The sequence below is a fragment of the Mustela putorius genome, unplaced genomic scaffold (genome assembly GCF_011764305.1).
Source record: "Mustela putorius furo isolate JIRA1106 unplaced genomic scaffold, ASM1176430v1.1 tig00537227_pilon_pilon_pilon, whole genome shotgun sequence".
NCBI lineage: Eukaryota > Metazoa > Chordata > Mammalia > Carnivora > Mustelidae > Mustela > Mustela putorius.
In genome coordinates this window covers 26,512,627-26,584,715 of record NW_025422368.1, presented here as the reverse complement: position 1 = coordinate 26,584,715, position 72,089 = coordinate 26,512,627, and the positions used below count along the sequence as shown (strand labels likewise).

The following is a 72,089-nucleotide window of genomic DNA, read 5'->3' as shown; positions in this document are numbered from 1 at the left end:
CCCTGTTTCAAACCAGTGCTCCCTCAAGGATAGAAATCATGCCACTGGTGAGGGAGGTGATGGCTGCCAGTGTGCTAAGGGCTCATTCCATGTGCTAGGACATGTAGTCCTCACACCTACTCTATAGGGAAGGTATTGTGGATATTGTTATCATCATCCTCACTTTTGAAAACAGAAAACAAGAGACAAGGAAAAGCTAAATGACTTGCCCAATATCAAATATATTGTGGAGCAAGATTCAAAGCCCAGTCCGTCTGACTGCAGACTCAGAGGTCTTAAGTCCTAGTCTATATGACATATTAGACATTTTATTAACCTTTTCTAACCCATGTCCTACTCCAAAGTACAAACACAGTTTCCCTAATTAATTTCAGTACTGGGTACATATCTGCATTTAAAAAAAATGGTAGCTTCCTTTTTTAAAAGACGGAAATCTGCCCTCCTCACTCAAACATGTCATCTTGATAAACATCTAGCCACCTGCAGCAGCGCTGTTGCATGCTGGCTGGTCAGGCACTCTCTCTAAATTGGCCCAGTGCTTAGAGATTGAAAATGAGAAAACAAGGAAAGACTGACCTATTAATGTCATTCATCTCAAAGTATTAGCAAACGTATTCCACCTAGAAGTCCATCAAGAATGATTTAGTGGTGCTTTTAGCGGACACAAAAATGATCCCAAGAAGCTCCCCACTCTTGAGAGTTTAACAAGAGGCCAGTCATACATACAAGTGGGAAAAGGACTGCTTATTGAGCTAAGACCTACAGTGGGTGAGACCACAACCCCTATGGGGCCACCATGGGAAAAGCATAATTTCATTAGTCAGTGTTCCAATTCTGACCACCACTTTGAATAACTTTGTGAATGTGGGCAATATTATTCAAGCTATCAGGCCCTCAGTTTCCTTCAGAAAAATGACAATGATATTATACACCCCAAAGTAGGGCTGCCCCATTTAATACATAAAAGTATCAGAGACCCAGTCAAATTTGAATTTTGGATCAACACTGAATATTTAAATATAAGTATGTGCTGAATGAGTCATACTGATTTTTTGCTATCTCAAATTAAAATTTAATTAGATGTCCTGTATTTTATTTGGCAACTCTACCCTAAACGACCATTGAGATGGTTGAGCGAGATAACAGATGTGAGGTGCTGGCCCACTTCCTGGTACATAATGGATGAATCACAGATGTTACCTTCCTTCCCCTATGAAGACCCTTATGCCATTAATTATCCTTTCATGGACCAACTTCCTCATCTCTCTTCTCTAGAATTATTTTTCCTGTGACTAAAAACATTCAAGCCTCCCTTCTCCATTAAATTTAATATAAAAAACTAAAATTTTCTATCTCTGCTAGTTAGCATGTTTCTTCATTGCCGAATTTACTGAAAGTCTTCAACACTCAGTTCCAATATTTCCTTACCTCCCACTCGGTCATTTATTCATATCAAAAGTAAATGGAGAGCATCCACCATTTGCAGGCTGTGTGCCTGGCACACAGGGGATTCAACTATGAGCAAACACTGACATGGTCCCTGTTCCCACAGTGTTCATCATCTTCTTGACATCTGACATCTGTCCTGCCATTCTCCTGAAATTACAACACTGACAGTCATGAATGCTCTTCTCATTCCTCATTCATCTCCTCCATCACCCTTTGAAACAATCAACCCCTTTTTTCTCTGCCTCAGGGATCTCATGCCTTCTCTGACTCTTTCCCCCCTAAACTCTAACCCCTAGCAAATCCCTCCTCTAGTCTTTCTATCTCTGTGAAGAGCTTCCCCATACATCCTATTGTTCAAGTCAATAACTTAGAAATCCTGGCTTCTTCCTCTCCTTCTTACCTCATCATGAGCAGATTCTGTTGACTCTCTATATAAAATATATCCCTATGCTCACCATACTTGCTGAATCACTAGATTGTACATCTGAAACTAATGTAACATTATGTCAACTATAACTTAAGTATATTTATGTATGACATATATATTTAATATATTATATACATATAATAAAAACAATATGTATTTTTAAAACACAAAAATACATATTGTTTTTAAAACAATGTATATTTTTAATATATTATATACATATAATAAAAACAAAATACACCCCTATGTGTAGCCCTTCATTGCCATCATTGCCACTGCAGCTCAAGATTCTTTTGTCTCTCACTGGACAGTGTAACAGCCTGAAGTGGTTCCCCACTTCTCATAACAGCCACCCTGGACATTTTGGAAGAGCAAACCTGCTTAGCTCCCTAGTATGAAAAACAAAACAAAACTTCCACAGTATGAAAAACAAAACAAAACTAAATAACTAAAACCCTCCAAACTCTCCCTATTTCACTCAGAGTAAAATTCAAACTTGCTTTCACAGCCAACACGGTCCTCCATTTGTTGGGTCCTGTTCACCACATGACCTCATGCCTTCTACTGCCCACTTGCTTGTTGCTCTCAAGCCTGAGACCCTCTGACAGGTCCTTGCAGAAGGCCGCTCCCCTCCACACTCAGGTCTCAGCTCAAACCTCACCTGCTCAGGGAGGCCTGCCCTGACCAGTCATGCTGACCCATCACCCTCCATCCCAAATTGTTTCCCTCTCTCCATTGCACTGCCATTGTTCCTTCATTGTTGGTTATTTAGTGTTTATCTTCCTGTGCTGCAAGGAAAGCAACACAGGGGTAAGAACCTTGTCTTGCTTATTCACCAGGACATTCTTGGTGCCTGGACCATGACAGCCACATGGTGGATGCAGGATCAATATTTAATGATGGACGAATGAAAGAAAAAAGGCAAGAACCAAAAATAGGCAAAGATGAGAATAACTGGAAACAAAACCATGGAAAAAGAGAGTTTCCGCACAGAAGTAACTTGAAGTGTTAAAGTACTAATATTATAAGTAGAATTTCCATACTTAGTAAAGGTTTTATTTGTCCAGTGATTTGAGCTGGTTTAGAGGCTGCCCCATTTAGAAAGTGCCTATGTTGATAAATCCATGTTAATTCTCTGGTGGGTCAGGTCAAGGGGGAAAAATGGCCATAAAAGCTTCAGGAAATTCTGATATAAGCATTTCCTTGAGAGGCAAGAGGCAAGCATTTCCTTGCCTCTTCCACACAACTTTGAGAGGCAGAGTCTCTGGGCCTCCCTCCCATACTGGGGCTGTAATAAATTCCTGTCACAAAGATCAGGGAGAGACAACAGGCAGAAGGAAGACCACTTTCCTTCTCCAGAAAGTCAAGAGGCTATGGTCTGATGCACCAAGGAAGGAGCAAAATACTTGCTTTTCTTATTTTTTTTTATTTTTTTATTTTTTTTTATTTTTTATAAACATATATTTTTATCCCCAGGGGTACAGGTCTGTGAATCACCAGGTTTACACACTTCACAGCACTCACCAAATCACATACCCTCCCCAATGTCCATAATCCCACCCCCTTCTCCCAAACCCCCTCCCCCCGGCAACCCTCAGTTTGTTTTGTGAGATTAAGAGTCACTTATGGTTTGTCTCCCTCCCAATCCCATCTTGTTTCATTTATTCTTCTTCTACCCACTTAAGCCTCCATGTTGCATCACCACTTCCTCATATCAGGGAGATCATATGATAGTTGTCTTTCTCTGCTTGACTTATTTCGCTAAGCATGATACGCTCTAGTTCCATCCATGTTGTTGCAAATGGCAAGATTTCATTTCTTTTGATGGCTGCATAGTATTCCATTGTGTATATATACCACATCTTCTTGATCCATTCATCTGTTGATGGACATCTAGGTTCTTTCCATAGTTTGGCTATTGTGGACATTGCTGCTATAAACATTCGGGTGCATGTGTCCCTTTGGATCACTACATTTGTATCCTTAGGGTAAATACCCAATAGTGCAATTGCTGGGTCATAGGGCAGTTCTATTTTCAACATTTTGAGGAACCTCCATGCTGTTTTCCAGAGTGGCTGCACCAGCTTGCATTCCCACCAACAGTGTAGGAGGGTTCCCCTTTCTCCGCATCCTCGCCAGCATCTGTCATTTCCTGACCTGTTGATTTTAGCCATTCTGACTGGTGTGAGGTGATATCTCATTGTGGTTTTGATTTGTATCTCCCTGATGCCGAGTGATATGGAGCACTTTTTCATGTGTCTGTTTGCCATCTGGATGTCTTCTTTGCAGAAATGTCTGTTCATGTCTTCTGCCCATTTCTTGATTGGATTATTTGTTCTTTGGGTGTTGAGTTTGCTAAGTTCTTTATAGATTCTGGACACTAGTCCTTTATCTGATATGTCGTTTGCAAATAAGGTTGGTTCAACATCCGCAAATCAGTCAATGTGATACAACACATCAATAAAAGAAAGAACAAGAACCATATGATACTCTCAATAGATGCTGAAAAAGCATTTGACAAAGTACAACATCCCTTCCTGATCAAAACTCTTCAAAGTGTAGGGATAGAGGGCACATACCTCAATATCATCAAAGCCATCTATGAAAAACCCACCGCAAATATCATTCTCAATGGAGAAAAACTGAAAGCTTTTCCGCTAAGGTCAGGAACACGGCAGGGATGTCCATTATCACCACTGCTATTCAACATCGTACTAGAGGTCCTAGCCTCAGCAATCAGACAACAAAAGGAAATTAAAGGCATCCAAATCGGCAAAGAAGAAGTCAAATTATCACTCTTCGCAGATGATATGATACTATATGTGGAAAACCCAAAAGACTCCACTCCAAAACTGCTAGAACTTATACAGGAATTCAGTAAAGTGTCAGGATATAAAATCAATGCACAGAAATCAGTTGCATTTCTCTACACCAACAGCAAGACAGAAGAAAGAGATATTAAGGAGTCAATCCCATTTACAATTGCATTCAAAACCATAAGATACCTAGGAATAAACCTAACCAAAGAGACACAGAATCTATACTCAGAAAACTATAAAGTACTCATGAAAGAAATTGAGGAAGACACAAAGAAATGGAAAAATGTTCCATGCTCCTGGATTGGAAGAATAAATATTGTGAAAATGTCTATGCTACCTAAAGCAATCTACACATTTAATGCAATTCCTATCAAAGTACCATCCATCTATTTCAAAGAAATGGAACAAATAATTCTAAAATTTATATGGAACCAGAAAAGACCTCGAATAGCCAAAGGGATATTGAAAAAGAAAGCCAACGTTGGTGGCATCACAATTCCGGACTTCAAGCTCTATTACAAAGCTGTCATCATCAAGACAGCATGGTACTGGCACAAAAACAGACACATAGATCAATGGAACAGAATAGAGAGCCCAGAAATAGACCCTCAAATCTATGGTCAACTAATCTTCGACAAAGCAGGAAAGAATGTCCAATGGAAAAAAGACAGCCTTTTCAATAAATGGTGCTGGGAAAATTGGACAGCCACATGCAGAAAAATGAAATTGGACCATTTCCTTACACCACACACAAAAATAGACTCAAAATGGATGAAGGACCTCAATGTACGAAAGGAATCCATCAAAATCCTTGAGGAGAACACGGGCAGCAACCTCTTCGACCTCTGCCGCAGCAACATCTTCCTAGGAACAACGCAAAAGGCAAGGGAAGTAAGGGAAAAAATGAACTACTGGGATTTCATCAAGATCAAAGCTTTTGCACAGCAAAGGAAACAGTTAACAAAATCAAAAGACAACTGACAGAATGGGAGAAGATATTTGCAAACTTGCTTTTCTTAAATGAGAATCCACATTGAGTTCAATTTCCACTGCAACAAAAAGAGGGCTAGTAGCAAAGCTCTCGCCGGCTGAGGGACTGGTGAGACAGCTGCCCAAGGCCTGATGCAAAGAAGAGGTCAGCCACCACAGGAAAGGGTCAGGAACTTGTGCCCAGTCAAGAGTTCTCTTCAAAAGCTTCTCCTCAAAAACAAAGCAGGATGGGGAAGAGGAATGGTATGTTATGGGGGGGGAGTGGTCTGGAACACTAAGAAAACCCCACTTCTAAAATTCAGGTGACCAAGTCCTTCTAACCTTACCTTCACTCAGTAGAAGCCTCCACCGAATAATAAGCAATTGCAATCTGCTCCTCAGAGAGGAAGCCAACCATTCTCCCTGTAGGCACGCAAGCAGACAGGGCGTGTTAATAGCTTAGAGCAGAATGGGAAAACACAATACAAAAACTGAAATGCCTCGGGCAATCCAGGCTTTACTCTAAGCACAGAGTAGGAGCAGCCTGCTATTGGCCAAATTTGAAGACTGGTGAGCTGAAGGTAACTGTAGTAACAATGACATAACAGTAACAACAACAACAACATCCAGCTCAAATACGAGCAACTACTAAAGCCTGACAGAAAAAGTAATGTGCCCACTGTCAGGTGTGTGTAACTCTGTCTGTACCGGTCTTTTATATACAGTATCTATTACTTCAGTGAAAGTATGACATACCAAAAAGAAAAAAAAAGGTCTATTATCAAGTGAGAAGGCGGTTAACAGAATCAGATTCAGACCCCAAAATGACCCAGGTGTTGGAATTATCAAACAGAGACTTTAGGATAACTGTGATTAATATGTAATAGGCTTTAGTGAAAAAAGTAAACACCATACATTCACAAATGGAAAATTTCAGCAGAATGATGGAAATAATAAAAATAATCAAGTAGAAATTCCTGATATTAAAAATGTATATACTAGAGATGAAGAATTCCTTCCCTAGGCTTATCAGCAAACTAGACACAACACAGGAAAGAATCAGTGAACTTGAATATAGGTTGATAGAAATGATTCAGGGTCAATTACAAAGGGAAGTAAGGAGTGGAGTAAAGAGAATACATCTGAGAGCCATAGAATAATAATGAATCATCTAACATGAGTGTGACTGGAGTCCAGAAGAATAAGAAATATAAAACAGGACAGAAGAATTATTTGAAGAAATGATTTTCAAAATCAACAAAAGATAACAAATCACACAGATCTAACAAGTTCAGAGAGTAGAAGTAGTAAAATATGAAGAAAAACTCACTGAGACACATCATAGTCAAATGGCTGAAACCCAAAGATAAAGGGAATAAAGAAACATATTCTACAGAGGCACAAAGATAGCAAGTAGAACAGATGTCTTGTCAGAAATTAGGCAAGCAGAAGACAGTGAAGTCATATCTTTAAAGAACTGAAAGAAAAAAAAAAAGTCAGAATTCTATATCTGGTAAAAATACCTTTCAAAAATGTTAATGAAATGAAATTTTTTCCAGACAATCAAAAGCTGAAAGTATTAATTGCCAGCAGATCTACACAAGAAAAATGTGAAGGAAGTTCTTCAGGCTGAAGGAATCTGATATAAGACAGAAATTTTATTTACACAAAGAAATAAAGAGCATGGGAACAGGAAAAAACATGGGTTGATAAGAAAAATACTTTTTTGATTTTAACTTTTTTTTTTTTAAAGAAAGGGAGAGAGCAGAGGGGGAGGGGCAGATAGAGGGGGAGTGAGAGTTGTTTTTTTTTCTACAGTAGATACTGAATTTATCGACAAAAATTCTCATGTAAATGAATCTGCACAACAAATTGTGTTATTCAAGTGTCCACTGTATTTCTAAACTCTTCTTTTATCCATTCATTCAGTTGTTTATTTTTTATCAATATGGACTTACATGCATTTATTCTTTTTTATTTATTTATTTTTTAAAATTTCTTTTCAGTGTTTCAAAATTCATTGTTTATGTACCACATCCAGTGCTCCATGCAATACATGCCCTCCTCAATACCCACCACCAGGCTCACCCAACCTCCTAACCAAAACCCTCAGTTTGTTTCTGAGTCTACAGTCTCTCATGGTTTGTCTTCCCTTCCAATTTCCCCCAACTCTCTTCTTCTCTCCATGGGAGTGAGAGAACTTTAAGCAGGCTCCACACCTAGTGCAGGAGTCAGACGAAGGGCTTGATCTCATGACCCTGAGATCATGACCTGAGCCAAAATCAAGAGGTGGACATTTAACCAACTGAGCCACCCAGGCGTCCCTAATTTTGACCTTTTCAAATGATGACTGTCTGAAGTAGAAATCCTTAAAAGGCATTATACATTTTCTAAAATATACTGAAGTAAAATGAATGAGACTAGTAGCAGAAAGAATAAGAGAGGAGGATAGAAGAATTCTATGGTAAAGGTCTTATGCTACACAGGAAGTAGTGCAGTGATATTTGAACATGAACTGAGGTAAGCTAAAAATGTGTAATGTAAACCCTACGGAACCAAAAAAAAAAAAAAAAAAAAAAAGAAAGTATAACTAATAAGTCAATTGGGGAGATTAAAAAAAAAAAATCTTAAAAAGTAATTCAATAAATCCAAAGGAGGCCAGTAAGAGTGGGAGGGACAAAGGCAAAATAACATATGGGACAAGCAGAAAACAATTAGCAAGATGGCAGATTTAAATGCAGGAATATTTATAAATACATTAATGGTCTGAACACTTCAATGAAAAGACTAAGTTTGTTAGATTAGGTGAAAAAAAGTAAGATCAAATTACATGGGTCTTGCATATTAAAAGAAATCTATTTTCAATATAAAGATGTAGATTAAAAGTATAGAAATAATGCATGCAAATATTAATCCAAAATAGCTGTAGTGGCTATATTAATATCAGACTAATTAGGCTTCTGAACAAGGAATATTACTGTTGAGAAAGTGGGGCATGCCATCATGATATATGGTTAATTCATCAAGAAGACATAGTAATCATAAATATGTATGTGCTGGCTTACAAGAGTTCAAATTCACAAATAATAAATGATAGTATTATAGTTCTATTAGTTGGTTTGTGCCAGTAACAAATGGTGGGACAAAGTTACTGCTCCCATAGTGCCCACCACCACCATCTTCCTGCTTCGCCAAGTTAAGTGATTGTTAATGGTCTTAAGGTAGCTGTTAGAAGGTCTACAAATAAAGACTGGAATATTTCTTTTTTTTTTTTTTAAGGTTTTTTATTTATTTGACAGAGAACACAAGTAGGCAGAGAGGCAGGCAGAGAGAGAGAGAGAAGAAGGGAAGCAGGCTCCCTGCTGAGCAGAAAGCCCAATGCAGGGCTCCATCCCAGCACCCTGGGATCATGACCTGAGCTGACGGCAGAGGCTTTAACCCACTGAGCCCAAGCACCTCAAGACTGGAATATTTCTGCCTTCAATGAATGTATGTCCTAGGATGCTTTTTTATTCCTGTTTTGTTCTTGTTTTTTTAAGAGAGAATGGTGAGAAAGTGCAGACAGAGAGAGAGAGAGAGAGAGAGGAGAATCCCAAACAGGCTCCATGCAAAACAGAGAGCCTGACACGGGACTTAATCCCACGACCCTGAGATCATGACCTGAGCTGAAATCAAGAGTCAATGGCCCAACCAACTGATTAACCCAGGCACCCCCAGCACACTTTTAAAAAGAAAAAAATCAGTGATTATGAATGGAGAGAATTAAAGAAACTAGAAGTGTCACAGAGAAATTGGGAAAAAAGAACGTTTTTTAAAAATCTGAAGTTAGATTCCATTTCATGACATTGTGCTCTGAGTCAAGAACATTCACTTATTAATTAGACTTAAACTTTTACCAAGAAACCTTAAAGTGAAGAGATTAATCTGTTAAGCAAACATGATTCTACAAACATCACTTTAACTGGTGGCCGTATTTTCTATGTAGACTCATTTTTCACACTTTGTTCATTCAGCTATTTCATTTTTGACAGGTAGCAGGTGAATGAAGTCAAGAGCTACTCATCTGAATTCAGTCAATAAGGAAAAGTGTTTGAAATAGGAGAAGGGGGTGAAGGACAACAATTTCATTCCAAAAAGAACATTTTTATTTATTAACAACACATAATTTAATCACAGATTTTTTTTCCCTGCCACCTGCAAATCTTACTTCACTAGCTCACTGAATTCCTCCCCAGACTGGTATGAGTCTTAACGATGATCTGAAACACATTTGGCCCATATAACACCATATGTATGGAATAAAACTTTAATGTTCTACTTTAGAAGATGAAATAATATAAGGATAATTTATGCAGTGTTTTCTCCTTGGGAGAAAATAATGAAACACAAGGTCTAATAAAAGAATATGTTAATATAACATTTAATAGTTTGGTTGTCCATTCCAACAGTGCTGGTCAGAATATTTATATGCCTTCTTAAATCCCCTGAATTTTGAATACCTTGTGATTTCACTTTTGTGCCAAATACGAAATAATTCTCTGAACCCAATCCTGTCTGGGTAACTTGATTTACACGTCTTTGTGCAAGGTGCTTACAAGAAAGATTTTAAGCTTCATTGTTGAAAGTCTGACCAATGTTTCATCCACAAAAGGTAGAAAGTGAGTCCATTTTAAGTAATAAGTTATGATCATTAGCCAGCTGAGTTCTATGAGGGCAGAGTATTGTTTTATAGTCATAAAATATTGTCCAATATTGTCCACAAAGTATTTCTCCCAAAGAGAAAACACTGTATAAATTATCCTCATATCATTTAACACCCGGAATGATGCCTGACATGTAACCACTATTCACCAAATACGGTTGAGCCATGAACCGGAAGAGACCCAGCAGTAATGTCCTCCTCAGCCTCTCCCTCGTCCTCCCCTTTTCTGTCCCCTCCTGCTCTAGGACTTCCTCCTCTCAGTTTTCCTTCCAGTGCAGCCTCTGTTATCAGTACCCTCTAGAGATTTTCTACTCTATGACCAGAACCACTCTCAGGAATCCTTCGTCCACGACATTGAAAATAAATTTTAAAACCTGCCATTACTTCAGTGTGTCCTCTTTCTCCCTATGTCTTCATTGCCGAATGTACAGGAAGTGGTTTATATTTAGTTCTAACACTGCCTTACCAGCGGCTCATTTGTTCACTCATTTCATGAATATTTGCCAGACCCGGGGCCAGACACTGGGGACCCAGCTGTGGGCAAACACTGACACGGTCCCTGCCTCGTGGTGTTCGCCAGTTCCTTAGGTCTAACTTTCCCCCACCATTCTGCAGAAATTACCACCCACACTCTCCTCAGTCCTCATTTCTCTCTCTGTCACCTTCTAAACAACTAATCCCTTTTCTCTCTGCCTCAGGGATCTCATGCTTTCTGCAACTATATCCCCGTGCCCACCATGTCCAGCAAACCCCTCTTCTAGTCTTTCATCTCAATAAAGAGTTCCCCTCATCCACTCTGTTGTTCAAGCCAGAAGCTTAGGAATCCTGGTTTCTCTGTCTCCCCCTCATCCCATCACTAGCAGGTCTTGTTGACTGTGTATTCAAAACAGCCCCGAACTGTTCATAACCTTTCATTGCTATCTTTGCCGCCTCAGTTCAAGACTCTTCCACCTCTCCCTGGATGGTTTAGCAGCCTCCTAACTGGGTTCCCTGCTTCACTCCACCACCTTAAAGCCAATTATTTGCATGGCAGTCAAAGCGATCTTCAAAGCAAATCCAGTTATGTCACCATACTGCTTACCACCACCACCATCACCACCACTACTTGTAAACTACAAACACCAAAGTCTCCTCATTTGACTGAGAATAAAACCCAAATTGCTTCCACAACTCACATGGTCCTCCCTTTGCTGGGCCTTGCCCACCCCATGACCTCATGTCTTCTGCTCCTCACTTCCTTATTGCTGTCAAGCCTGGGACCCACTAGCGGGTCTCAGATCAGACCTCACCTGCTCAGGGAGGCCTGCTCTGACCAGCCATGCTAACCCATCACCCTCCATCCCATCCCATTTCCCTCTCTCTGTGGCACTGACATTGTTCCTTCCTTGCTGGTTATAGAGTGTCCTTCTTCCTCTGCTGGAAGAAAAGCTACACAAGGGTAAGGACCTTGTCTTGCTTATTCACCAGGACATTCCTGGTACCTGGACCACCATAACCACATGGTAGATGACAAGAAATAACAAATGAATTCTTGAAGAAATGGAGGAAAGTAAAGGAAGGAATGATTAGGAACAAAGGTCTTGAAAAGAGAATTTTCAGAGTCTGAACAAAAGATGGGAGTTGAACTGGTCAAGCACTAATGCTGTAGATAAAATTTCCTTACTTATTAAAAATCTTACCTGCACATGATAGGCAGTCTAACTCAGTGAGCACCTATGCTTGTAAATCTGCCAATCTTTAGAGCTGGGTCAAAGAAGACAACAAAATTTTAAAGGCTCTGGAAAACCTCATACTCTAAAATCTAAAAGCATTGTCCTGCCTCTTTAAACCATTTCTGAGAGACAGAATCCCCTGGGCTTTCTTTCCTATTTGTGCTGTAATAGGTTCCTGTCACACACAAAGAACAGGAAGAGGGAGCAAGGGGAAGGGAAGGTAAAAGCAGAGGGTACCGCTCTCTGATGCCCCGGGCACTTCTTCTACCAGAGAAGCAGCAAAATGTTTGCTCTTCTTAATTGAAGCTTCACAGACACAAACCTCCTGCTTCCAAATGATAGCAGACCATGCAGCTTCTGCTTCTTCCTCAAGCTAATTTTTAAAACCTGCTGTAACCTATGGCAGAAATGGAGGGAAAGAAGGAAGGAGGGATAGCGGGGGAAGATGAGACTTGGGGAGGCCACAAAGAACCATCTTGGTGCTTTATTTTGCCAGTCATTGCTCTCAGCACTGGGGAACACTGAACACTGGAAGCCAGCATGGTGGAGGAGCCTAGCTCAGTTCCTTCAGTCCAGCTTCTGGGGACACAAGGAATTGATGAGCAAGGTCTAGTGATGAGGGAGAGGGCAAGATGTTTCAAATCTTTTTGTGAAGGAACCACTGCTTCTGATTCTCAAAGAGGGTGCACTGGCAGTGAGGACACCTGGGGGTTCCCAGGCTGGTGTAGGCATTGCTACAGAGGGCCCCATCAGCCACCATTACACGTGGAATTGGAGGAAAACAAAGTACAGAGATCAGTGGCTTTCTTATAGACTAATAATAAAAATACAGAAAGGGAAATTAGAGAATCGATTCCATTTACTATAGCACCAAGAACCATAAGATACCTGGGAATAAACCTAACCAAAGAGGTAAAGGATCTGTACTCGAGGAACTACAGAACACTCATGAAAGAAATTGAAGAAGACACAAAAAGATGGAAGACCAGGGGCACCTGGGTGGCTCAGTCGGTTAAGCAGCTGCCTTCAGCTCGGGTCATGATCCTGGAGTCCTGGGATTGAGTCCCACATCGGGCTCCTTGCTCAGTGGGGAGCCTGCTTCTCTCTCTGCCTGCTGCTCCCTGCCCCCCTCCGCCCCTCTCTCATGTGCGTTCTCTCTCTCTCAAACAAATAAATAAAATCTTAAAGAAAAAAAAAAGATGGAAGATCATTCCATGCTCTTGGATCAGAAGAATAAACATTGTTAAAATGTCTATACTGCCTAGAGCAATCTATACTTTTAATGCTATTCCGATCAAAATTCCACCAGTATTCTTCAAAGAGCTGGAGCAAATAATCCTAAAATTTGTATGGAGTCAGAAGAGACCCCGAATCACTAAGGAAATGTTGAAAAACAAAAATAAAACTGCGGGCATCATGTTACCTGATTTCAAGCTTTACTACAAAGCTGTGATCACCAAGACACATATGTCTGGCATAAAAACAGACACATAGATCAGTGGAACAGAGTAGAGAGCCCAGATATGGACCCTCAACTCTGTGGTCAAATAATCTTCGACAAAACAGGAAAAAATATACAGTGGAAAAAAGACAGTCTCTTCAATAAATGGTGCTGGGAAAACTGGGCAGCTATATGTAGAAGAATGAAACTCGACCATTCTCTTACACCGTACACAAAGATAAACTCAAAATGGATAAAAGACCTCAATGTGAGACAGAAATCCATCAGAATCCTAGAGGAGAACATAGGCAGTAACCTCTTCGATATCAGCCACAGCAACTTCTTTCAAGATATGTCTCCAAAGGCAAAGGAAACAAAAGCAAAGATGAACTTTTGGGACTTCATCAAAATCAAAAGCTTCTGCACAGCAAAGGAAACAGTCAAGAAAACAAAGAGGCAACCCACGGAATGGGAGAAGATATTTGCAAATGACAGTACAGACAAAAGGTTGATATCTAGGATCTATAATGAACTCCTCAAACTCAACACACACAAAACAGATAATCATATCAAAGTGGAATGGAGGGACAAAGCTTGCAAGAAAGAATACTAATCCATTGCCTTACCTGCTAGTCCTGTCCCTAGAAGCAACAATTCTCATCTTTTAGCTATTTATTTTATTTTATTTTTTAAAATTTATTTGACAGAGATCACAAGTAGGCAGAGAGGCAGGCAGAGAGAGAGAGAGAGGAGGAAGCAGGCTCTCCACTGAGCAGGACCCTGGGATCATAACCCGAGCTGAAAGCAGAGGCTTTAACCCAATGAGCCACCCAGGTGCCTCTAGCTATTTTTTTTTAATAAAAAAATTTATTGAGATATAATTGAAATATAACATTATATTAGTTTTAGGTATACAATGTAATAATTTGATAATTGTGTATATTGTGAATGACAGCCACAAGTCTAGTTAATACCTGTCACCAAACATGGTTAAAAATTTTTTTCTTGTGATGAGAATTTTTAAGAGTTACTCTCTTAACAATTTTGAAATATACAATACAGTATTGTCATCTATAATTAGCATACTGTATGTTACAACCTATGGTTTATTTTATAGCTGGAAGTTTGTATGTTCTGACCCCCTTCTTGCATTTTCCCCACCTTCCACCCCATCCCTGTGACAGTCACCAATCTGTTCTCTGTATCTATGAGTTTGGATTTCATTCATTTATTTGTCTTTTACATTCCACATATAAGTGAGATCATATGATATTTGTCATTCTCTGACATACTTCACTTAATATAATGACCTCAAGCTCCATCCATGCTGTCACAAAATGACTGAGTTTCCTTCTTTTTTATGGCTGAATACCATTCTCTTATCTATTTCTCTATTGGTCTATCTATCACCTGTCTCACATTTTCTTTTTTTTTTTAATTAAAGATTTTGTTTATTTACTTGACAGAGAGATCACAAGTAGGCAGAGAGGCAGGCAGGGGTGGGGGGGAAGCAGGCTCCCCGCTGAGTAGAGAGCTTGATGTGGGACTTGATCCCATGACCCTGAGACCAGGATCTGAGCCTAAGGCAAAGGCTTAACCCACTGAGCCATCCAGGCACCCCTCTCACATTTTCTTTATACAGTTATCCATTGATGGGCAGACACTTAAGTTGTTTCTATGTCTTGGCTCTTGTAAATAATGCTGCAATGAATATTGGAGTGCATATATCTTTCCAAATTAGTGTTTTTACTTCCTTTGGAAAAATGCCCAAAGGTGGAATTGTGGATTCAACTTTTAGTGGAATAGTTTTAGTGGAATAGTTTTTTAGTGGAATAGTAGAATAATAATAGTTTTATTTTCAATTTTTGAGAAACTTCCATATTGCTTTTTTTTAAGGTATTTGCACCCATGTTTCTATTTTATTATATAAAATATATTTATTTTATATATATAAAATATATATATTATATATAAATTATCTGATAATTTTCTGATTTTAAAAGTCTATATATTATATTTACTTCCTACTATTAAGCACAAGACTAAATCCCTCTTATATGTGCACTACTACCACCACCACCACAACCACCATCACCACCACCATCACTACCATCACCATCATCCACCACCACCATCACCACCACTACAATCACCACCACCATCACCACCACCACTGCCACCACCACCACCACCACCACCACTACTACCACAACTACCATTCTCAACCATACACACACACATACATGCACACATATACACATATTTCTTTCTATACTTAAAGTTATCTTATAATCATTGAGTAAATGTGTTTAGTGTTAAATTATTATGGCCATGTAAATATTATTTACAGCAGAGCCACACACTGAACTATGAATACATTTCTTTCTTGAACTAATCCAAGAATCAACACCATACTCATCAGATTAACGAAAGTTAATCTTTTGTTAAACTCTGATGTTACTAAGTTTTAGTGAAGTTATGAACAAAGTGGCCTTACTGCTGGTGTGTCTGTGAATAGCCACATCCATTCCAAAGAGAATTTTCTTTGACTATGGTACACAGGGTATGGGTTTTCCATGTAGCTCTACTTCTAAGTGCATACTGTGCAGAAACTCATCTTCATGCACATGGACATAAGCACTCTGATATCATAGTTTGTGGTAGCAACAGTGTGGAAAAAACCTATATAACTCATAGGAGAATGGAAAACAAATTGCAGACAGGAAACATTGTACAACAGCTACAACTAATGAACTTTGACTATGTGTATCAACATGTGTAAAGCTCAAAAATCTACCATGGATTAGGAAAAAATAAGTTACACAATGATAAATATACAAATAATATTTATTCAAAGTTTGAAACTGAGTTAAACAATGCCATATGTTCCTTGTGGTTATATACTTAAAAAGCAAGAGTAAGGGGTGCCTGGGTGGCTCAGTGAGTTAAGCCTCTGCCTTCGGCTCAGGTCATGATCTCAGGGTCCTGGGATTGAGCCCCACATCAAGCTCTCTGATCAGCAGGGAGCCTGCTTCCCCCTCTTTCTTTGTCTGCCTCTCTACTTGTGATCTCTCTCTTTGTGTCAAATAAATAAATAAAATCTTTTTTTAAAAAGTAAGAGTAATAAAATATGCACAGGAGTGATAAACAGCAAATTCAGGATCATGGTTATTGCTAGAGAGGGAGGCAACTGATGCAGGAAGTAATACAAGGGATTTAAAACGTATCTATAATTTCTTAAAAAATCATCCATCAGTGTCAAGACTTGATAAGGCTGGGTGGTGGGAACACAGGTGTTTGCTGTGGTTTTCTTCAAACTTTGTGTTAGGCATTATATCATAATTTTTAAGAGTTTTATATTTTCCTATTGGGGTATAATTGACATATAAAATTATATTAGTTTCAGACATATAACCTAATGATTGCATGCTTATATATATGCAAAATGACTACCTTGATCAGTCCAATTAATATCCATCGCCATACATAATTACAAAAAAAATTGTTATTGTGATAGGAACTTTTAAGATCTATTCTCTTAGCAACTTTCAAGTATATAATACAGTATTACTAACTACCATGTTGCACATTACATCTTGTGGCTTATCTACTTTATAACTGGATGCTTTTACCTTTTGGCCTCCTTCATGAATGTTGTCCACTTCCTGACTTTGACAACCACTAATTTGTTCTCTCGATCTATGTTGGAGGGTTGTTTTTTTTTTTTTTCTTACTTTGTATTAAGTATTATATTACAGTTTTTTAAAAAGAAAAGAAAAAGAGAATGAACTTTCATGAAAAGTGTCTTCACTGAAAGACGTCTGGTAAAGAAATCCACTTCATTCCTGCAGCTGGAATTTAACTTAGGAATAGATTTTACTGGTTGAAGAGCATCTAGCATTTTTTTTTTTTTTACTTTTGTTTTATTTTCCTTTGGGCTGAATCATAAAACTAAAGTCTCAGAAATTATCCAGGGATGGGGCACTTTGTCCAGAATCAGCAGATAAATTGGCAGGGAGGTTGTTGACACAGAGATTGGTGTAAGATTGCAAGGACATACGTGCATCATTCTGGAAGACGGTCTATTGCTTACATTAGATTCTCAAAAGAGATCCTCTGTTGTGTAACAAACCACCCCCAAATCTAGTGGAATAAAACACCAACCATTTTATTGGACCCGCACTGCTGAGTCAGGAATTCAGGCCTGACACAGAAGGAATGATTTGTGTCCATCCCACGATGATCGGAGCTTGAGCCAACTGTAGTGGCTCGAGTATCTTGCAAGCTGTTCATGCCGTTCATGCTGAATAGGGCCGTGGTTCTGGCTGTCAGCTTGTTTCCTCAATGTGTCTCCTTGTTGAATTTCTGGGCCTGGAATGACCAACATGGTTTCTTCACTCTTTCTGAGTGCCTGGGCTGTGATGGCTATAACAGCGAAGGCAGGCTAGGTATATATCTCTCTCTATCTGTCAACATAGCCCTTCCACAATATAGCAGTCTCAGTGTGCTTGGACTTCTTAGCTGGTGTTTGGCTTCCTTCAGAATGAGCATTCCAAGAGGCAGGAAGTAGAAGTTGCCATCTCCTATGGAATGGAAATGAACACAGTGAAACCTCTGTCACTATTTGTTCATCTCAGCAGTCATAGAACCTGTCTAAATGCACCCTCTATGAGACAACTATCTGAAAGGTTTGCCACGTTTCATCTGCCCATGACCCAAGACCGTGACCCCCCAAACACTAAAAGCTTGATGTAACATTATTGCTTCATGGTACAGCTGTGCTGGGAGGTCTCCTGACTCTTGTCCTACGTACCTTCCATGGGAAGCAGGGTTGCACACAGGGTAGTGACATAGTACATGGGGTCACACAAACTTGGGTCCAAACCCAGACTGTGTCCCTTGTTAGCTGGTTCATTTTGGGTCAGTTATTCTTTAAGCCTTAGCTGCCCCTCTGTAAAATGAAAATAGGGACAGCCCTTGTTTTACTGGGCTGTCGTGAGACTTGGATGGTACATGGTCACCACTTAAGAAGCCTGAATTGTTAGTGGCCTGTCTCCTTGTTCGATACTTTCATGGCATTCTGAACTTTCCCTTTATAACACTTAGCACAATTATAATCAGCTGTGTTGTGTTGTAATTACTGTCTGATGTCTGCCTCCTCCATCAAACTATAAGTTCTTTGAAAGCAGGAATCATATGTACCTTGTATTTGGCTCTATCCCCAATGTCTAGTAAAGTGCTAGACACACAGGGTGCATATATTTTTAAAATATTTTATTTATTTGACACAGAGAGTGAGAGAGCAGACACACGGGGAGGAGCAGAGGAAGAAGGAGAAGCAGGCTCCCCACCGAGCAGGGAGCCTGATGTGGGGCTTGATCCCAGGACCCTGAGGTCATGACCTGAGCCAGAGGCAGACACTTAACCAACTAAGCCACCCAAGCATCCCCATGCAGGGTACATACATAAGGTACGATGAATGAATGAATGCGTCTACTGGTTCACAACATTGTCCGGAGCTTTCCTGGTGTAATCAGCACCCTGATCACACATGTACAGGGAGAGACAAGAAAGAGGCAAGCCACTCTAGGCTAGTAGTTGGCAGTTTTAATAATAGCAAAGGGAACTTACCTATGAGACTGGTTTTAGGATGGCAGCAAGACAAACGGATCCCCATGCCTACCTTCCAAATCTTAGAAGTTTATAAAGAGGCCCTAACTGGGCTCAGTCACATTCACTATGCAGATGTTTTACACCAGCACAAGGCGATGTTGTTGGAACAGCCTCTGGGACACAGAAAGGCAAGTGAAACCTACATTCTGAGGACAGGGATGGGAGTGCGAGCCTCTGAGTGCCTGGAGTCAGCTCATGAGTCAATCAGCAGTCACATCTTTTTAATGACAGTCCCCAATATCCATATATGCAGAGTTGCTGGGTATAAGCATTAAATGTTTTGAAAGGCACAGAATTTGAAACTATGAGTTACAGGCTTTCTGAACCAGATACCTGCAGTACTATTCCTTCCATAAAATCTGTGCTAGTTCATTATGAAAAAGGTCAAGAAGGATTGATTAGTCAGAGAACAAAAGAGACAATCATCCTCTTTAGGAAAGGCCTGGCTTACAGCGATGGGATGAAGAGAAGAGAAAGGAGTGTAGGTCTTAGTAGGGTCTGGAGAGTTCTGAGATGGGAGGAGATGAGATTTCATTGGGGACAATTTTAATGGGGACGTTAAAATGGCTCTCGCCCAAACAAATGAGAGAGCACATCTGCAGTCACTTGTCTCATTCTTCTGCTATCAGTGAAGCAGAATGGAGGGACATTTAGGGAACAGAGGCAATGCAGGTGCAAGAAAGGAGTGGAAACAAGAGGGGTGTAGGGATGAAAAGTAAGGCGAAAGATGCAATTACTTGCATTGGTGGAGACTAAAGAGAGGAAAGGCATTCTGCAGGGTAAGGAGAGGTCCTCTGATTCATGGCTCTCGGGCACTACTGGGGATTTGCAGTCAAATAATGCGTGTTTGGTGTCAACTTGGGTCAAAGTGATAACAGGCTCCTTGCCTCTGTTTTCCCGCTGAGTGCCCGGCTGTTCACCGATCTCTAAGGATCACAGGTCCCGGCAGGAAGGTGATCAGCATGTAATGACTTGTCCCAGCTTGTTGTTGCTTAAAAGCATGTCTGTCTTCTTCATGATAAAGAGAATAAAGAGAGGATATTTTTAAATGCTATGTGCATCTTTTAAAAATAATTTTTAATTTTTTTTATTAACATATAATGTTTTATCAGCCTGAGGGGTACAGGTCTGTGAATCGCCAGATTTACACACTTCACAGCACTCACCATAGCACATACCTTCCCCAATGTCCATAATAACCCCACCACCCTCTCCTACCCGCCTCCCCTCGGCAACCCTCAGTTTATTTTGTGAGATTAAGAGTCTCTTATGGTTTGTCTCCCTCCTGATCCTATCTTGTTTCATTTATTCTTCTGAGAGGATATTTTTAAAGTTTTTTTTTTTCCAGGTAAAATTGTTCATCTAACAAGGCAGGAGAATAAATCAACTACAAAAAAGAAAAAGTTCAAAAGAGATAAGGTCTTATAATTATTGCCATTAAAAACTTAAAAGTCTGCACGTCAAATAGCTGCTATTTATGGAGTTAATAGAGGAAGAAAATTGCAGTATGTGCTCAAACTTCTAATATGCCTTAGCCATTCTCATCGTTAATAACCTACAGGTAAAAATGCATATGCTTAATTTTTAAAAATGAAAATAGACTGCTAAAGAAAGTTCTTATTTCAATATAACATGTGACTAAAAAGTATCAACTATTCTTCCCTTGTGGTTTGTGGCACTCTAATAGGCTTAATTACTGATGTCATTAGTTCTAACAGGCTTAATGACTGGTGTCTTCAATAATTACTATTTGCCTCATTGCCTTCTTGTCACACCAGGAGTACCTGCCCAGGGGCTCTCCATGGGGAAAGAGTAGGAAGGTCTAAGAAGGCTGTAAGGAAAGTATAGGTCAGATGATGCACCGGCAGAGGGAGCAGCATCTGGGGACAAGGAAAATGAGCTCAGGATGAAGTGTGTGGCTTCTCATTGGTAGGTCTTCAGCCACAAAACATATCCATGTGATTATGGCATGTGACAAACACAAGAGCTTTCCTTCTGTGATCACTTGCCTGAAGCCAAATCACACAGGACACAAGATAGAACTTTAAAAGACATCATTACATTTAATTCTTATATTGAAGTAGGGGCCATCCAGGCATCCAGTTTATTACTATATATTTTTAAAAGATTTTATTTATGTATTTGAGAGAGAGAGGGAACACAGAGGGAGAGGGGGAGGGAAAAGCAGACTCCCCACTGAGCAGGGAGCCTGAGGTGGGGCTTGATTCCAGGACCCTGGGATCATGACCTGAGCCAAAGGCCGACACATGACTAATTGAGCCACCCAGGTTCCCCTTTACTAACTTTTGCTCTGTACATACACATTTTTACTAAAATAATTATAGTGATGATAATTACTTACAATTATTGAGCATTTAATATGTTCTAGTCATGTTAGATACACTGGCTTAGTTAAACCTCCCAAAACCTTACTAGATAGTTTCTGCTGTTTAATAAATTTTACATATGGTAGAATTGAGGCACAGAGAGGTAAAGTAACTTGCTCAGCATACACAGTTAGTAAATGCCAGAACCATGATTTGAACATCAGAGCCTGACACTAAAGACCATGCTCTCGCTAAATACTGTTTAGAAGTTGGCTTATTCACTTAAAAGTTATTTTGAACATCTACCCATGTCACTAAAAATTATATACCTGCAATATCTTAAAACAACCATGTAGGGTTTATTGATAAACATGTATCCTTACTTATCCATTCAATTCCCTATTGCTGATATCCAACTGTTTCAACTTAGAGATTTTAAATAGTTCATGATATACACTCTTGATGTTAAGTCTTTCCTTAATGATCAGGTCAGAATAGAGTTAAATTACCAATAGACTTGTAATCCACATTTTTCTTAAATTAAAAGAATCTTCAAGTTGATTTTTGGAAGTGTAGACCAGTGTCATATTGAAGAATGTTTCCAGCCCATGGATTCTTACATCCTCTCATGCTCGGTTTATTTCTGGGGACCTATGCATTCTGGTGAAAGAGACAGACATCATGGTGTTTGGGTGTGTTTGGTTTATGACTCTTTTCCCTATTCCAAAACAAGAGAGATCCTTATTTTCCTGTTTTTTGAAAGATTTTATCTATTTATTTGAGAGAGAGAGAGCATGCAAGCAGGAGGAGGGACAGAGGGAGAGTTTGAGACTCTCCCTCTCTCTCTCCATGTTAAATAAATAAAATCTTTAAAAAGAAAAGAAAGAAAGGAAGGAAGGAAGGAAGGAAGGAAGGAAGGATCGATCCATAAAGACAAATAATAAAATATTAACAGCAGTTCTCTCTGGTTTTGAGGCTATAAATAATTTCATTTTGTGATTGTTTATCTTCATTTTCTATTTTTTCAGTGTACATTTATTTGTTTGGTAAAATTTCTATTTCTAAGGGTATTTTTTAAAAGATATTTAAAAAAATTTCTTCAAGGCTGCAACAACTTTCTTTTACCTTTAAAGTAGAATTATTTCCATTTAATGAGGCTATTCACTTCTGCAGGGGTCACACTCATCTGTTCCTTCTTTTTTGAGTGAAGGTCAGTAGTTCTATAGTTAAGATATTATACCCTTGTTCTTTTTACCTGCTACAGTTTCGTATATCCCTGAAGTTATATTCATAATGCTGGGTAGGTATTTTTTCTAGAGAGAAAGTTTAAAAGTTAAAGATCAGCTCATTTAGAAGTGATTTCACTTCTAAAAATGAGAATGGTATACAGAATAGATACTTATAATGACATGGCTTGTTACTGAACAGATGTGGATACCTTGGGCTTTCTGGCACACCTAGAATATAATAACCAATTTCTTGAAAAATCTAAAAGGGTTATAGAATTCCTGATTACTTATGTAACTTACAACCTACAGAAATTTAAGCACCCTGAACTATATTCTGCCAAACCAATCTAAATATAATAGAACAGAGATCTTGTTAACCACTGCATTTCCATCCCCATGGGAACATTCAGAACTAATTATGGTGGATTTGTAATTTGGTGGTGATACATGCTAATTCTAAACACTTGATGTATCACAACTTTTAACCTATAGATTTTGAACATCTCAGACTGTAGTATAACAAATCCGTTTAATTGCAATAGAAAAGAGGGCTTGTTGTCCACTCCATTTTTGTTCCCACAGAAATAAATGGAGGTAATCATGGAGCCACCAAAGGCAACAAAAATGAAATGCTGGGTAAGATCTGCTCTGAAGTGAGACTTAACCCAGACTAGGCCATGGTGTGAATAACCTACTGCTGTACAGCCCACCCGAAGAAGAAAGGGAAAGGGGAGTGGGCTGTGTGACTGGGGGGAGCAACTACAACCCCCCATGTCCCTATCAGGAAGGCACGTATATGACGGGATGGCTCCAGAAATCAGAAAAGCCCTGAGAAGGAGGCACAATCCAATGTCCCTGTCCTCAGAGAAGAGAATTTAGGCTCAGTTCCTTCATGGTGGCCAAATCAACACTGTTTTACACTTCAGGCTGTCTCCCAGTCTAACTAAGCATTTCTCTTGCAATCCGGTGATGAAGAGAGGAAACAGACACTCTCCAAGGCTCCAAGTGTGTGGTAAAAAGCTCAGCATAGAGAAGATTAAAGATGGAAATAAGAGCAAATTCTTTGAGAGTAGGGTCTTTTTCATACTTTTTTTTCCTATATACTCAGTGCCTAGAACAATGCTTGGCTCATAGGAGGCACTCAATAAATACTGGCATGAGGACATGGAAGAAAGAAAGAAAAAATAAGTAAATAAATACATACAGACATACATACTGAGGGAATATATTTGCTGTAGGTCCCAAGGGGGAAGTTTTCTCTTTGGAGTTACTGAGACTGTTGTCTATTCAGATGTGGCAATGGGCTTGCCTTGGAGTCAAGTCTAGTCTGTGAACTCACTTTGATTAGCCATTATGTTTAATATGCCAGCATCTAAAAGTCAGATTTTACATCGAAAAAAATCTTATTTCTGGCTTCTCTGGATATATCAGAAGAACCAGCCACGCTGGGCTTTCTGTATAGACTATTGGATACTCATTTAGATTAGGCAAGTGTTCCTGATTTGCCATAGTCCCTATAAATCCCTTTGTGTCTCTAACTAAGAGCTGTCATTTATCATTATTCATGTGTTACTGTTTTTACAGTAAAGAGAAGAGTGGAATATTTTGGGGGGGTCTATATTACTATTAAACACAGTAAATCAAAACACAGGCCAAAATGACTGTCTCAAGAAGAAAAACAGAAGGAGTCATATTTACTCTGAAAGAGGAAAGTATTTTCATGTGTTCAATATGCAAAGTATTGCTGAATATAGAACCCAATACTAAGCTCACTTTGCTCAATTAGTACACCATAAATACCTTGAGGTATTTATACTCTATATACTTGAAACCAAAAGGCAGTTCAGCCCAGTCAAAGAAAGAATTGATATTTTAAAATTGGGACAGGTGCTTAAATAACCAGAAACTCCAGGCAAAATCTCAGTGACTACCTACGTGAAATACCATCAGAAAGGGCAAAATAGGGGCGCCTGGGTGGCCCAGTGGGTTAAAGCCTCTGCCTTCACCTTGGGCCCTGATCCCAGGGTCCTAGGATCGAGCCCCACATCGGGCTCTCTGCTCAGCGGGGAGCCTGCTTCCCCGCCTCTCTCTGCCTGCCTCTCTGCCTACTTGTGATCTCTGTCTGTCAAATAAATAAATAAAATCTTTAAAAAAAAAAAAGGCAAAATATCTCAGGCCCCATATCATCCTGAATTCAGCCCCATTATAGTACCTAACCAATTTTTAAAACTTCTTAACTGTCTCTTTTAATAGATCATGAGTAATTTTTTATACTTTGTCTTATCATTGTATCTTCCATACTCAGCACAGAGTAAGTTTATTGAATGAATGAATAATTATTGTATTGAGCTAGACATTGGAAATGATTGTTTCTCAACTCTATGGATCTCTAACTCCAGTTCAAAGACTCTAGTTTAGTCTTTGTTTCTCATTTAAAAATAGCTCAGGTAGTTGGACGAAAACATTCCCCTCACCGTGCAGCAGTCTTGATAGCAATCCCTCACAGACTGAGAGCCTTCCAGATTGTGGCAAATATGAATGCACTAACCTTTGCTTCACGTAAAAGTACACCACCTTCTTGGAAAACAGCCCAGAAAAGAGGGGCAGTAGTGAACTCACTGATGCCAGAGGGCACCGTTCCCAGGACAGGGGGCCAATTTCCAGAAAATGTCTCAGGGGCACACAGTCTGGAGAGCAAGGGAAGTCATGGGAACAGAGGACAAAAGGAAAGGGGAGAAGAGGCAAGTATTGTCTTCACATGCTCAAAAACCTGATAGATATTTTCTACCTTTGAGTAGATATTTCTCTTTCAATTCTCTTTGAAAAATAGCTCAAGTTAAAATAAAAAGAAGAGTGTAACGTGTAACCCTGGAAGAGAACTCTCTGCCAGTGAATACAGAAGCAGCCATGCCCCAGGGAATGAGAGAAGAGCAAGGTGATTTCTTGCAGATCCCTTTGTGTGATGAAAGCTACGACCATTCTCCCCAGAGGAAAACATGTGTGCTCACATGAACAACGTTGTGCTTATATTTTCAAGAAATTCAAAGACTACCTCTCTCCCAAGCCAAACCTGTCTCTGTACTTGAATTAATGTTCTACACCATCCTGATGTTGCCAAGGATAACAGTCCCTTAATTTTAATTCCAGGCCATGGAGAGTTTGTAAAAGCCCCACCCCTATCCTCATCGGCTTTGTGGACAATAACAAAACCCCAGTGACCAAGGAGATCCTCCTCTGCCCCTTCCTCCTCACCCTCCCGCAGTCTTCACCAAGCCTCCCAGAAAACTTGTTTCTTGTGAAGGGGGGAGTTCAACAGAGAATCAAGTCAGCTTTCCCCAGGGAGCCTACCCAGAATAAATAACATGCTTCAGTAACACTGCAACTAACTCACTTCTATTTATTTAAGATCACTTGGAGACCATTTCTGAAGGGCCAGTACACTATAAACACTGCAGAGAGTTGCCCTTCTAGAACAGGAACTACGCATATAAACATGGCTCCCCGGAGGCTTCCGGTAAATCCACTTTACACACAGGAGGACATAATGTGTCCTTGTCTCCCTGAGGTGTTTCTAATGATCCCAGTCAATAGGGAAGTCTCCTTTCCGTCACAGAGAAGAGAGCATAAATAAACCGAATGCAGTTTTAATGCCTTTGTGGATAATTAGAGAATCTGTGTTCAGGCTAAGGGAGAGAAAACAGCTCAGGGTGGGAATCAAGCCCGTCTAAACCAGATGCAGGCAAGGGTGTTCCTGGGAAGCTGTGATACAAGCTCTGAGAAAAGAAGCGCTAGGGTGGACAGTCACAGGGAGAGTCAGCTCGTTCCCTGTTGTCCAGATGTTATGTTATGATATACCTGTTGTGTCATTCATTCACTCATTTCAAGAAACATGCTCTATCTTTTTTTCATTTCTTTCAATGCCTTTCTAAGTTGGTGTTCATTCTCTCCATGGTCGGAAGAAGTAGGCCAATAGATTCTTACTACCATTTATTTATACATTTTTTATTCTTTGCTCCTTCCTACTAAAATATAAGTTCCCCATGGGCAGAGTTTTCATTTGTAATAAGGCAGCAAATAACTCAAGCTTTTAGAGTGCTTTAGTTCATTATTATGAATATTATTATTCCATGACCTACAGTATGAATTGAAAAATATGGCCATAATAGCTGATAAAAAAAAATCCCAATTAAAAAAATGCCACCAAAACTAAAACCACAACCCCATCAAACAAATAAAAAAATTCCAAATGGCCTGGAATATTTACAGTAGGAGCTTCACCATTAAAGAATACCAACCTGGAAAAAGATCTTTATAAAATGCTTCTTTGATGTCCCATTTGTTAAGCCTGGAGCTGAAGTCTTTTGTAGGTAGGCAACCTCAGATCTCAACCTAATTTTTTGGAGAGCAATAAAAATTTTCATGAAAGCCTCTTGCTATTTTAAATGAAGAAGCCGCTTTTCCAAATTAAATCTCTTTCAGTTTTTAACTGTCAAAATAAAAAGATGAGCCCTGTGACTAAATTATCAGAGGATGGATCTAGGGTTTTCAACTCCTACTGGTCACACACATTTCACATCCACACATAAGGACTTAAAACACTCATTCACCTCTGTTTAAAAACAAAAAGAAAAGATAATTTCACTTTTGATAAGAGTGCATTATAAATCATTTCCCCAGGCTGTTCCATCCTGTAAGCCAACAGAATTTCAAAGTTAACCGTCCTCAGAGAGGTTGCCTGGCGTGGTGATTAAGAGCATGGAATCAGGAGGCAGCCTGCCAGGTGAGGGGCTATCCTGGCTCTGAGGCCTCTTAGCTGCATCAGCCGAGCAAATAACTTAACCTCTCTGTGCCTCAGTTTCCTTAGCTGTAAACTGTACCTAATTTGGGGGGGGGGGCTGTGAAGAGGGATGAAATGACCAAATATTTAAAACAGTGAACACCATACACAATAAGTGCTACATAAATGTTATAACCAGTGGTTCTCAACTTTTGAGTATGTAAGAATCACCTAGTGTACTTGTTGCAAAGAAGATATTCTCTGAGCTACTTGACATGGGGAGTTAGAGAGGAGAAGGGAGTTGGGGGAAATTGGAAGGGGAGGTGAACCATAAATGTTAACTTAATAAAGCTGCAGGGAGTCCAGAGATATGAAGGTTTTAGGGCAGGATTCTGAGAGCTAACTGCCACACTTTCTAGGCAAACCCAGCTCTCTTCAGTAACTCAACATACATCAGCTTGCAATTTAAGCTAAAACCTGGTGAAGAAAAACTGAAATATGCCCCTTTATTATCTTGTTTCCAGGGTCTTAAATGAAGAGTTCTTCGATACTTTCTGAGTGTTTCCACAGCCCAATACCTAAGACAGCACCTCTGTCATCCTCTAAAGCTGCTAGTCTTTCTTCTTCCTATCTCCAGACATCCCCTCAGCTCTGTTGCTCAGAAGTGGGTTCCATAGTCTTAGATCATTCAACCAATACATAACAACATCTGGTTCTTGTCTCTAGCCCTTCATCATTCTGGATGCCTGTCTTCCGCATTCCCTCCAGTACCAAAAACAAATCAGCAAATCATCATCACTTCATGTATGTAGTAAACTACGAAAGAATGTGACTCACAGGCACCAATGCAAACCAGTGCACTTGCAAGTGAAATCCAAGTTCACGATTGAGCTTCAGGTTTAATGTACCACCTCCTCAAACAGAGGGAAGAAACATAGGGGAAGGGGAAGGGGAAGGGTCAGGAGGAGCCCACACCCAGTACCATCTTCAGAGGTCGTTCTTGTCACTATTGTCCCCTTCAGAGTAACAACTGCACCAAAGAAAGGGTGTGGAAACAAAGATCACTAACCACATGTGGAAGGTGGCAAGTCCCAGAGGAAAAACTTCAGGAAGGGAAATCGGTGAATACTTAAAAAAATTAGATCAGCTTCTCTCTGCTTCTCTCTCTCCAGAAGGTTCTGCCGGTCGCCCCAGCGCTGGGTACCGGGCTCTGCATCGCGCCGCCATGATGGGCCATCGTCCGGTGCTCGTGCTCAGCCAGAACACAAAGCGTGAATCTGGAAGAAAAGTTCAGTCTGGATACATCAATGCCGCTAAGACCATCGCGGACATCATCCGCACGTGCTTGGGACCCAAGTCCATGATGAAGATGCTTTTGGACCCCATGGGAGGCATTGTGATGACCAACGACGGCAACGCCATTCTCCGAGAGATTCAAGTCCAGCATCCAGCAGCCAAATCCATGATTGAAATTAGCCGGACGCAGGATGAAGAGGTTGGAGACGGGACCACATCAGTAATTATTCTTGCGGGGGAGATGCTGTCTGTGGCCGAGCACTTCCTGGAGCAGCAGATGCACCCAACGGTGGTGATCAGTGCGTACCTCAAGGCCCTGGACGACATGATCAGCACCCTTAAGAAGATCAGTACCCCTGTGGACACCAGTAACCGAGACGTGATGCTGAACATCATCAACAGCTCTATCACCACCAAAGCCATCAGCCGGTGGGCCTCGCTGGCCTGCAGCATCGCCCTCGACGCCGTCCGGACGGTGCAGTTTGAGGAGAACGGTCGCAAGGAGATCGACATCAAGAAGTACGCCCGGGTGGAGAAGATACTGGGGGGCATCACTGAAGACTCGTGTGTCCTGCGGGGAGTCATGATTAACAAAGACGTGACCCATCCCCGAATGCGGCGCTACATCAAGAACCCACGCATCGTGCTGCTGGACTCCTCTCTGGAGTACAAGAAGGGAGAAAGCCAGACTGACACCGAGATCACGAGAGACGAGGACTTCACGCGGATCCTGCAGATGGAGGAGGAGTACATCCAGCAGCTCTGTGAGGACATTATCCGTCTGAAGCCTGATGTGGTCATCACAGAGAAGGGCATCTCAGATTTAGCTCAGCACTACCTCATGCGGGCCAACATCACAGCCATCCGCAGAGTCCAGAAGACAGACAACAACCGCATCGCCAGAGCTTGCGGGGCCCGGATAGTCAGCCGGCCAGAAGAGCTGAGAGAAGAAGATGTTGGGACAGGAGCAGGCGTGTTGGAAATCAAGAAAATTGGAGACGAGTACTTCACATTCATCACCGACTGCAAGGACCCCAAGGCCTATACCGTTCTCTTGCGCGGGGCCAGCAAGGAGCTGCTCTCCGAAGTGGAACGCAACCTCCAGGATGCCATGCAGGTCTGCCGCAACGTCCTCCTGGACCCCCAGCTGGTTCCGGGGGGTGGGGCCTCGGAAATGGCCGTGGCCCACGCCTTGACAGAGAAGTCCAAGGCCATGACCGGTGTGGAACAGTGGCCATACAGGGCTGTTGCCCAGGCCTTAGAAGTCATCCCTCGCACCCTTATCCAGAACTGTGGGGCCAGCACCATTCGTCTGCTTACCTCCCTTCGGGCCAAGCATACCCAGGAGAACTGTGAGACGTGGGGTGTAAATGGTGAGACAGGCACCTTGGTGGACATGAAGGAACTGGGCATCTGGGAGCCGTTGGCCGTTAAGCTGCAGACGTACAAGACGGCAGTGGAGACGGCAGTTCTCCTGCTGCGGATTGATGACATCGTCTCAGGCCACAAAAAGAAGGGGGATGACCAGAGCCGGCAAGGCGGGGCTCCCGATGCTGGCCAGGAGTGAGCGACCGGCACCCAGACCTCGACGCAGAGCCGGTGGAGGCTCCCTCTTCCCTGAGCCAGACCGCCAGGGACACTGTGGATGTCTTTGCTTGGAAGGGTTCGGGTTGAGGGGCAGCCCAGCCCCTTTTCTGCCCCAGCTCAGTTTGCAAAAGGCGCTGACATGTAATTCTTCTCTGTTGTAAGCTTTCCATTTAATTTAGTTTGCTTCCGACGATTAAATCTAAGTCATTTGAAAAAAAAAATTAGATCATATTATTGCCAAATATCTTCTTTATAACTGGTTGCTAAGCTGTTAATTTTAACAATAAACTAGTTGTCCTTTGAGTTGTGTTTGCTGGAGTCCTGATGGGGGGGAAAGAGGCATGCTAATTCCTATGAGGACAGGGTATTTATGGGTTTCTTCTGACAGAAAACAGTATTTTATGGCTTCTTTTTTGCCTGCAATAAAAGTGACGGCTTTTCAGAAAAAGCTGGCCACCAGCACAAATGGAAGGCAGTTTGCTGACAGAGGGATGTGGAGAGAACCCTTGTGATTGTGCATTTGGCCTTAGGAAGTATGATGACTAGAGTCTTACACATTTAGGAAGATCCCCACCCTCCGCCCCCAGCACCCCAGTTATTATGCTACAATGTGCTGTCCACGAGGACGAAGAGGTGAATGTGCTGAAGAGCCTCATCTTCCTCAGGCAGTTAGAGGGAGAGACACAGATGCAGAGGTACTCTCAGAATCTGAGCCAGCCAAGTCCCTGGGATGTGTCCAGGCAACTCCTAGGCTGCCTCCACTTTCTTTTTGCAGCAAGGAAGAGAGGGCAAGAAGCCAGGGAATGAGACCAAGGAGACTTTGTTCATACTTTTGGGGGGGGGTGAGAAAATTTAAAAAACAGCCTTGTCTTAAAATTTATCTGGAAAGTGGCTTAACATCCCCCCCAAAATTATTCATTTATCAGTAATTAGTCTAGTTTTGTGTGGCAGAAATGTTTGTAGATGCTAGGGAAATCCTCATAGAGATCCCATGGTAGTTAGGGTGGGGGGGTTGGATAGGGATAAACAAATAAATATCCAATACCAGACGGTGATAAATGCCAATGAAGAAAAAGCAAGTTAAGAAGGTACAGATGAAGTCAGGAAGAAGTGCCTACTTTCTGAAATCAGATAATCAGAGAAGGGTTCTCCAATGGTGGGAGGTTAGGGCAAAGACTGAGCAAGACACAAAAATTATCTGCAGGAAGAGCAGCCAGTCAAAGGCACTGAGGTAGCAGCACATTTGGTGTGAGTGAGGAACAAGGGATCTCGGGTGTCGGTTTGGAATAAGTGAGTAAGGTAGAAAGGAATCTAGAGAGGTAACCAGGGCAGAGATCGTATGGGACGGTTTGGAGCAGAAAACATCTATTGCTGGTAGAAGAACAATCACATTACTTTGGCATCATCACATTACTTTGTTCTTTAAAAGCAGCTAGCTCCTCAAAGGTAGGAAAACCAGACAAGTGGCTCCAAAGGAAGATAACAAGAATTTATTGATTATGAAAGATTTCTTCCTGAGAAGCTGCCCACGACTCTGATTCATCTACATCATATACACAAAACCCCCCATGACCCAGAAATAGGACCCTTTCTTTAGATATCACCATCTCTCCCACACACTCAGACTCGAAAAGCATGATTTATCAGGCTCCCTGCATTCCATACTTCTCAGAGGAACTAAGATAAAATATACTTTGCAGATGATTTACAACAGTCATTTTTCATATTCTCTCTTAAATGAAAAGTCTAAGATTAGGCTTCATTTAAATTGCAAATTCTACCCTAAAAACTTTTGGATTTCCCCTTAACCCTTTAAATCATTCACATTAGAAATGGACAGTAACTTCAAATTTATAAAGGAAAAACCAGCTTGTATGGAATGCCAGAAAGGTCTTGATTGCTGGTGGTTTTGCCAGGTTGGTGGAATGGAGGATAGCCAAGCTTAGAAGGTGGGTTGGGGTCCACTCCAAAAAGTGGGAGTCCACTTTCTGTTGGATAGAAATTCTCCCAGTCATTTCAGTACCTCTTGTTACAGTTTTTGTCCCAGACTATCTTTTTAAGAATACTGAGATAATGTCTCCCTTTGGAAAGAGACCGTATTTGTTTCCTGACCAGGACAATTACAAGTAATCTCTCCTCTGGGAAAAAGGTGTCGGGGGAGAGCCCCTTTAAAAGACTGGGGTTCACTGGTAGGTGATACCTCCACCTAGGCCACCTCTGCATCATCCCCATGGGACTCTGGGGCCAAAGGAAAGCAACTGAGCAACCTGACTGTTCTGTACTGAATAATAAACTGCTTTTTGTCTAATCTAGGCTTCTTCTGTCTTCTGCCAGCATGAATGAAATATGGCAAGATAATTGCTTGTAAGAAGGGTAAAGTCTCAGACTTTACAGTTTTTGACACCTCTGCTTCTCCCCCAAACCCAGGAAGTTGTGAGATCCCAGCTACCTCCTGTGATAGAATGCGATTCCAAAAGAGGTTCACGCAGAGCCCCCATCTGCAAAGTAACCCACAAGACTCTAAGAAATTACCCGTCCCCCATACACTGGCCCCTTCCACACATCCCTCTGGAGCAGGCTGAACTAGGGCTGGTTCATTTGGTCATGGGGACGAGGGCAGGCAGGGGAGGGGAAGGGACCAGGGTGACAACAAGTGTTGATGAGTCTCCTTCAGCCCGCTCCCAGCTGTATCCAGAAAGAACAATCCACCGAGAGCTCTGACATCTGGGGAAACTATCCCAACTCCCCAGCCCGCACGTTCCCAGTCACCCCACGAGTTCAGAGAGGCGGGTCAGGAGACCAGGGAGCACAATAGCGTGGACACAAGGAGAGGAGGGAGGCGTGTGCAGGGGGCAAGGCAGCAAGAAACAGAAACTCTCCTCAAGGCAGTCTCGAAACTTCTGATGCGCCCGCGCATTTGAGGTGACGACGCAGAGCGGCCAGAGCACTTGCGTACGGTGTTCTTGGCCATGCCCTTGCCCCAGAAATCGTCGGTGAAGATGCCCCAGCGGAGGCGGCCAAGAGGCCGCACGTCGGGGTCGTTCACGTCGTCGGGCACGAAGTCGGCCTGCGAGGGGTGCCCGTAGCACCCACCGCTCCGCCGCCGCCACCGCCACTGCCACTGCCCTAGTCCCTCCCAGGCGTCTGGCATTCTCCCCGGCCCGGGCCCCGGTGGCGCGCCCCGGCTGCCGGGAGGTGGACTCGGGCATGATGCGGCGGCAGCCGGACCCGCCGCTGGCGCCCCGCGCTCCGCCGCCGCCTGCGCCGCCGAGTTGGCCCAGCTGCAAATAAACAGCAGTCCCCCCGCCTCCCCCGGCCATCGCCACCTCCTCCGCCCCACTGCGCATGCCCCGCTCGCTCTCGCCTCCACCCGCCCCCTCCATCCCCGGACTAGGGCCGCCCCCCACCCGCACCCCCAGCGCCCTCCTCCCCCGCCCGGCGTGCAGCCGCACTCAGCCCGGGGCCCCCGCGTCCCCCTCGCCGGAGTTCGCGCGCAGGTGGAGCGGGGTCGCAGCGCGGGGCTGCCCGAGAGGCGGAGAAGAGGCCCCGGGGTCCTGCCGGGCGCTCCCGCCCGTACTCTCCGCCGCCCCCGGGTCACGCACCCCCACCACCCTCACCCACGGGGCCAGGAGGGCCTCATCTGCTGGCACCTCCCGGTCCAGGACCAGGGCGGGCTTAGCAGGTGCGCACCCTGAAACCCCACAGCCCCCGCTCCGACCCAGAGAAAAGTGGCCCGGGCTTCCCAGGAAGTTCGCGGCTTTCAGCACCCCGGACAACGCGGCGCTGCGGCGCCAGGCCACAGGCTCTTCCGCCCGCGCCCGCGCTCCCGTCCCGTCGCCCTGTCCACGTCCCCTTCCCGGGCCTTTCTGTCCCCGACCCGCCTTCGCCCTGCGCTCGCAGCCTCCACTGGGGGAAACGGAGCTGCCCGAAGCACCTCCCTGAGAGGTGAAGAGAGGAGAAGAGAGGGAATACTCACCACTTTTGCACCGAAGCTCAGAGTCCAAATGTGAAGACTCACACACCTCCTGGCTGGCTCTCCAAAATGATGAAGTCCCAGAACCTAGGTCGGGCTGTTTGCCTTTCAGTGCTCTACTCGCACTTAGGAAAAGTCCCAGCTTCGATTTGGGGTTTGGGTCTGGGCATGGACTTGCCTTCTGAAACATTCCTTCTCATTTTAGTTTCTACTGAAACTCTTGAGATGATCGGGATGAGGAGGGAGCAGGAGGCTGGCTGAGGACAGAGCAGGGGCTGATGCCTTGCACCCCCTCTCCACCCACTCCCCTTGGTAATATGTGTGACATTCCTCAGGCACCCCTGACTGCCCTAAAAGAAGAGCAAATGGTTATCTTGCAGAGATCACAGTCCTGCAAGGCAGGAGTCTCTCTTGGTTTGCAAATGTCCTTGAGATTTACAACAAAGAAGTTACCTTATCAACAGCCCAATTTCCAAAGACACATAACTCAGTTCCTCAAGCCCTAATGTCACCCTCCCCTCCATAAAAAAAAAAAAAAACCGAAGGAGGCGGAGGTAGAAAGAAAAGTAAATAAAGTTAAATTTCTTCTAAACCTAAATCTCACTAACAAGGACGCTTGATAGCAGGAATGTAACATTCGACCAGGAGACTCCAATAGTCTTTATGTTAGTGCCTCATTAGAGGGAAAGTGGCCTTGGCTTGATAGTAACCAGGCCTTCAATATCCTGACAGTCTTCTTTACCCCAATAGCCCTTCTGAACACCCCTTTGTCCTCACCTACCCAACTCCTGTGTATATAAGCAGCCACTCCTCAGAGGCCCTGGGCAGCCGCATCTCCGCCTGCCCACGGGTCCTGTCCCTGTGCTCTAATAAACCACGTTTTTGCACCGGAGACGTCTTAAGAATTCTTTCTTTAGCCGTCGGCTCTGAACCTCACCCCACCGAACCCGACCTAGGTTCTGGGACTTCATCATTTTGGCGAGCCAGCCAGGAGGTGTGTGAGTCTTCACATTTGGACTCTGAGCTTCGGTGCAAAAGTGGTGAGTATTCCCTCTCTTCTTCCTTTACTCTCGTTTCAGGGGCTTTTCAAGGAATATGGTCTTATTGGAACACTTGCATTCCAATTGCTCAGGCTGTAATCCTCTAGCCCGTGGCTACTCTACGGGGAGGAGAGCGTCTGCCTTTTGGCTGTAAGTTAGTACCCTGGCCGGAATGGCAATAGGACCCAGAAACTCGATGGCCTCTCTTTATTCCTGTTCTTGTATAAAGTTGTCTCTCTTGGGCACGGGACAGCCACCTAAGTCACCAGGACGGCTGCCAATCTTAAGACTCCCGTGTGAGGTTTCCTCCTGATTGATCTAATGTGATCCCCTCCACATCCCTGGTCTAGCCACATCCCTGGTCTAGCCACTTCTGGCCACGAGACCTCCACTGGGAGCCGGCCGAAACCAGTACCCGATTGAATTAAAATGCAACCGGGGACTGGGGACCGTTTCCTAGGGAAGTTGACTGCAAGGACCACATGTGTTGGAATGTTGTTTAGACCATGATGGATTTCAGTCTTTACTGTTTCTTGTCAGTGTCCTCTACAAACTGCTTAAAGCTGCAAAATTGGGTAATTTCCCCTTGCCAAACATTTCTAGTATTTCCATGGGTTAAAATGGCAAAACAGTATGCAGTCTTCAGGACATACGATGGCATGGCACAAGCATTTTAGTCCATTCACCAGACACCCATTGGCAGCCTAGGATGCAATGGGGAAGTGGAGGGATGCCGGCACCCCTCCAGGGCCTTTAATGGCAGGAATGCCTTCTCAGGGAAGGCAAGAAGGTGATCAATAGCGATTTTTGTTGAGGGACGCCTCCGGTCGCTTTTGACACCTGGAACCTCTGACATACCCTGTGTGGGATGCCACCCAGGAGTCGGGAGAATTATGGTAATGGACCTTCTTTACTTTTTAGGAACATGGGATCCTCCTCTTCTGTACCCAAGGACTCTCCCTTGGGATGCCTCTTAACCCACTGGAATCAATTCAAACTGCAAGTTTTAAGAAAGAAAAAGATGATCTTCTTCTGTAATTCTGAATGGCCTCAGTACTCCTTAGGATACGGAGAAAAGTGGCCCATAAATGGGACTCTAAATTTTAGGTCAATCTATCAGTTAGACCTCTTCTGCAGGGAAAAGGGCAAATGGACTGAAATTCCATATGTCCAAGCCTTTATGGCCCTATATCAGGATCCGAACTTGCGGGCTTCTTGCAGAATGTGTCTAACCCCCAGCCAGGTTAGTGGCCCCCACCCTGCTCAGGATGTATTGGATGATGACCGTCTAAACAGGCCGATCCCCCTCAACAAACCCAGGATGTTAAGGGAACTGCCAGACAGTCCCAAAGAAGAGGACACTGGCTCTGATGCTATCCCTCCTCCTTATAAACCCCAAGAACCCTCTGCCCCTAGCCCCGCTGGACATACCAGGAGCGGGACTCCCTATTTATCAGGAGCTCCATCTAAGTATGGGATGCATCCTCTTAGGGAAGTTGCCAATGGAGAAGCAGGCACAATTAGGGTTCATGTCCCATTCTCCATGGCAGATCTGGCTCAGATTAAACAACTTTTAGGACGGTATTCAGAAAATCCCTCTCAATTTATTGATGGCTTTCAGGAAATATCTATTATGTTCGATTTGACCTGGAAGGATATATATATCATTTTAACTCACTGTTGCACCCCTGAGGAAAAGAGACGAATCTGGGAGGGAGCACAGGAGTTCGCTGATGAACTGGCAGTAAGAGACAGGAATCATTACCCAGTTGGGGGTACTGCTGTCCCTAACACTGAGCCTCACTGGAACTATCAGGAGGATAGATCAGGGAGAGAAAAACGGGACCATATGATTACCTGTTTAATAGAAGGAATGAAAAAAGGATTTTCTAAACCTGTAAACTTTGACGAACTCCAGGAAGTTACACAGGGAATTGATGAAAATCCAGCCCTATTTCAGGGTCAACTGGTAGAGGCCATCCGTAAATACACGAATCTGGACCCAGCCTCACCTGAGGGAATAACCATACTGAACATGTATTTTATAAGTCAATCGGCACCTGACATCAGCCGAAAATTAACTAAGATGGCTCTAGGCCCTCAGACTTCCACCCAGCGCCTATTAGAGGTAACTGAAGTCTTTAACAATAGAGATGTGGCCTTAAGGCAAGAAAAGGACTGGAGGACTAAATTACAGGGTAAGATACAAGCTCAAGTAATGGCTGCCACTATTGCGGATTCCCCACAGCACCAGACTAACCAGGGGCCAAAGAAGGGGCCGGCAGCAGGAAAGGAACTAGGTAAGTCCCCATGCTATACGTGTGGCCAGATCGGACACTGGAGCAGAAAATGTCCAAACAAGCACTCTCCACCAGGGCCATGTCCTGTCTGTAAAGAAACAGGACATTGGAAGAGAGACTGTCCTCGTCTCCAGAGAGAGAGGGGGATGGGAACTCACTTCCCTGCCCGAGAGTCGAAGCCGAGGGAGGAACTGGCATGACGGGGCCCTGAGGCTGGTCCGGCTCCCTTTGTCATCAAGATGACTGAGCCTGGGTTACCCTGGACGTGGGAGGTAAGTTTATCAATTTCCTTATTGATACTGGAGCCACTTACTCTGTCCTTATTCTGCACTCCGGCCCTACTTGTCCTTCTAGCCTTAAAATTGTTGGCATAGAGGGAGAAACTAAAACATGCCATCAGACAATGCCTTTAACCTGTAAATTTAGGAGTCAATTGGTAACTCATGTTTTTCTAGTCCTTCTGTCTTGTCCCCCCCCACTACTTGGACAAGACTTAATGTATAAACTGAGTAGCCGATTTGCTCTTACTGTAGAGGGGGATGGCTTGTTCTCTTTAACGTCTGGAGAGCTTGATCCATACCCTACTATCCCTTCCAATATCTGGAAGGAAGTAAACCCACAAGTCTGGGATTGTGATGTCCCAGGACAGGCTTTTACAGCCCAACCTGTCCAGGTGATCTTGAAGGACCCAGCCAGTATACCTCATAAGAAACAGTATCCTCTAAAACCTGAGGCCAAAGCTGGGTTACAACCGGTTATTGATAAGTTTTTAGAACATGGTATATTAAACCCTTGTCAATCTCCTTATAACACCCCAATTTTACCAGCAAAAAAGGCAAATGGAGAATATCGGATGGTACAAGATTTAAGAGCCATAAATGAGGCAGTAATGCCTATTCATCCTATAGTGCCAAATCCGTATACTATTCTCACCCATGTCCCCAGTGACGCCAACTGGTTTACTGTACTTGACTTAAAAGATGCCTTTTTCTGCATCCTATTAAGTGAGGAAGCACAGCCACTATTTGCTTTTGAGTGGACTTCACCCTCAAGCTCACAGGCTGCTCAGTTAACTTGGACAGTCTTACCACAAGGATTTAAGAACAGTCCTCATCTATTTGGAGCTGTACTAAGCAAAGATCTCCGTGATGTGTCCTTATCTAATGGGACAATAATTCAATATGTAGATGGCATTTTAATCTGTAGTCCCACAAAGGAAACATCTGATGAAAATTCTCTAACTTTACTTAACTTTTTGGCAGATAGAGGGTATCGTGTATCCCCCCAAAAGGCACAGATTTCTCAACAAAAGGTATACTATTTGGGATATGAACTAACACCTGGTCTCCATGTTCTATCTACCGATAGAAAAAGGGCCATACTAGATCTCGAGCCTCCAACTACAAAGAAACAACTTCGCACTTTTCTAGGTATGGCAGGTTTTTGCTGCCTGTGGATTCCTGGGTTTGGACTTTTAGCCAAACCGATATATGACTCAATTAAAGGCCCCGATGAGGAACCTTTGTTATGGACTAAAGCTCAACAGAAAGCCTTTCAAACATTAAAAACTAAACTTCTGTCAGCTCCAGCCTTGGCATTACCAAATTTAGAAAAACCTTTTACTCTATATGTGGCAGAAAAGCAAGGCCAAGCCTTGGGAGTTCTCACCCAGAAATTAGGGAATGAAACAAGGCTGGTGGGCTACTTTTCAAAGTCACTTGACAATGTGGCCCAAGGGTGGCCAGCTTGTCTTCGAGCAGTGGCTGCCACAGCCCTCCTAGTAGAAGAGGCCTCAAATCTCATGATGGGACAGTCCCTGACAGTGATGACTCCGCATCAGGTCCAGAGTGTCTTAGAAACCAAGGGTCACCAATGGATGACAGGAGGCTGCCTTACTAAATACCAGGCTATGCTCTTAGATACGCCTGAAGTAGTACTTAAGACCTGTCAAACTTTAAACCCAGCGTCTCTGATGCCTGTACCTGACCATCCTGCTTCCATAGAACATAACTGCTCAGAGATCGTTGATCTTGTCTATTCTAGTAGGCTGGATTTAAAGGGCTCCCCTATTGAAAATGCGGATGATAACTGGTTTACTGATGACAGCAGCTTTATGGATAAGGGAGAAAAAAGGGCTGGATATGCTATAGTTAGTTTGGTTAAAACAATCGAGACAAAACCCCTTCCAGTAAATACTTCTGCGAAAAAGCAGAAATAGTAGCACTTACTCGTGCCCTTCAATTGGCAGAAGGCCTAAGAATTAACATTTATACTGACTCCAAATATGCTTTCCTGGTACTACATACCCATGGAGCTATTTAGAAGGAAAGGGGATTGCTATCAAGCCATAACTCCCCAATCAAATATGGGCCTGAGGTCACACCCTTCTTGAGGCTGTACACTTGCCTAAGGAGGTAGCGGTGATTCACATCAAAGGATATCAAAAGGATATGACCTTAGAATCTAAAGGAAACAATTTAGCAGACCATGCAGCCAAAGAGGCAGCAAAGGGTAAACGGATATTAAGCCTTATACCAGTCTTGACTCCAATGGAGTCCATAACTCCAGTCTATTCAGACCAAGAAATTCATATTGCTCAGGAGCGAGGATATACTAAAAATGCACAAGACTGGCTTGTTAACGAAGAAGGAAAGTTCTTTATGCCTAAAATTAGTCAATGGAAAATAATACAGGGCTTGCATCAGGCTACTCATTGGAGCAAAGATGCTTTAAAACATTTAATCAAAAATATATTTGATGGAGTAAATTTAACAACCACACTAAAACAGGTGTGTCAGTCCTGTAGTATCTGTGCCCAAGTAAATCTGGATGGTGCAGCTCGCCCCCACCTCTCTTAAAACCAGTCCAGAGGCGTGGATCCTATCCAGGAGAGGACTGGCAACTTGATTTCACACAAATGCCACCTTGCAAAGGCTATAAATATCTATTAGTATTTGTTGATACCTTCACCGGATGGGTCAAGGCCTTTCCCTGTAAAACTGAAAGGGCCATAGAAGTAACTAAGGTTTTGGTGTGAGAAATTATCCCTAGATTTGGCCTTCCTCAATCTCTTCAAAGTGATAATGGTCCTTCTTTTACTGCTCAGATAACTCAACAAATATCCCAAGCCTTAAAAATTAAATAATTCTTACATTCAGCCTGGCATCCACAGTCCTCCGGAAAGGTAGAGAAAGCTAATCATACTTTAAAACGTCATCTTACTAAACTTAGTCTAAAAACCCAGGAAAATTGGGTTACTCTCCTACCAATAGGACTTCTTAGGATGAGAACTGCCTCAAAACAACCTATGGGATTCAGCCCTTTTGAGTTAATATATGGAAGACCATTTCTTTCTGTAGACCTGCTATTAGATGAAGATTATAATGCCTTACTAAATTATTCACTGGAAGCTGGGTTAATCCATAAGTTACTCAATGAGTATACAAATCATATTCTCCCCAAACCTGATTTAACTATAACTGAAAAGCCACCCCATGTAAATCCCAGAGACATGGTTTATTTAAAAAATTGGAAGTCAGATATAGCCGAAAACCTACATCCAAAATGGAAAGGTCCATATCGGGTCATACTATGTATTCCCACTGCAGTAAAACTAGAAGGACACTCTTCATGGGTCCATATATCTAGACTAAAACCTGTACCTCCTCCACAGGAACCGAGTAAACAAACCAACATGACTTCTTACTCCTGTGAGCCCATAGAAGACCTCAAGCTTCTCTTCAAACAAAAATGAAGGTTATATATATTCTCTTTATCTTCCTTTTATCTGTCTTAGCTGACAATTCCTTTCTACAGTGGGCACAGCATTTTGCTGAACTACAAAATCAGACAAATTGCTGGATATGTGGAATTTTGCCTACTTCAAGTACGTCTGGGTTACCCTGGTGGGATTCCCCTTTGCAGGGTACTGATTGGCATTCTCGGCAAAAGTATATTTCAGATACGGTAGATGGAGACAGTACATACCGGGATAAATCTATTACTAACCAAAATGTTTCTTCCTGGCCCATGATCAGTAAAACATGGGCTTCACCAGGACATAATCAAACTTTTTCATATTCTTGAACTATTAAAATCCTAACTGACCGAACAAGCTCACAAGATAATACTCACTGGCTAGGGCCTAAGTTACAAAACCCTATACTAAGGTATAGGTATACTATACTATACTAAGGATGGTATATATCAAATCTGGGATACATATCTGTGGCTTACACCCACGATTGGACGGCTCAGTCAGAAGGCAGTTTTATGCTGGGAACAAAGAAATCATACGAGTGATACTTGGGCAAATAACGCACGATATCTGGGATGGCTGTCACTAGAAATGTGTTCCCAAGTAATAGTACTCCAGGCTACTGACTGGTTTGCTACTGACTGGGCAAGGCAACCTGGCATTAGATGGCCAGCTCCAAATGGAACCCACTGGATATGTGGAACCAACCTGTGGCCCTGGCTTCCTCCAGGGTGGATAGGTCGCTGTACTTTAGGATTCGCCTGGATTTATGGGAGCATTACTAAAACCATTACAACTCCAGCTAATCTCCCCAACTTGAAACAAAGATGGACGTGATCTGTTTTTAAATGGTATGATCACTTAGCATCCATTTTTATTCCATCTTCGGGACTAGAGGATGTCATGTGGCATGTAGAAGCCCTTAATAAATATACTACAAAGGCACTCAATGATTCACTAAACAGCATCTCCCTACTTAATACTGAAGTTTCACAAATACGTAAGGCAGTCCTACAGAATAGGATAGCCTTAGATGTCCTGACAGCAGCACAGGGTGGCACATGTGCAATTATCAAGACAGAATGTTGTGTATACATCCCAGACTATCACAAAAATGTCACAGGACTAATAAAAGATATGAATACACAGATTAAGGCCCTATAAGATCCTTCTCTCTCTCTCAGTGAATGGTTAAGTTACTGGTTTGAAGGAGGACTATGGTCAACAATTAGAAATCTCCTTTTCGGGCTTCTCATTCTTATCACCTTATTAACCTTAACATGTTGCTTTGTTCAATGTTTCTCTACTTGGTGCCGAGACTCCATTGCTGCAATGACTTCACCACGACAGATGATCCCTACCACACGCAAAGACACTTCTTCACTGTCAGCACTGGATTCAGCTGCCTCCGCCTTTTGTAACTCCCCTATACATTCTTCCACTGATCAATGTTGACCTGAGTAGGTAGGGACAACTCTACGCCCCTGTTCAGCAGGAAGAAGTTACAGAAGATGAGACCTTCCACCTTCAACCACCTTAAAGATTTAAGGGTCAAAATTGTTCAGGGGGGAATGATGAGGGAGCAGGAGGCTGGCTGAGGACAGAGCAGGGGCTGATGCCTTGCACCCCCTCTCCACCCACTCCCCTTGGTAATATGTGTGACATTCCTCAGGCACCCCTGACTGCCCTAAAAGAAGAGCAAATGGTTATCTTGCAGAGATCACAGTCCTGCAAGGCAGGAGTCTCTCTTGGTTTGCAAATGTCCTTGAGATTTACAACAAAGAAGTTACCTTATCAACAGCCCAATTTCCAAAGACACATAACTCAGTTCCTCAAGCCCTAATGTCACCCTCCCCTCCATAAAAAAAAAAAAAAAAACCGAAGGAGGCGGAGGTAGAAAGAAAAGTAAATAAAGTTAAATTTCTTCTAAACCTAAATCTCACTAACAAGGACGCTTGATAGCAGGAATGTAACATTCGACCAGGAGACTCCAATAGTCTTTATGTTAGTGCCTCATTAGAGGGAAAGTGGCCTTGGCTTGATAGTAACCAGGCCTTCAATATCCTGACAGTCTTCTTTACCCCAATAGCCCTTCTGAACACCCCTTTGTCCTCACCTACCCAACTCCTGTGTATATAAGCAGCCACTCCTCAGAGGCCCTGGGCAGCCGCATCTCCGCCTGCCCACGGGTCCTGTCCCTGTGCTCTAATAAACCACGTTTTTGCACCGGAGACGTCTTAAGAATTCTTTCTTTAGCCGTCGGCTCTGAACCTCACCCCACCGAACCCGACCTAGGTTCTGGGACTTCATCAGGGAGATGCCGAGCAAATTCCTTTTTGTTCTCTTTCAAGTGGATCACTTGGGTCTGAGGATGATTTTCTGGGCACTGCAGGTGTTTCAACAGTTTCTGCTAACAGGACTGAGAGAGCTGCATAAGTGCTCTGCTTTTGCTCCTAAACTTCCTTAATGATTTTGTATTATTATATGTAAACAAATTAGATATCCCAAGGTGCTTGGTTACTTGATTTATCTTGAAGATTGCACATCTTTTAACTCTCAAGCTCCTTAAAACTTAGCATTGCTAAATGTTACTGTATTTAGTTATGTGAAATTTGACACATCCAATTAGGAGAAATTAAAATGCCTAATTTACCATTGATTTGGCTTTTTAAAAAAGATTTTATTTATTTGCCAGAGAGAGAGAGAGACAAGCAGTGCCAGAGATAGCAAGAGAGAGCAGAAGCAGGAAGGAGAGGGAGAAGCAGGTCCCTCCTAAGTAGGAAGCCCCGCTAAGTAGGCTCAAACCCAGTACCCCCAGTAGCATGATCTCAGCTAAAGGCAGTCATCTAAGAGACTGAGCCACCCAGGCACCCCTGATTTGGCTTTTTATTGTCCAAGATTTTCCCAAATAAAAGGATTTAATGCCAAATATTTGGGTTTGGGTTTTTGTTTTGGAAAATTTCAGGCAAAATATTTTTGGTTAGTTGACCACTCACTCAACAGGGTACATTAGTCTCGAGCAAAAATGTTCCAAGGCAGCACCAATTTCTCCATTTTTGGTTCATTTTTTGGTGACCTAAACTTTAGTTAATGAGAAATGAAATTGAAAATTCAGAGCATGAATGTTTACATCCTTTCATCAAAATGATCACACACAGTAATAGCTTTAGCTCTTCCTTGGGCTGATTCTGTCCCCACACTCAGGACATTACCTCCTCCCAGGCAGTTTACACTGGAGCCATTCCCTTTCTTGTCTGTCAGACTAATACACTTACACTGTGGGCATAATCTGGTAAAATGTGTAGTGGACTGGGTCCAATGCCCAAACCTGCTCAAAGTTGGTATGTGTGAAATTAATTCCATAATATTCTAGATGTTTATATTATGGTCCTCCAGAGAAACAAAACCAATAAAACATATGCGTTCTGTATAATAAGGAATTGGCTCACTGGATTATAGAGACTTATTGGCTCCAAGAAAGCTGGAGACCTAGGAGAGCCAATGATGGAGTTCTAGCACAAAGGCTGGAAGCCTCCAGACCCAGGAAGAACTGGTTGTTTAAATTTGAGTCTGAGGCAGTTAGCAGGAGGAATTCCCTCTTACTCGTGGGGAAAGTCAATTTTTTAGTTTTATCCAAGCCTTCAGCTGATTGGATAAGGCCAACCTTCCCTGAGGAGAGTGATCTGTTTTACTCAATCCGTCAATTTAAATGTTAAGTTCATCCAGGCGTGCTTGGGTGGCTCAGTTGGTTAAGCATCCGACTCTTAGTTTCTGCTCAGATTGTGATGTTAGGGTCCTGGGATGGAGCCCCACATCAGGCTCCACACTCAGCAGGGAATCTACTTGAGATTCTCTCTCCTTCGCCCTCTGCCCCTCGTCCTGTTCTTGTGCACACACTCTCTAAATTAATAAATATATGAAATCTTTTTAAAAAATTTAATTTCCTCTAAAATATTGTCACAGAGTCACCCAGAATAATATTTGATGGAATATGTAGATACCTCATGGCCTAAACAAGTTGGTACAGAAAATTAGCCATCACAGTTTCTAAGTGAAATAGAGTATTATTTCACTTAGAAATACTCTATTGAAATAGAGTAGTAAAATTGTCCTTGTAACTATGTGCAATAGGTTGGTGTGTTATGCTTCCAGGAAACACGCTTATATATATTTTTATATGAACTTTCTAGAGACACTTTTATCCCCAAAGGGTGATTCTAATAATACTTTTTTATAGAGAGCAGTCCTTCTCTTCTTCCTCAAATCACCTTCAAAGCCAGCCCTGCCCACTCTCTTTTCTGAGTTGCCTCCTTTTTCAGAGGGAACCAGGTGAGGTTCCTTGACGTTGGAGAGCAGTGAAGAAGGTGCTGAAGTACAGAGAGCTGGGACCCCAGAGGGACAGTTGAAAGGGAGAGAAGAAAAAGAAATTTCACAGCTTGGGCCCTGGTTTCTGAGCCCTTAGTGTTTCATTAAACTTTCCTCTTGATTCAGGGGCATCCATCTTCCATCTGATTCAGATGACGTGTTTAGGATTAATTTTTATTTAAGATATTCAGGTATCTTACATCCTCTCAGACATAAAACAGTATTTTGAAATATTAAGCTTTTTTGGGGAGAGGGAAATCTTCATCTTTCCTTGCTTCAGTACTGCTCTGTGTTAAAAGAAATAGTATAATTGATATCCATTTTATGTTAATATGCCAGTTATAGACAAGAGACTATAGCCTGCTCAGCCACCATAACCATAATTGGCAGGAGCCAATTCCTATTACTCTCTCTCTTTCTCTCCTTGTGTTTATGGGATATGTATATCTAAATAGTTTTGTTGTTTTGGATGTCTCCAATTTATACAATTTTTTACCATAAACTCACAAAGAGAATGATCATTTACTCTTATCAGTCCAAATTGCACCTTTTTTCTTTCTTTCTTTCTTTCTTTCTTTCTTTCTTTCTTTCTTTTTTTTAAAGAAGTTACTTATTTATTTAAGAGAGAGAGAGTGCATGGGGGTGGGGGAGCGTGGGTAGAGGCAGAGGGAGAAGCAGGCTCCTCTCTGAGCAGGGAATCCTATGTGGAACTCAATCCCAGGACCCTGAGATCATGACTTTAGCCAAAGGCAGATGCTTATCCCACTGAGCCACCTAGGCACACCCCCCTCCCCAATTGCACTTTTCTTTTAGGTGCTATACTTTTGACAGTAAAATCTACTACTATATCCATCCCTCTCTTCTCAAAGACAACAAACAACCCACTTGGTAGGCATCTCAACCCCCAAATGCTTCTTGTCACCCAGCTGAGAACTAGGCCCCTTGGTCTTTTGACTCAGAAATATGCTTTCATTTTTGTAATACCACACCAGCCAAATTAATCAGGAGGGATTTTCTCCATAATAGAATTGTCAAATTAGAAGATCTTTGAAATCCCTGAAGCGCCCCTACACATAATCAGATTTGGCTACTTTGGACACAGACTTACGTGTGTCTTATACTTAAATTAGATACAATTTGAAGAACTCTATGAAGCTTCAGATTCCTTACGGGAGAAAAATTCTGCCAATATTGTCAGGATTATTGGAGCTGAGGCATACTCAATCTTGCAAAATACCCTTGACATCAGAAGACTAGGAAGAAATAGGCCTATAATAGAGTGATTAGTAGAAAAGGACTAATTTTACCTTACATTAGTCTTTGTAATGCTTCTTGTCTGCCTATTGAAAACTACTGGAAGGAGGTATGGACTTGTTCAACATCTTAAGCTGTCAGTAGGATAATTATAAATTACTTTTTTGGTGATGTTGAATCCAAATAGGATCCTTCTAAAACTGATAACCATAACACTTAAATTATTACACGAAATTTGAATTTTAAATGAATAAGACTTTTCAAACTTAACCTTAATTTAGTAATGGTGAAAGGAGGAGAAATAGGTATGTGGAGTTAGGAATATTTTTGTTGTCATTAGTTTTTGTTGAGAAATAACCTATAGAGAAGTTATTAAATCTTTTTTTTCCTTTTTTTTTTTTTTGAAATAAAAATTCTCAGGGGAAAAATGTGAAAGATTTTGAAATGAGAAAAGAATTACTGGGTGTCCTTTCACTGGAAGGCTGGGCATTGCCTACATGTCCTGGCTAGGCTTATCTGATTCTTTTGTTGTTTTCTGCTGTTCTGCAACTCTGTAAATTGTAGAAAACTGGTAGTAATGCATCGCTAATGAATTTTGTCAGGTAGAGATGCAAGTGAGTATTACTCTGTGGATATTGCCCACGTTTATATGTGTATTACATGTATTTGTAAATACATAAATAAATTACATATATTTATAAATTTTGGTCATTTGCTCTTAGAAGGAATATTTTGGAAATATTTTTGACCATGATGGGAAAGAAATAGTTCTAATATTTAAGCCTAAAGACATTGTTATTTTAGACATTTCAAACCCTTCATCATATTTAGAACAAATATATTACAACTTTCCTTGTTGACCCAAAGAGAAATGAGCTCCCTAATGAGTTGCTCATGCATTTTATTCAGTGGTTGCTTGTTTTTTCAAGATTTCTCGGCTAAACATCAAAAAGCCCTGTGTTATTGAGTTAATAAGTCAAAGGGATTAAAATGTAAGAACTATGAATGCTTTTTACTTTTTTAACTAAGTATTTGTAGAGGTCAATGATTTAAGCACACTCAGAAACCTGCTGGTTTTACAGAAGTTTTTTATTAACACTAGGAAGCATTCTTTTAGGAACCCTAAATATATAAAACAAATACTAACAGAACTGAAGGGAGAAATGGATAGCAATACAATAATAGTAGGGGACTTCAATATTTCACTTTCAACAATGGATAGATCCTCTAGACAGAAAATCATTAAGGAAGCATTGGCCTTAAACTATATGTTAGACCAGATGAAAAGAACATTTAGAGAACATTCCATCCACCAGCAGCAGAATACACATTCCTCTCAAGCACAGAGTTGCCAAGAGAATATATCTTAAATGTTCTCATCACAAAAAGAGGGAAATGGTAATTATGTCACATGATGCAAGCCTTAGCTAATGCTATGGTGGTAATCATTTTGCAATACAGTGTATCAAATCAACACCTTGTTCAGCTTCATGTTACACAGTGTTACACAATGTTATATGCCAACTATGTCTCAATAAAGGTGGCAGAAAAAAGAGAGAAGCTATTCTTTTTAACCCACATTGAAATTGTAATGGGATGCAGGAATATCTAAGAGAAGTAATCTATTAAAAAAAAAATCTCATTTTCTTTTACCATCTTGCATTCCCAAATTTGGTGTCCTTAATCAACAAATCTGGAAATTTGGTGTCAGTTTGTCCAGATTCTTTTTTTTATACAATTTTTAAAAAAGATTTTATTTATTCATTTGACAGCAATCACAAGTAGGCAGAGAGGCAGGCAGAGAGAGAGGGGGACGCAGGCTCCCTGCTGAGCAGAGAACCCAACTGGGTGACTTGATCCCAGGACCTTGGGATCATGACTTGAACTGAAGACAGAGAATTTAACCCACTGAGCCACCTGGGTGGCTTGTCCAGATTCTTGAAGAACACCCCCCCCCGCCCCCCGCCGCCCCGCCAAGCTTAACTGGCCTTACGCACATTACTTTATTTATTTTTAAGACTTTATTTATTTGAAAGAGAGAATGAGAGAGAGAAAGCAGGGTCAGTGGGGGAGGGAAAAGGAGAAGCAGACTCCCACCTGAGCTGAGAGCCCAACTCGGGGCTCAATCCCAGGATCCAAGATTATGACCTGAGCCCAAGTCAGATGTTTAATTGACTGAGCCATCCAGGCATCCCACATTAGTTTAATTTTTGTCTGAAAATATTGGTATTTCACAATATAGAATAACTTTTAGGATGGTACCATACTTTAGAAACCAAGTTAGCTTGGCCAGTACAGGGAATTAGAGGATGCTCAAGGAAAAATGTTTCTTAGAAGTATTCCTTTTCTCATCCAATAGTGAAGATGAACTACTTCCAGTTCTCTTCAAGATTTTTTCAACATTCCAATTGATACATTAATTTCAATCAAATCACTCATAAGAGAAAGATTCAGAAACTATATAACATCACGTAAATATCAGGCATCAATGTTAGAAATCCCTTTAATATCAAAGCTTACCTGGAAAGTGGAAATGTTTGACTTATAAATATCTATATATGTACATATGCATGTATCTTATACATTTCTATGTATTTCTAATGACAAAAGCTATGGAATTTTTGTTCCAGTTTATTTTCGTTTCTAGGAAATTCTGAGTTAAATTTTCTGTTCAATTGTGATAGTTATCCTTAGGCTCAAATTTCAAAACAATTTTCCTTTCCATGTTGTTATATAACCTTTGTCATTTTGTCATTTGTGCTAATAGATTTATTTTAGCTTTTTAAAAAAGATTTTATTTATTTATTTGAGAGAAAGAGAGAGCATGAACAGGGGGAGGGCAGAGGCAGAGAGGGAGAAGCAGGCTCCCCGATGAGCAGGGAGCCCTGATGCAGGGCAATCCCAGCATTCTGGGATCATGACCTGGGCCAAAAGCAGCTGCTTAATCAACTGAGCCAACCAGGCGCCCCATTATATGCCTTTTATTTTAAACCCGTATCAAATACTGACATGTACAAAGGATATACATAATGATAATGGAAAGAGGAAAATATTAAGGTTTCTTTTTTTAACTCATTTGACCTTTGAAAGATTTATAAGGTTTAACCTAATAGTGAACAAATGAAGATGTTACCTATAATTACTTCAACTCATCTGGGGAAGTGATTATTTACCAACGTCTTGGTAAAATTTGCATATTAATTGGATAAGCACTTTGCAACCACAGGTATATTCACTCCCTACAGCACCACCTGCTTTCTTAAAAATTACTAATGGGTGATTGGAGCTGGAAAAAAAAATCGTTGAATATTGTCTCTATTTTTTTTTTCTTTTTCAAGATTTATGTATCCATTTGACAGAGTTGAAGAGCACAGGCAGAGGGAGTGGCAGGCAGAGGGAGAAGAAGAAGCAGGCTCCCTGCCAAGCAAAGAGCCCAGTTTGGGGCTAGATCCCAGGACCCTGGTATCATGACTTGAGCCAAAGGTAGACACTCAACTGACTGAGCCACCCAGGTGCCCAATAATCAACTCTATAGTAGTTTTAGATTTTTATCACCTAGTAGCTCTTTACTCCTACATGTCTTATATTTCTACTCCTACACATGTCTTATATTTTCTGAGTAAAATATCCTCAGAAACCCCTTAGATCCTAATTTTAACAATAATTCTAGAATTAAAAAATATGTTTTCCCTTCCTTCTAAGTGGAAATAAAACATGCCAATTTCTTTAAATCTGTAGACAATCTGCTGAAAATTTCCCAAGAACAATGTGAATGTCTACTTCAAAATCAAACTCAAGTTGCCCTTCTTAACAACATATGGAACAATAATATCACCTACATAGTTCAGACAACTTATTTTAAACACCAGCTAATGTGTAATCGTACTGGCAATAGCTGGACTTAATTACAAATGCTGGCATGAAATTCTTGTTCCTGATTTTTTCTGCTATGAGCTTACTGTGAGTGCACTGGGGCAATTATGAAGTTCACCAGGCCTTCTGTGGACAGAGAATCTTTAGGAACAAAACATATCCAGGCACATCATTATAGAAATAGGATAAAGTTTGCATTTATTAGAATAAAAACAGCAGAAGCGACTATAAGAATCTGGAAGAACAATGCCATTCAGGCTGTCCCAGTTTTTTCCTGCCATGTTCTTCAGTGGAATCCAAGGTATTGGATAATTTGCCAAGGAGCACTTTAATGTCTCAATGGCAAGTCAAGGCATTTTATGGCTGCTTATACGCAACACACACCAGAAGCAATTTAGGTGAAGTTGGTCTTGTGACCTCATGATGGTTGATTTTATTCAGAGAAGTAATCATTCATGTGTTAAATATTAAACACATATTAACATATGAACATGTGAACATATGACTATATATATCTAATATTAACATATTAGATGTGTTAATATTCATCTGTTAAATATTTGTAAAAATGCTCAACATATTCCAAAATTAGAAGAGGGTTTATCTTTTAGATAAATTATCAATATTGTCTTCTGGGCAACTCATGTTACTCAGATGTGTAGAGAAAAACTAGTAATTGATTAAATGTATGACTTATTTATGTGGGAAGGAAATCTGACAGCCCATGAATATAGTCAAGATTTTAATAATTCTGGGTTGTATATAGTTCAATTTCCAGAGAGAAAAGAGTGGTTTTCTGAGAAAGGTTCATTTCCTTTTGGAAATTCCCCATGGCTTTGGCTTGAGGGAGTGTATGAACATGTGCACATTTACACACATATTCACACATGCTTTTAAAGCTTCCTTCACAAAAGTGTTCCATTTCAGCTGGGAGAAGATACAGGAAGGAAATGTCCAAGATTTGGACTTTACTTGGACCATGTCATTAACATTTCCAATTTGTTGAGTGGTTCCCACATTTCCCAGAGGTCCTCATCCTGTGAAAGCTGATGGATGGGCTGACAGAACCTTCCAGGTTTGTGTTGGTGTAATATGAACCACGTGCCTGGAAACAATAAAACAGCAATTTTCTGAGAGATTTACCTGCAGGAAAAGCCAGGAACATAAAAGCCTTTTCCGTTTCCACTTTCTAAGCCTCTTCTTTTCTCTCAGTCCCAAGACGGGTTTGGGAGACTGCATCTTGTCAGGTTAATTGAGGGTGACATTAAATGTCATCTCAGTGGCAGCGGCTATCATGGCTAGAAGGCAGAGACCCCTGGAGTGGGAATCATAAGAGGGGGGCCAGCATGGAGGCTTCAAGTCAGGAACAACAGAAGCAAAGGCTGCAGTGGTGAGAAAATGTCACTCTTTTCTCTTGAAAGCTGGATGAGGCTATCCAGTCATGATTGGACAAACAACGGTTCAGGCTCCAGTAGTGGCTTTGAACTAGGAGAAGGCTTGTCCCAGTTAAGTCCTTCAGAACTGGGTCAGACTGTCTAACTTCATGCGGGGCAATGTCCACAACACTGTGCTCTCAGAGGGTTGTATCTTGAACCTGGGTCTCTTTATGTTACAAGACAAGAAGGAATATGCATCTTAGACTAAAAGAGATTTAGGGTATGGAGTTCTAGACTAAATTGATGGGAGAAGCTACCAGTGGGGTCTTATTCCTCAAGTCAGTCTTGTTTCAAGACTTGGGAGGCTCAAACTGACGGCACTGATTTCAAGACCTGAGCTGAGCTCGAGAGCCTGATGCTTAATTAATCGAGCCACCCAGGCGCCCCTCCCCAAATCAGTTTTATAGTAGTAATCACCCTAAAGCCTGAGGCACCCCATCTAAGTCCATAGCCTATGCAGTATTTTTTTTTTTTTTTTTTTTACTTAAAATGCACAGAACTGTGTCAGTTCAACCTACCATTGTCATTTCTTCTTTGGTGAAGTAAACTTTGGCATGTAGTATTTACTATTCATTTTCACATATTAATCCTTACCTCTTTTGAATCTTAAATAGCCATAAACTTAAAATAAGCTATCTGGATGTCTTAGGAAAATAATGATAACATAATTTCCTTGGTTTTGGTTAAATAGTGACCATGAAACAATCTATTTCTTTTAGGGTTTAAAAATATAACCTTTCAACTCAGAGTCAACATTTATGGCCATGTGGCAAGATAACACAATGAAGACATTCACTAAATAATGGGAGAAGAGAAACTTTTCCCTCTCCCTTTTCTAAAGGGTGAGCAGTCTGTTTGGTCCAGGAGGCATAAGTCCCCTTACCTTAGGGCAGGGTTATAAGCCTTCTTGAAATTCAGGCTCAAGAGGGTGAAGGAGAAAGGACAAACTGGTCCCCCCACCTTTTTTCTAATCCTAGGTTTTGACTGGTGATCTATCTGCCCAATCCCAGGAGGTGCAGGATTTTAACAGCATGGTTGTTGGATGCCTAGGGCATGAACTTGGACATCTTGGAAGTCTCAGTAGAACCAATGGCCAAGCCACATAGGCACAGAAGCAGTGGGTGCCATGCAGAGCAGAGCTGCAAAGAGCAAAGATGCCTGCCTTTGAGGAAGGACATAAGTTCGTACATCATGAGATGCTCTAGGCGGCAATTGTAATGAACTCAAGGTCAGAAACCCTCTTTCAATTTTTCTGATTAAATATGTCCCCGAAGTTTCCTGTCAATCAGAATATTCCAATACATTCAGATATACATTGATTTGGAAAATTTAGAAATGTAGCGATTCTTGCACCTATGAATTAAGGAGTTATACAGGCAAGTGTAATGCCAAATACAAATTTTATTCAAAATAATTTGGGTTTGTCTATAAGCTGATGGATGTGATACATAATAGCAGATAGCAGGTAGTCCACAATCTACCTACAAAGGCTGGCATGCAATGTGGTTTGAGTATTGTCTGGTTCACAATTTACCTCGGAAAACTTGTAATTAGCTGTCAGCCAAGATTAAGTAATAATTCCCAGGTCTATCCAGGAATTCCGAGTCCAGACCCACACTTCTAAGTTCCTTGGCTGAGAAATTGGCCCCAAAGTAGCTATGTGCTGGTACTGTCAACTTCTCCTTGTATGGAGCAACAATGGGAAGGCCATCTGGGGCCATCTTTCCCAGCCACAGCCACAAGTCAGAGAACAGGCTGGTCACGAGGCAGAGCAGACTGGACTTCAGATGCTCTGGCTTGGCGTCAGGAGCCGTGGTAAGCACGTGAAAACTGGCCAGCCATCATGAGATCTTTCCAGAGAAACAATCTGATTATGCTGGTTCAGCCTCCCATCTTCTGTCTAACCTTCTCCCCTAGCATTACCTCTAGGCTTCTGCTGCCAGCGGTGCCTGACGGACTGACTGCTCTCATTAAGTGAGTTTCAGAGGGTGATTTACTGTCTAAATAGATGAGGGAGCATTTCCCTAAGTTGCATCTCATTTTACTAACATCACTAATTTCTCTGCTTTCTTGTGTCCAATCAATCATTCCACTCAGCTATGCATTTTGTTAATGAGCCATTCACTCCCTCTTCCAGATCATTAGCGAAGATATCAGATTCTGACCAGACCTAATACCAGTTCCCATGGCTCAGAGCTGGCTTCCCTGAGAGCTCCCTGGGGAGGCATTCATCACTCCCGTACATGGGCCTTCATTATCCCAAGCCAGTTTTAACACATTTTTCGTTAACTCACTTTTTAAAATACTTTTGGAAACATAGATATTAATGTTGACCCCAGATGCTCCTACATGGGGGATGAAGGGACGGATGATCACATGATGTATAATGTATGTAAACATGAGATTCTGGTGTCCACTAAGTGCATAGTGCACTTCATTTATTTGTTCCCTTTTGTCTGAAGAACAGAGAAATGATCCCACCCACCGGCTATAATCTTCTCTGCCATCTGTGCCTTCCAGCATCACACTTGTCTACTGATGTACCTTTTCTATTTGACATACCTTCTCAGCTATCTCTCAGGACATTTTGTGTATGTTGGATTTTTGGATAACTGTGAATCTTGTACCGGTGGCTAACATTTAATTTTGGACAAGCCAAAGGTTTCATAACCAGAAAAGCAGGAATTATTTACTGGGCTCCCCCACCTGTTTTCATTGACCCTCAGTATAAAGAGTGTTCTAAGTGTGTGGCTTAAATCAAAGGAAATAATCTGTTAGATGAGGCTGATTTTTTTTTTCTTTGTATTTCTAGGGTTGCTAGGTGTAGAAAGTATTCAAATTCCAGGCAAGTCTTTTCACGAACGTTTCATCTTTGACATGACCACTGGAAGAGGGTTTCTTCCTTCTGTTAAAATACTTTTTTAAAAAAAGGTTGGTATAATGAAAGCTGGATATAAAATTATATCTGTGCTCTTATTTTAACATAAAGATATGCATTTGGACACAATCTGAAAGAAAAAAAAAACCCTTCATTTTCCAAGATCGCACAATTCTGGGTAAATTAGTCTTTATTTTAGAATAATTTCAATTAACATTATAGAAAGAGTTATTTATACAGTATACACATATATTTCAGGTTAGGATATGTTCTTCCAAAACTATGAAAGTCAGAGGTGTTTAAAATGTGTGTGTGTGGGGGGGGGGGTTTCTCCCCAAATCTTTCAATTTTGAGCCCAGAGTGGAAATGGATCTCCACTCAAAATGCTTTGGCATTTCCTGAGCCAAACTATTAAACATTTCTCAGCCAAAGACTCTCCAGTGCTAGGGTTTTTCTATTTCATTCTGTGTGTCATGTGAACTAGACTATGTGATCAGTAAACCATTCCACAATGTTAAGTATCTCTTCCATGATGACCTTGTATGCATATTCCAGTTACAACGACCCTTATTTAAATTAAAGTGCTAAATAGTATAACGTAATGTAGGGTAGTATAGTATAGTTTATATGGATAGTTGATTGTGGCGTAGTGTACTGTATATTATCTTTTTGTGTGGTCGGTTATATTATAGTTTAACATAGTGTGATATAATATAATATGTTATAGTATAGTTTAGCATAGGGTAATATAGTATAGTATAGAGGGATATGGTATAAAGTGGGAAAATCTAGAGTAGTATATGATCTAGTACCAAGCTGCATAGCAGCCATATAGCACAGCAGTTAGAACAATGACTTTGGAATGACAGTCCTAGTTTCAGATCATGGTCCTACCACATACTAGAGGTATGATCTTGAGTATGTTACTTAATGTCCTTGGGCTTCTGTTTCATCATCCGAAAAATGAGGGTTAGAAATAGATTGTGGGGTGACTAGGTGGCTCAGTCAGTTAACCGTCCGACTCTCAATTTTGGCTCAGGTCATGATTTCAGGGTCATGATCTCACAGTTGTGAGATCAAGCCTCACTTTGGGCTCTGCGCTGGGCATGGAGCCTGCTCAAGATTCTCTCTGTCCCTCTCCCTTGGTTCCCAATCTCCGCACTCTCTCTCTAAAAAAAGGAAGAAAGAAAAGTAAAGAAACAGTTATCAAGCTTACCAGAGGGGAGGTGGATGGGGAGACGGGTGAAGTATGTGATGGAGATTAAGGATCAGGCACTTGTCATGATGAACACCAGCTGACATATGGAAGTGTTAAGTCACTGTATCGTACACCTGAAACTCATTTACACTTCATGTTGACTAAATGGAACTTAAATAAAAACTTAAAGAGTAAATAGTTCACATGCCTTATGAGGCTTAAGCTGTTTTGAGGACCATAAAGGTAATATATGTGAGGGGGAAGCACAGGCAGGTCACATGCTCTTAATAAACACTCTCATTTTATGCATCTCCCTGACGATGGCTGAGTGGTACGAGAGTGCCTCACTAAAAGCGTCTAACGATTGGCTAGGACATGACTTAGGAGTGGGTGGATGGTTGCATATTTACTTCTCAAGTCTAGCATCCTAAGTGAACTTTCCAATCACTTGCAGTATTTCACAGAGATAGGAGATGACCTTGAAAGGATACGGAGCTATGCAATCTCGGCACTATAGAGGAACACAGGAGAGAAGAGTTTTTAGAATGATTCCTAATGATAAGCAGCTGCAGTCCTCTGTATCTTGGGAATAGCAGTGCGAACACCGTAAACAAGTGCATACGTTTTATTTCGTGATTTTCTCTTCCTAAAGATCCAAAAGGAAAAGATCCAGATGTGCTAAGAGATTTGCTCTTCAGAATGTGAAAGTGGGGGATGAGGTGAGCCAGAATAAAAATGAAATTGGGCATGGGTATCAAATGTTCAAGACATTAAAGTGTGTAAAAATAAATGTGGCACAAATTTCTTTTAGACTTGATTACTTACAACAACCGTGCCCATGGCTCTTACATGGCTCGTACATGTTTCCAATTTAGAAGTGCTTGGCAAAGACATATATATCCTTGTATGTAAGAACCTCTATGACCCCTCTGGAAAACAACAACAACAAAAATCTCTACAAGAACATACGGGGCTCAAGAACCACAGACTATGGGAGAAAAGAGAGACATAGGTGTTGTAAATTTAGGACAATTTAATTAACAAAAATGAGATGTAATGGAAGGCACATTAAATTAGGCTTAGAAGACTAAATTCAATGTCTGACTGGACATTTTCTAGGGTGGTGAGCTTGGGAAAATATCTACATTGCACTTTCCACATCTGTGTGACAGAGAAAATATTATTGCCTGCTCCTATCACCCAGAGGCCTGTGGTTATCAAGCGAAACCATGTATGTGAGACTACTTTGAAAGATGAAAATGCTGTATGCTGACCCCATTGTCCTTACTGAACAGAAGAAGAGAGCGTCAGGGGAGCAAGGAGGAAGAGTAAGGGTTTCGGAAACAGATAAGCCTGTGTTTTGTAGTAACTCTGCCCCTTCTCTTAGAAGCTTTGTGGGCCACAGAAAAGTCCCTTAACCTTTCTTGGTCTCAGTTTCCTCAAATGTATAAATGGATTTAATAAGCACTGCTTCAGAGTTGTTTTAAGGATTAAGGGAGATAATATAGGAAAAGTCAGATATTCTTGTTTACTGTCTTGAAGCCATGTCTCCTGCCCCTGAATGTGTCATCCCTATCTGTTAATCATAAAAATATTTAAATTTGGGAGGCTGAGCGACCGACACCAGCCTACCTAACCATATGCCAGCAGATGTGGAATTCCCACTGGAATTCTCTTGATCAGATTATTTAACAATTCATTTTGGAAATTTTAAGAACCCAAGAGCTGGAAAAAACCTGATTAGACTCAAATTATGATGATTATAGCTCCCATGAAAACAATGAAATACATCTGGTAATTTAGCATTAAGACACAGAGTATTTTAGAGGCTTTTTCTCTTATATTGAACAATTTTTTTGCAGCTACATTTCAACTAAGCTTCAAATGCACTCTTTCTCTGAGGATCAAATTTCTTACTGTTTAAAAAAAGGGGGGGGGTGCCTGGGTGGCTCAGTGGGTTAAGCCGCTGCCTTCAGCTCGGGTCATGATCTCAGGGTCCTGGGATCGAGTCCGGCATCGGGCTCTCTGCTCAGAAGGGAGCCTGCTTCCCTCTCTCTCTCTCTCTCTCTGCCTGCCTCTCCATCTACTTGTGATTTCTCTCTGTCAAAATAAATAAATAAAATCTTTTAAAAAAAAGGGGGAGGGGAGGAGGTTAGTGAGATTCAAATTTCCTAAGCAAACCTGATGTATTTAAGAGCACTCTAAAGTTTGTTCCTGTTCCAGTGACTGGAACTAAGTCAGCAGAGTCAGCTTCCTACTGAGATAATAATAATAATATTGTTAACTATATTATATGATATATATTCTAGCATACTATATATAATATAACATATATAATAATAGTTACTATTACCACTATCTGGTCTTCCAGTTTGCACAAAGAACCTTTGAAGCAGGCTTAGAACGGGGCACTGGATGGGTGACATCCCTCTTTATGTATCTCAGTTCCAGCAAAGCCAAACTTCTACGTAACTTGTATCTGTTCTAATCTCTCTCAGGCATGAATTTCAATGGAAACTCTACTTATGTGAATAGAAAAACATCATATCTGAATATCTGATTTTTACCATATCGAGCTAAGGAGAGTTTCCTTCTCGCAACAGTTCTCTCGACAGAACTAGGGCAGTCTCATTATTTTTAAAACAACTGTTGCCTCTCACTTAAGAGGTAAGACCCTGTGCTTGCTTCCCCAACATATGGTGTGCCATGATCCCCATCTCTCTCGTTGAGCACATTAGAGGCAGACATGTTGGGACATTTGTAGATTTGTGATGTCAAAGATGGGTTTGCTGTAGGCTTTGGTTTGACAAGCCTTGAACCGTTTCCCAGCTTTTTGGAGATATTACTCTATTTTCCATGCATAATGGATCTATCTTTGATGCTGCCAAAATGTGGTATATGGGAAAGATAACATGGAAAGTTTCCCATGCCTCCAGAGTTCTAGTTCTTTTCCAATTGTGTGATCTACACATATGAGTTAGGGCTTGGGTTCTCTCAGGAGAGCAATTACCACTATTATATTACATTGCTGAGCAACTCATCTTTATGTCATATGGGGTGTCTAGGCATTCAGGCAACAAAAGCTGAGGTAATACAAAATAGTGGCTAATAGAGTGCCCTCATTGATAGAATTCATTTTTAATTTCTAAGGTGTAGGGGTTTTGCAGTTGAGGCATAACAGTAAACTGAAACACACATACACACATCGTCAGAAACACACACACACACACACGAAACTTTCCACAGTAAGCATTAAAAGATATGAGTTAGAATGGGAAGAAATCAGAGAGGGAGACAAACATTGAGAGACTTTTGACTCTAGGACACAAACTGAGGATTGTGGAAAGGGAGGTGATTGGGGGTTGGGGTAGCTGTCTGTCAAGGAGGGCATGTGATGTGATGAGCACAGGGTGTTATAGGCAACTAATGAATCATTGGACTCTACATCAAAAACGAAGCTACTGTATGTTGGCTAATTGAATGAAAATTAAAAATAAATAAATAACAGTTAAGAAATTTTTAAAAATACAAGTTATTATTATACTATGTTTCTAAAAAGAATGTGATTGTATTTTTCTAATTCTTTCAACACCGTAGACTCTTTTATAAATATAATTTTCAAGTTTTGGGTGTATAATTTACATATGATAAAATGTACGTCTTGAAGGGCACACAGTTCAGTGAGTTTTGTCAAATGTATACCTCCATGTAAACTCCACTCCAATCAAGATATAGAATATTTGCCTCATGCCTGTGTACATCCTGTTCTATTCTCCTTGCCTCATAAAATCACTACTCAACTTTCTGTCACCATAGCTTAGTTTTGTCTCATCTAGAAATGTATGCGGATGGAACGAAGTATCATGTACTCTGTCTACTTTAAATTCTGTATGTTCTTGAAATTCATCCACACTGTTATCTGTGTTAGTGGTTAGTTCCACGTCATTATTGTAAACAATCTCTGTCTTCCCATGGTGAAAACCCTCTTTCTCATCTATAACTTTCTCATCTCACCTATATCTCATCTAGATCTCTATCTTGTCTATATATTTACTTACTTGTTCTATCCTATGAAACACACAAATTATTTCAGAATTACCTTGTAGTTCATTAAGCTTGTTTTGATCATATTTCTTAATATTTTCTAACAGAAAGGTAGAGATGTACAGTATGTTAGACTTTGTGAAGTGTTCTGAAAGGGCCACTAGGGCTTCAAAAGTTGGATCAATGAGACACGATGACAGTTGAGCTTGGCTCTGATGATATGACCACTCTAGTTTTCCTAAAATGAGGTGCTTTGAGGTGGTCTTTGTTTGACACAATGGCTTTACAGAATTGCTATCATATTATCATTTTGGCAATAAGCATATAAAATGATATAATAAAAATGGGTTCTATTTATTAAACCCTGAGCACCCCATACTTCATCTCATTTAATCCTTGTAATAACCCTGCAAATCAAGTCTTACTGAGAACATAACAGCTATCAGTTCTTATGGAGCTTATCATCTAAAGGAAAAAGCAGATGTTAATGAGAGTATGATAGTTGTTATGCTAAAACTAGGAGCAGTGAAAACATTTATCAGGGGGACCTAATCTAAACCAAGGGACAACTAAGATTATGCTGAAGTGACCTTTTCATAGGACCTTGGAGGACAAGTAGAGTTAACTCAGCCAGAAAAGGGACTAAGAGCCTTCCAACGTGAATGGCAGGTATGGAGGCTTGGAGGTGAGAAAGGCCCAGACAGGTTGGAGGAATTGATAAAAGTTTTTGTGTATTTAGAATCTAGAGTTGAAGGCAGAGGGGGCCAGCTGAACCACACTGCACCTGACTACAGGTTTTGGATAGTAAGAATGGGTTTTGAATATTGTTCACTGGATTGGTGGTGATATCTCAGAATTACCTGTGTATGAAGATCCAGAGCACTGAATTCCAGTGGATTGGCAAGAAAATTCAGAGGGGGAAAAAAGTCCAGTAGTTTTTCAGGTCAATTGCTGGAATACCATGATGTCAACTCATTTACAACACTCACTTTGTAAGTTACTTTATTATTGAGATCCTAGTTTCTATTTTATCTCACCTATGGAAAAATAATTCTTATCTTACGAGTGGTCTTTCTGAGGTAGAGTTCAGAGAACATACGTAGTGTGTAGTGTAAGGACTGGTTTCCACCATTATGCTGTCTTTAGGTAAACAAAAAATTTAATTTTAATGTTAGTCTGGTAATTTTCATAGACAATATTTAATTTTTAGTAGGTAATGGTTACCAACTAGAACACTTCTGTGTGCAAAACCCAAGGAATTGATTAAAAAACAGTCAGTGATAAATATCTGTATTTTAAAGGCAACAATTACATCATAAATTGCATCTCTGTTTTGCATTTATAGTAAATAAATAAATCTAGTTTTTCGAGTCCTCAAGGCAACTGTGGGGAGACCAAAACAAATTCAGTCATTAATCACTTTGTGAAAGGAGATACAGCAGAACGAGATCTGAAATGAAGCTCACTGAACCAAAATAACACAGGTTGGAAAGTGTGTAGATTGCCTGGTCCACTATAAGAGTCAAATAATGTTGGTGTTTCTGAACTCTGTCCTAACCTAAAATGGAGAACAATGATGAAGAAAACATACTTTCTTGGAATGAGCAGGTTGGAGATTGAGGAAATATGTTTTATGTGTTGAAATTATTTTAGAATTAGGTTGAAGTTAGCATCCTCATTGGTATTACCTGTCAGGTAGGACCTGACATTATTGGAATAATATAATATTAGAAAATATTTTTCTAAATATTAAAATATAAATAATAAAACATTATTTATGCTATCAGTTTGAAAATTTTTCTTTAAAGTTTTATTTATTTAATTTTGCTACAGAGTGTTTCTAGTTACAAACCCAGGCTGTTAGGAACATCATAAATGTAGAAAAGTTCAACAAAATCAGGGTTCTGTTGTCATGACTACAGTTCCTTTGAAATTCTAGATATTTGAAGTACTTAAGGAATAACCCCAATGGACTTCAGGCTTCCATCCTTCATAAGGCCCATGAAACCATCTTTCATCTTTCCTTTTCCCCTTTCTCTGCATAGGTTCTTGGGAGTGTTTCCCAGTCTACCCCCCACCAGCTATGTTGTACCCCTAAGCCCTGGCCTGGAAAGCAGCCTTGGCACCCTGACCAGTCTTGTCTCCTTTTGGTGATGAGTACTGTGCCTATTGGTGGTGAGTAGTGTACCCATTGTAGCACTGTACACACTGTACTGATCATGCCATTTCTGGGTTGAGAATCTGCAGAGGCTCCGTTTGCTTTACAACAGGAATCTAAATTCTTCTTCCTGTCTTCAGAACTACCACTACCAGGGCACCTGGGTGACTCAGTGGGGAAAGTGTCTGCCTTTGGTTCCAGTCATGATCCCAGGGTCCTGGGCTCCCTGCTCAGTGGGGAGTCTGCCTCTCCCTCTCCCACTGTGCCTCCCCTTGCTCATATTTGCTCTCTCTCTCTCAAATAAATAAATAAATAAATAAATACTTTAAAAAAGAAAAGAAAACAACTACCACTACCTTTTTTTACCTCTTCACCATAAGCAGTTCTTATTTTCTAACATGGAGGATCTATACTTCATGGATTCATTCAGCATTCCTACTGAGGAAAAGCCAGCATCAGATTCATATTTTGAAAAGATCGTTCTTAGAGTGTGCCAAGAGAAGTGGTGGGTGGTCTCTTGGGGGGATGCACAGGAGTCCTGGTGGTTGATGAGGGTGGCTTGAAGCAGGGTCTGGAAGGTAGAGATGGCATGACATAATCAGTGTTGCAACTGATCACAAAACTTATAAAAAAACCTCAATGTCCTTAACTTGCTTACCAACACTTTAACCTTTGAATCCCACTTGAATGGCTGCTGTAGCTATGGGACTCACCAATCTAGTCATGGAATCTTGGAAAGTTGTAGGTTTCGGTTTTTTTAATTTTTGTTTTTCCATTCCTGAAAGGAATATAATTATAGTACCTGTCCTAAATAGTTCTTCTGAGGCTTGAATGGCTCATAGCTTGTAAAGGTTATAGCTCAATGCCTAGACTATAATAAGAAGGTAATAAAAGTTACTAGTATTGCAACTGCATCTTTCCTGATTACTCCACACCATTTGGTTTACGTATAGAACAGAACCATTTACTCTTAGAACTGTGAGAGTGTCTTACCGTATTCTCTCATTTACACATTTACAAATGTAGTCACAGGGGTGGGAAAAGGTGATAGCTCCTTAGTGCTAGATCCAGAGAGAGAACTTTGGTCCTCCACCTCCAAAGGCAGTGCCTTTTTGCCTTTGACCATAGACCTTTTCCTGTATATCAGCATATGTTTTATCTCAACTAAAATTTAAGCAACTCAAATGTGTGGCTCCTCCCTGGCTTTTGGCCCAGTGCACAGCTGGAAGCCTTGCACAAAATGCCTGCGGTAATGTGGAGACAGAATCTGATGCTTTATTTTACCGATTAGATTAAGTGGCTTTATGAGCTAGACCATTTTCAGTTCCTACATGCCACATATTGGAGAGATTAAAGCAACCTAAGTAAGTAATACTTTATTTAATAATCATCTTACCAGGTGTGTTTTCTAGATTATTAGATCTAATACTACCTACGAATCTAATACTTGAACCACTCTCTGGGAGGAAGTGAGGTACTTCTGGCTCTGACAATATGGTTAGGGTACCTCAGAGTCTGCTCAGGCAAGAGCATTTGCAAATTGGCTCTTCCAATTTCCTGGGCCATGAGGGAGAATACTGTTCATTATCAGTCTTCACACAACACCCCCCCCCCAATGAAACCAGAGCCAGCAATTAGAAAATATTCATGTAATTTTCTATTGCCCAGGTGGAGACGCATATGCAATCCCTTGCATTGGGTTTAACTGTTTAGGTTCTTTCACAAAATCAGTGGTGCGACGGCAAAGAGAGATGGAGAGAGAGAGATACTGAGATGGCAGATAGCGAGAAATTTGTTCCTTTGGAGTCTTATACTAGGAAAAAATTCTTTCTCTATAACATGGTACTTGTTTTGTTTTGTTATTTTTTAATAGGTTTTATTTATTTATTTGAGTGTGGTGGACACATAATGTCACGTTAGTTTCAGGTGTCCAACACAGTGATTCAACAAGTTTATACATCATGCTAAGTTTAACACGGTATTTGTTTTTTGTGATCATATAAAACTGAGTGTCCCTTGGAGGTGGCCTAATTGGGATCAGTAGAATGTTAACTCTCTTACTGAATAATGGGGAGATTAAATTTGCTAGCTCAGCTACTTACTTACTACTGAGTTGATGGCTTTGTGGCTTTCTATGGGGAAATACATTCATTCACAATTGCCGTTGAGGAAACTTTTAGTCCTTAGCTTATGGTGTCAACAAATTTTTAATATTACCTGGGTCTCCTTTTCTTACTCCCCTGATTCCATATTATCTTTCTCATTTTTAATGTCTGTTTTTATTTCAATCTTCCCTTGTTTCTTTTCCTCGTCTCAGTTTTTAACAATAAACTTTGTTGTTAAAACTTGCCAAATTATTCCCTAAACAGTAAAACTATAACAGCAAAAGACTGTCATTCTATTCTCATAATATCTAACTCCAAGAATACTGTATCATCAGAGTGATAAGCTTGCTTTTTCTTCCTTCCTTCCTTCCTGTTTCTATTTTTTTTTAATTTTATTTATTTATGTCAAAGAGAGATAGCAAGAGAGGGAACACAAGCAGGGGGAGCTGCAGGCAGAGGGAGAAGCAGGCTTCTCACTGAGCAGGAAGCCGGATATTGGACTCCATTCCAGGACCCTGGGATTATGACCTGAGTCGAAGGCAGATGCTTAAAAATCTGAGCCACCCAGGCGCCCCAGAATGATAGCTTTAGAATCAGAAGTGATGTTGGGCAGACTGATAGCTATTTGGATTGCCTTGTCACATGCCTTTGCCGCCTGAAGGAGGTTAAATATAGCCCTGAAAGGTCCCCCACTAATGGGTCCATGATTAAAGGAGCAACCAAGACTGGTATAAAGCGAAGGTCAGGCAAAGCTTTATTTCACGCCAAGCATCAAGAATCAAACCGACCGGCTGGGGCCGCACCTCTTACAGAGAGGGCGGCCTCTCTCTGCCTTACAAGGGCTTCTCTCTGCTTTAAGGGCAAAGGCCATGCGGTTGGGCCTGGCCATGCACAGGTGGCCAAAGAGATTGTAACACACAGAGAAAGCCTGCACAGTCATGTTAGGTCACGCATAAGTGACCAATTGAATTACAATTTACCCTATAGTAGACATTTGAACTAGCCTATCACCTTGGTAGGTGCCCAAAAGGCGCCCAAAGGGCAGGGCCCATCCTCCTTGTAGCTAAGGAGACAGTATGCATCCCCCCACTGATTGGATATCTCCACCTGGCCTGACCCACTCTTATATTTGGGCTTTGTTACCTGGGACTGGTTTCCGGGACTTGTTTTTAAGTAAGTCCCCTGGGCAGGGGGACAGGGTCAGTTTAAGTTTTACTGCATAAACAACAAAATGACTGTTTAATCCAAGATAGAATCGCTCTGGCTAAATAGGTCCTTACATTCCCTCCTTTTCTTTGGAGATTAGTCAAATCTTTGACTTTTCAGCCCGTTCTATGTCCTCTTTTGCCAGACTGTCTTTAATGACTCCAGTGTGATTTACCCAGAAACAGCATTTCTCTCCTAGGTCTATGCAGAGCCCCCCTTTTCTAGAAATAGAATGTCAAGCCCTAATTGTCTATATTTCCCACCTATACTCTAACAATAGGAGCGACAATGAACTCAATGAACTCATTGTTTTTTTGAGTCTTAGCTTTAGTCCACAGTCATCAGGGTCCATCGGCAGCGGCATCCATCTCTGGGGGGTGTCCTCGTTCTCAGCTTGTTTGACATGACTTGCATGAACCCAGGCCCTGATGCCTTTTACTTTTATTGCCGTGAACCCAGGCCCTGATGCCTTTTACTTTTATTGCCGTGCGGGTGGTTAGGATGACAGTAAATGGTCCCTTCCAGCAAGGCTCCAAGTTTCCCACTTGGTGGCACATCCAAACCAAGCCCCTAGGTTGGTAAGGATGTGGTTCCACCTCTGTCTCCGTCTCCATGTGGGCAGTTCAGATCCCTGCGTGGGCTAGACAGACTGATCAGTCATTTCTGCTAGGTCAACCTCTTGTAGCTGAGGGCAGAGCAGGGAGGGGGGGGTTTCTCGAACATTTCAAATGGGGTCACCTTGTTTAAGTAGGGTGTACATCGCACCCCAAGGAGGGCAAAAGGAAGGCGATCTACCCCTTCATCGCCAGTCTCTAGAATTAGCCTGGTTAAGGTCTCTTTAAGAATCCAGTTCATTTTCTCTACTTGCCCGGAGCTCTGGGGCCAGTAGGCACAATGTAGCCTCCAACTAGTGTCCACGACTTTGGCCAATACCTGTGAGACTTGAACTTACAAATGCGGGGCCATTGTCTGACCCGATCACGAGAGGCAGCCCAAACCTAGGAATTATTTCTTCTAGTAGCTTTTTGGCTACCATTCCTGCCGTCTCATGTTTGACAGAAAAAGCCTCTACCCAGCCTGAAAAGGTATCTACAAAAACTAACATATACTTGTGCCCGTATTTTCCCAGTTTCATCTCTGTAAAATCTATTTCCCAATAAATTCCTGGTTCCTTACCTCTTTCCCTTTTCCCTCTTCCCATTCTAGTTCCTCCCACATTGGCTGCCTGGCATTGAGCACATCTATCAACCACATCCTGAGTCATACATCCTAATTTAGAAATCTGGAACTGCTTGCCCATAAGCTCCTTAAGCTTGTGTGTCCCCAGAAGAGTGCCCTGATGTATTTGGCTTACTAATTTCTTTCCTAGTCTTCGAGGAAGAATTAACTTTCCTGTTCTAGTCTTAGCCCAATTCCTTTCATAGTCTAATTTAGTCCATTTCTGTAAATATTTTAAATCTTCCTCTCAGTAGTCTGGTTTTTCTGGTAGGGCTGGAGCTGGGAGTGTAACCAGCTCTTGTGCTGTTTCTTGGGCTTCTTGCTTCGCCTCTTGATCTGCTAATTGGTTTCCTTTTGAAATTAGATCAGTCCCCTTTTGGTGTCGTGGGCAATGCATAATGGCCACCTCTTTTGGGTCCCAAATAGCCTGGAGGAGAGCCAATATCTCTCCTCTGTTTTTAATTCCTTTTCCTTCTGCCATTAATAGGTCCCTTTCTTTATAAATAGTTCCATGTATATGGAGAGTGGCAAAGGCATACCTGCTGTCTGTATAGATGTTGGCAGTTTTACCTTTGGCCATCTGCAGTGCCTTGGTGAACGCAATCAGCTCCACTTTCTGCGCCGAGGTTCCATGTGGCAGGGCTGCCATCCAGAGTTCCTGCTCAGGAGAAACCACCTTAGCCCCCACATACCTCTTTCCATTGACCATGTAACTACTCCCATCCGTGAACAGAGTCATCTCTGCATCTGCGAGGGGAATGTCTCTGAGATCTGGCCTTATTCCTGTGACTTGGGTTAGGACCTCCCCGCAGTTGTGTGAGTGGTCAGCCAGCTCCTCTGGCAGCAGTGTGGCTGAATTTAGCACTGCTGGGGGCCAGAAAGTCACTTTCAGTTCATTGAGGAGGAGGGCCTGATACCCCGTCACACGGGCAGTTGTCATCCACTAGTCCGGTGGGGTCCGGAGGAGGCCGTCGATAGTGTAGGTGGTGGTCAAGATGAGATTTTGACCCAAAGTCAATTTAGTTGCATCCTTGACAAGGAGGGCTGTGGCAGCAATTATGCGAAGGCAAGGGGAGAACCCGGCCGCTACTGGATCTAGTTTCTTGCTAAGATAGGCTACTGGCCTTTGCCAAGGCCCTAGAGTCTGAGTCAAACCTCCTTTGGCCACCCCTTCCTTTTCATCCACATACAAGTGGAAGGGCTTGGTAACACCTGGGATGGCCACTGCTGGGGCACTCAGTAAGGCTGTTTGTAATTCCCGAAATGCTCCTTCTGCCTCAGCTGTCCACTCTGTCATAGTGAGTCCTCCCTTAGCCAGTTTGTAGAGAGGTTGGGTCATTTATGTGAACCACGGTATCCACAACCTACAGTAGCCCACCATTCCAAGAAACTCCTTCACTTGTTGGGGAGTGGTGGAGCCAGGGTATCGGGTGATCACTTGTTCCCTGGACTCAGCGAACTCACTCTCTCATGGAGATCAAAGCCTAAATAAGTGGCGTGGCTCTGACAAAGCTGTGCTTTCTTTGTTGACACCCGATACCCTTTTTCCTGCAGAGTCTGTAAGAGAGCTCTTGTCCCCCGAAAGCATGACTCATAGTCCTCAGTGGCTATTTCCACTATTCCCACTAACTCAGTCAGATTCTTCCTTTCAATCCTTCAATTTTCTGAAGTTTCCTCCTTATATCTGGGGCTGACTGACTGTCAGAAGCAAGATCATTTAAATGAGCTATCATGCAACTTCTCTGAAGTTTACCTCAAGTTGTCTAGCTTAGGTAAACAAACATTTAAGAACAATCAAATCTAGAATTTAACATCCATAAAGGTGTGTTATTAAAAGTTAATTTTTCTCTCTAAAATAACCTTCATTTCTAGAGATAGCCAAATCAGGACTAATTTATTTGAAAAACAAGTCCAGTTTTAACAAACTTGGCCCAATTGTTTACATAAGCTCAGCAAGAACAGTGAGTGTGATCATAAAGATCTTTTAGAATCTGCTTTGCTGGAACTTCTTATAAGGAATCTCTAGGTTGAACTTTTATTAGCCTCTCCAGGCCAGAAGCCAAGCCACGTAGTTGCCATCAGACATACCTATAATACCTGTCGATTTGGGTGAATTCCTCTTCCTGAGGTACCCACCCAAAGTATCCTGAGGCTCATGCATCTTCCAGGAAGTGACATCCTTTATTCACCTGGTGAGGCTGCTGGGAACTCTGTAAGCAAGGTATCAGGCCCACAGGTCCAAAGGGCTTTACGGCTCCAGGTTTTATAAAGTCAACCTTAGTTCCTTAAAGCTGTCTGGTCATATCTGAGTCTTTTTCAAATATGATATTCCAGTCAAAGCCTTGGTAAAATAACCACTGTTTCCAATGATGTCCTGTTACAAGGAGAACAGATTCTTATTGAACTTATGCAAATGACTGATTGCGATGGGAGAACGAATACTTGCTGAGACCTTTTGGTTTCAGAGGGTTCAGATAGAAAAGTTGAATGCCTTGGTTTGTTTACAAATGAGTACTTTTACATCTCTGTAAGTAACAGATAACTTAAGAAAAAGTTTCCCTAGTCTGGAGGAGCAAACATTACAGAACAAGTAATTGTTTAAAATAAGACAAAACCTTAAGAGACACAACATTACAATCTTTCAGTTCATCTAGTCCCATGTTACTAATTCTGGTTTAGTCCGAATGCAGCTTTTATTTCTGTAAATTCTTATCCATTTCAGTTCCAGGATTTTAACATATCAAAGACCTGTATTTGTCCTGAAAGTCTCCCATATGGATTTCTTTTAAGGTGGAATTCATCTTACAAGAGAATTAAAACAATTACAAATGACAAAAACTCAGAATAGATATGGTTAAATATCAAGTGATGACCCTTATCCAAAACATTAAACTCTAGGAAATGTATAGAACCTCTAGAGTAGTTACAACATTTACCCAAATGTAACCCAAGGTTTATCATTGGGTTAGCAGTACTCCCTGAGTAACTTAGTATACTAAGGAAAAGCCTTATGAGTCAAAGAGATCTCATTTACAATTTAAATCTTGTTGACAATTGCTAGAACCTTAGAAAGTTTTAAAGCACGTGACTAAATATAATTAGGGATGTTAAGCACCTGATAAAACAAAACATAGAAACTGAATTTTCTGGGCAGGCAAAGAGAAAACCATTTACATTTTTTAACAGATCAATTAACCTAAGAAAACTTTGCCCCTTTAAACAGAGAGAAAACCAGCTTTTTTTTTTTTTTTTATACCAGTGTCTTTCCTTTTTATTCTTAAGCATGCAGTCTTAAGATAGTGTTTCCTGGGGTTCCCTTCCATTGTGAATGATGTCACAGACAAAAGGGAGGTGGACCTTTCAGATGCTGTTCTGCTTGCATCCCATGTGGGAACTTAGGAGCATCTTAGCTAGGGTCTGTCTGTATAAGCCCCAGACCAGGCTACTCCGTGGAGTAGATGACTATTATGTCATATGATGCCCCAAGAGACTCAGGGTGCAGCTCATTCAGACTCCGTAGCAGAAGCGGTGGAGCCATACAGACAGATTCACACAGCCAGGCACTCTTCACATTTAAACAGGTTGGACACCCCCCAACCCCGGATATCCCTGGCTAATGGGAGGTGATCAGTCTCCTCTTCTATTCTTTACGAATGGGTCTGGCGCAGACAGTGGCCCCAGGGCTTTCCTGATTCAACAGGCAGATCCAGTCAGTTGTCCCTGGCCTCCTATCATTGGTCCAGCAGGGCGGAGGTGAGCTGCGGCTGTCCAGGAAAGCCCAGCCTTGGGTCTGCTGAAATCAGTGGGGCGCGCCTAAACCCTAGGGCAGGTGCTCCGTTTGCCCTCCGAGGCCCGTCTCCTGTCCCACACCAGTGGTACAGTGGGCAGGCGCAGTTGGGATTTCCGGTCAGGGAACCAAATGTTGCGGAAAATCCGAGGTGACCGAGAAAACCCAAACGGTACATGGAGATATGGGAGAACAAAGTTTTATTAACGCTGGCGGGCTCAGTGGGATCGTTCCCAAAGACTGAGTACCCGACAGGGTTAAGAGTGAGTTTCTATGGTTGCAGGCAATGGGAGATGGTAACGGGGTATTTTTGCAGTCTCTCAAGGCTGGGACGCTTTCATGTGGAAGTATAATAAATATGGAGGCACCTTACGAGAGTACAAAATCACCTTGGGGCTATTTTTCTTTCTTTCTTATTCAAACAGGACCAGGCATCTGGGCTTTTTCTCTCTTTTTTACATATCTCCTACTTTCCTACATACAGAGTTGTTTCCGTTATTTCCATCAGTCTTAGTTATACTTAGCAGAATTTTGTACTCTTAGAAATACCTTAACCTCTAGTGAAGACTAAATATAAACCAATTGTGAACTGTTACAACAGAATTCTTTAGAGGGAAAATTTATCAATCAGTTAAGCACAAAACATGTTTATCAACAGATTTAAATATTCTTAGTTTCTTTGCAGTAAGGAGTCAAAAGCACAGACCTACATCCAGTACTCAATGCTTTAGCATTTTATCCCATTTGGTTAAGATCTAAATGTCCATAATTTAATTCCATTTGTCATCCAACCAAAACTTTAAAGTTTCAGGTTACTAAAGACTTTGAAAGCTACTTTAACAATTACCCATTAAAACTTTGAGACAGATTAACCATCAGTTTTAGTCATCTCTTTGTTAACAGATTTCAACAAATAACATGAGTTTAATTGACCCTCAGTAGACTTTGATTGAAGTTTCACAATTACTGCTGTTGAGTCAAATACATGTTCATCCTAATTAAACCAACAAACTTAACTTGTTTAAATACTGATTTACGTTCCACCTGGGCCCACTCCACTTTGAATGTTTACCTGAGACCCAGGTGGCA

General features: G+C 41.5%; 2 protein-coding genes across 2 annotated transcripts; both read left to right on the top strand.

Annotated features, from left to right (window-relative positions):
- The first annotated feature begins 28,750 nt into the window (after positions 1–28,750).
- On the top strand, positions 28,751–30,629 carry LOC101676825 (T-complex protein 1 subunit gamma-like). Its single transcript, XM_045073116.1, has one exon. The coding sequence runs from the start codon at positions 28,751–28,753 to the stop codon at positions 30,386–30,388; it is 1,638 nt and encodes a 545-aa protein (XP_044929051.1). The 3' UTR covers positions 30,389–30,629.
- A 5,717-nt stretch (positions 30,630–36,346) lies between these two features.
- On the top strand, positions 36,347–38,018 carry LOC123390068. The gene has a single exon (XM_045073459.1). The coding sequence runs from the start codon at positions 36,347–36,349 to the stop codon at positions 37,919–37,921; it is 1,575 nt and encodes a 524-aa protein (XP_044929394.1). The 3' UTR covers positions 37,922–38,018.
- The last annotated feature ends 34,071 nt before the right edge of the window (positions 38,019–72,089 follow it).

What these genes read in the sequence shown, in the direction of transcription:
- LOC123390068 (XM_045073459.1), top strand. Translation starts at nt 36,347, where the DNA reads ATGGGATCCTCCTCTTCTGTACCCAAGGACTCTCCCTTGGGATGCCTC.
- LOC101676825 (XM_045073116.1), top strand. Translation starts at nt 28,751, where the DNA reads ATGATGGGCCATCGTCCGGTGCTCGTGCTCAGCCAGAACACAAAGCGT.